This window comes from Phasianus colchicus, chromosome 1 (genome assembly GCF_987193195.1).
Source record: "Phasianus colchicus chromosome 1, bPhaCol1.hap1.1, whole genome shotgun sequence".
Classification (NCBI taxonomy): Eukaryota; Metazoa; Chordata; class Aves; order Galliformes; family Phasianidae; genus Phasianus; species Phasianus colchicus.
Window position 1 is genome coordinate 128,429,135 of NC_143436.1, and position 72,089 is coordinate 128,501,223.

A 72,089-nucleotide genomic window follows, 5' to 3' on the forward strand; every position below is an offset into this window, starting at 1 on the left:
AAAATCCTAAGAATACAGCAGCCAGTATTTGCAAATACTTGCCACTTAAAGATAGATGAGATACATTCCTTGGAAATTCATAAGGAAGAAAAAAATTAGATAAATGAACAATAACAGAATATAAAGCTCATAAATATACGATCCTTTTATTTTTGGAAAGATGTTAAATAGTTTGTTTCCAATCTCCATTTTTCAGCACAAAGTTCTAATTTTAGAAGAGCTGAAAAAAAAGAATTCATAGTATACACTGCGTCTTAACTTCCAGAACATGATTTTGTCACTTACTCTCTGTTTGTTTGGGAATTATAAATATTATGTTGGTTATGATGAATAACATTTATGACTACAGCTGAAATATTATATATATTTTGTTCCAGAAATTGTATTGTACTGTATTGTATTTGGTACAGAAGTAATATGAAACACAAATCCTGAAGAGCAGAAGGATGATTTTGAAATAAAATAATATTTTGATAACAGACTGAAAAAGAAATATGCTGTTGTTCTGTCCTTTTCAAAGGCAAGTCATTTAATCTCCTTAGTTGATGTTCACTTCAATTAGGTAATAGATTTATGCACTCCCCCAGAGAGCTTAAGGATGTTAGTGATGCACAGACTTGAGTGAATATACTCTATTAGTTCCTTATCTGAAAAAATCAGAATAATATCTTCTCTACCTGCAAGAAGTAGATATATTTTAATAATATTCTCGATTCTTTACAGACTGCAGATCTGGGGACTGTATTCATACAATTCACTGTGTGAGGTTTAGAGAAGGCCTGCTCCAAAACCATGTGAATAATTTCATACAACCGATCCATTAATTTCAATGCAAATTATAGCATGGTGTACCTCAACTAAAATTGTTTTATCTTGCGACTGAACATCCCTAGTGCATACAAGCACACTTCTCAGAGTATTTTTGATTACTGTGTTTTTCATGTGTGAAAAGAAAAGAAAACAAACAAACAAGCAAAAAAACCCAATAGTTCTCATACATACTTTTCAGGCTAAAGTGATACAATTCAATGAATTTCTCTGTTCACGCTGAAGCACTGCTTGAACTACTGTGACTCATGGAACTTTAAATATTCCTTGTCTTCTCTGAGAACAATTCAAGGCCATCAGATAATGTGGCAGCTATTCATTTTGCAACAAAGCACACGGCTCAGTAGCAGAGATGGAAGATTTAACAGAAGAATCACTCCTAACATTCTTTAGAAGTACTAGCAGCCCACTGCTGATATTTCCCTGAAATTAATGTGCTGTCTTTCTTTATTCATTATTCACTCCTTTCCTTTCAATTGAAATCAGATGGGGTGATGTGTGTGTGGGGGGGGGGGGAGGGGGGAATAATAAAAAGAAATGACAGTCTTCCTTTGGTAGTTCTTACTTCATCACTGACAGACTTTGACTCAAGTCTTTGTCTTGCAAAGTCTGATATTTTCCAGTTGATTTTTATTGTATCCCTTTTAAGAATCTTTTTTAATTCTAAACTTTCATGTAAAATTTCCTTTTGCAATGAATTCTAAAATTGTATATTTCACACAATAAACTTGTGTTTGTTTTGTATTTCCTTTCTTTTCCTTTTTCCTTTTTTTTTTTTTTTTTTTTTAATTTTAAATTTATATTTAGGAAGTTGTTCTTTTGATATTTCAAAGAATTTCCCCATCTGCACAGTCAAGAATCACTATATCCAGCATTTTTAATAATATTTCACTAAATGTATACAGTCATAACAAAGATTAGGTTAGGAGGGAGTTGCTGAAGTCATCTAGTCTAAAATTCTGCTCAAAGCAGATGATTTAAAAAAAATAAGATAAATTTCTCAATATTTTGTTTAACCACAGTTATAAAATCTCCTGAGAAAATTTCAGTGCCTCACTCCATGTGAATCTTGTTGCTGTGCTTAACTGCTTTTACCTTTTTAAAAAATTTAGTCCAGTCAGAATTTCCCTTTTTGCAATTTGTGTCAAGTGCCCTCTGCTCATTCTGCGAACAAACAGCCTGGATGTGTAGTTTCCTCAACAAAATACTAGGTTAAAGGAATCTACTGTTAGATTCCTCTTCTCTTCCCCACACTAAACAAGCACATTTTCCTCTGTGTTTGTCAGGTTTTTATTATCCTGAAGATAATCCAAGTAATTTACACAAATAATTTACATAAATAACATAACTGTAACTTTGACAGGAGTAATACAGAGACTTTGTATGAGCAGCCAGGGATGAGGTTAGAAAACTTATGCCCAGATAGAATTGAATCTGACCAAATATATCATGGGCAACACGAACAGTTTCTACCTCAGTGACAAAAGGAAAAGCTGTTGAAGTGGAGGCTAAATAAGCAGACAGTGAGGTTGACTGAGAACTAGTTGACAAGATGGATGCAGAAGGTAGTAGTCAGTAGTTAAAAGTGTAGTTGGAGGCCAGAAAGAAGCAGGATACACCAGTAGTCAATGTTGGATCTAGTCATGTTTAACATCTTTGTTACTGATCTCAGTGATAGAATAGAGTGTACCCTCAATAAATTTGTAGACCTAAAACTGGGGGGGAATGGCTGACTCAACAGAGATCATACTTTTATCTCTTTCAACTTAGAATAAGCACAATCAAATCAATTTTTTTTTTTCTTTTTTTCTAAATTAGCTTCCTCTTTCCAAACTAATGCTAGCTATGTATAATCCCTCCCCCCTAGTGAAAGTGCAGGCAAATATCACGGAATCATAAAATCATAGAGTCCTTAGAGTTGGAAGGGACCTTGATAAGGTCATTTGGTTCAACTCCCTTGACATGAACAGGGGCATCCACAGCTGGATCAGGTTGATATATGTTATGGTACATATACTGGCATACATATTATAGTGTATATATTTGGTACACTACATATATTTGCTACACCCCCAGTTCAGTCTTTCCTTGGATTTCAAAATGGATCAATTTATATTTCAGATATAGTTTCCTTGTTTTATCCAGCTTTTATCAAGAACAGGAAATTTTCCATCTGAATTCATGAAAAATGCTAAGAAACGAGTGTAGTTTTATCACTTTCTAATCCATTAATTCAATGAGTCAAGGGTCATCCACACCATGTGAAACCTTTTCAGACATCTTTATTGCTAAGCCATATTCTACTATAGTTTCCTTTGAAAGATAATATTAATAAAATAATACAAGACATTAAGATCATACATACATTAAAACCACAGACAATAGACTTCCTATGCTAAGGCTGCAAATGTCAGTGATACCTCTTAAGGAAAATAGATGTTAGAAACAGAAAAATCTGGAAATGTGCTACAGATTTGTGCTGTTTTTTATGTCAAGATGATGTTGACTTTCTAAAAGAAGGTATTTTAAACACTGTTGATTTTAAGTAAGCTTTTCACTTTCTTTTGAGCCTAATATGTGTTAAACTTTCACTATGGTGCTGCTTTCTGCAAACGGAATGTGGAAGGATAGAAGAGAACCCTTTTGAGACTCTCCTCTAATAAAACTAAACTCAAGATCTGTAAATTGTGTTTACAGTGTTTCTCTCAAACCTGTGTGTGCCACAGACCATGCACAGAAAGTCTCTGTGTGATACTGTTATTTTTCTTCCTGATTTTACATGGATACAACTGTAAAGTAGTGAAATAATAATGTAGGTAATTGATAGTTAATGATGTTGGATAAGTTCTCTGTCTATAGTACCAAAATAATCTCTTCTGTTACTGCATTATCAATCTCAATGAATGACAGGAGTAGATGTGTGATATACAATATGCAATATGAATAAATAAAAATATATGAGATTTAAAGTATAAAACATAATATAATATATATGTTATATGTTATATGTTATATAATGTACAGTGTGATATAAAATAATTTGTGATATATTACATGTACAATATATCATCTTTTATATAAAATAGATAATATATCTGTAATACATATATTGTATAGAATATGTAATGATCTACAGTTTGTAATGTGTAATATATGTGCTATATAATATAGAGTGTATAGTATGCAGTATAAGGTCATATAGTGAATAATACACAACATATATATGTTAAAATATTGCATATTGACTCATAAAGTTATTAAATATAATATTTTAAATAAATAAATATTATTTTCCAGCAGGTTCCATATTTTGTTATGTGCTTAGATTTCTTTTAATGAAGGAGAAAATATTGTCTTTAGCATTTCAAAGTACCACTCAGTCTTATTATCATTACTCAGCTAACTGTCCTGTACAGTCCACAATGAAACAGAAACACCTTTCCATTTTCCTTGACAAAAGTTTCCTTTCAAAAGTTTCTTTCCCATTTATTTATCTGTAGCAAGAAAGATATAACCTGTCCATAAAAAGCAAAGAAAAACTGATCACAGCACTTTGGACAACAACAGCAACAAGTAAATTAATTCAGAGAAAGCCTACAGAGCTCTTATTCACTCTGGACTCCACAAACACCTTCCTTCCACCTTCACAGTGTTAGCTAGCCAAGATAAAGACAATTGAGGTCAGAAGGAAATGTATCTTCCCCTTCCTCAAATGGTCCTCAGTAATGAAAACCTTAAGAACATCTGAAGTATGTTTCATATTTCTATGCACTCTGTGATGTATCTATTCATGTAAACAAAGACACAACTATACTTTTGTACAGTTTCATTTATTTTCACAGTTATAATTTCAAAAGTTTGAACTAGAATTAATATTTTAAAAACAGAGAACTCTTTTAATTATAATCAGTATAGTATGGTCCATATGAAGGTTAGTTATGGATGTAGAAAAGAAAGAAAAGCTAGAAATATAGTGATTAAAAAGTTCCTTTGTAGGCAGGTAATGAGTAATTGAGTGTAATAACGTGTTTTCACTTTGACCATTTAACTGCTTTATATCTTAAAGAATAGTTTTACATTTCTTAAAAACAAACAAACAAACAAACAGAAAACCCCACGAAAACCAGCTATACAAAATATTTTTTTACTTAGAAAAAATGAAGTTTAGTTGTCCTTAAAACCTTCATTCTTCTTTGCCTCAGTGATGCCTTCTGGAAATAGAAACTGCTAATTAATTATGCATTTAGTAAAAGACCTACTTCTTTTATCTACTTCTGAGCATGGCTGTTCTCAAATAAACTGTACTGCAGGAATCAAGATCTGAGTCTCCTTTCTCTTCTAACTTCTTCATATTGTTTGTTGCATTTTCAATGAACACAAAAGATGCAATGCAGTGGGAAAGTAATCCCCAATTCAACAGTGACAAAAGCATAAATTACTGCCTCAGTCAGAAACGGAAACAAAGACAAAATAAGACTTTGTGAGGGGAAATCCAAACACAGCAATAGCATTTATTATAATCTCTATCTAAATGCAGCAAGGAATCTTTTGGGAATTTTACATTACTTACCTTAGTAAAAACAATTCCCTTTGATACCAACCGCATTTTCTCATATATTTCCTGTGGTCTGAACCAATTATATTTATCTTGTGTGAACGTGATACTACTGACCTCATTTTACTCCCATTAAAAGTATAGAACACTCTGATATCTACCCTATCAATCTCCTTCCAACATAAGAGTACTGACAAACAGTAGACTCGTGTCATGGAATCACTGTAGTTCTTGAGTTACAGACACTGAAGAAATTACCTTCTAGATCTCTCCATATTTAAATAAATAAATAAATAAATAAAGTGAAATGAAATAAAAATTTTGATGCACAGTAATCTTTCCAGTTAATGCTCTTATTGAACATTAATACAAAAACAACATACGTTTCTATTTAAATGGTCCAGAAATAAGACTTAGATAATAATTCATTAAAAACTGTATAGTACTGTGCAAATACAGAAATAGCCAGGACCACAAAGAGTGAGGAGAGAGGAATATGAAGATTTGAAGCAGTATGGAGCAACATGTCAACTCATCAAACAGTAGCAATTTATATTACATTTTTTGTTGTTGTTTTCCCCAAGCCTCGAAACATTTAATTAACACCCCATGTAAATGACATTGTTTGAAGTCATAGCACCAATGAAATCAATGGTAAATGTTGTTAGTGACATTGCAGAGGCAGAGTTTCTCTACTGAGTCCTGCAGGAGTTGTTCTGAATTAAACTTTTCTTCATATTTCTATTACTATTGATTAAATTTCTTCATGAAGACTTGAAAGAATATCCTTTATCATTCACTAGACACGAAAGAAATCTAGGCAGACAGACCATAAGGATATCACAGAATCACAGAATCACAGAATCGTAGGGGTTGGAAGGGACCTCCAGAGATCATCGAGTCCAACCCCCCTGCCAAAGCAGGATCCCTACACCAGGTCGCACAGGTAGGCGTCCAGGCGGGTCTTGAATATCTCCAGTGAAGGAGACTCCACAACCTCCCTGGGCAGCCTGTTCCAGTGCTCCGTCACCCTCACCGTAAAGAAGTTCTTGCGCACATTGGTGCGGAACTTCCTATGCTCCAGCTTCTGGCCATTTCCCCTTGTCCTGTCTCCGCACACTGCTGAAAAGAGTCTGGCCTCGCCACTTTGCCCCCCACACCTTAGATATTTATAGACCTGGATCAGGTCCCCTCTCAGTCTTCTCTTCTCAAGGCTAAACAGACCCAGCTCACTTAGCCTTTCCTCATAGGGGAGATGCTCCAGGCCCTTCACCATCTTTGTGGCTCTCCGCTGGACTCTTTCCAAGAGATCCTTGTCTTTTTTGTACTGGGGAGCCCAGAACTGGACACAGTACTCCAGATGAGGCCTTACCAGGGCAGAGTAGAGGGGGAGGATAACCTCCCTCGACCTGCTGGCCACGCTCCTTTTAATGCACCCCAGAATGCCATTGGCCTTTTTGGCCACAAGGGCACACTGCTGGCTCATGGCCAACCTGTCGTCCACCAGGACACCCAGGTCCCTCTCCACAGAGCTCCTCTCCAGCAGGTCATCCCCCAACCTGTACCGGTGCATGGAATTATTCCTCCCTAGGTGCAAGACTCTACACTTGCTTTTGTTAAACTTCATCTGGTTCCTTACTGCCCAGCTCTCCAGCCTGTCCAGGTCTCGCTGAATGGCAGCACAGCCTTCGGGCGTGTCAGCCAATCCTCCCAACTTCGTATCATCAGCAAACTTGCTGAGGGTGGCCACTACCCCCTCATCAAGGTCATTGATGAAGATGTTGAACAGGACCGGTCCCAGCACCGACCCCTGGGGAACACCGCTGGTTACAGGTCTCCAACCAGACTCTGCACCGCCAATGACAACCCTCTGTGCTCTGCCAGTCAGCCAGTTCTCAACCCACCTCACTGTCCACTCATCTATCCCGCACTTCCTCAGCTTCGTTATAAGGATGTCGTGGGAGACAGTGTCAAATGCCTTGCTGAAATCAAGGTAGACTACATCCACTGCTCTCCCCCCATCCACCCAGCCAGTGACAACATCATAGAAAGCTACCAGGTTGGTCAAGCACGACCTCCCCCTGGTGAACCCGTGCTGACTATATGTGGAAGGTGACAGCATCTGTTTCATTAAAGCTGTCTGATCAAGGGCGTCTTCAGTGCAAATAATAGTATTGGGAGAAGGGATAAACAAGAGGATACAGAGATATGAATCTGACGTACATGGGACAGAAGAGCCATCCGAGGTGCTGAAGAAGGCAAAAATTCCCCTGTCCCTTCCTGATGGCCATTAGAAAACCTCAGGTATAGCTCTGGAGAGGTCCAGACTGGATGGACTTTGTAAATTATATGTGGGAAACAAGAGCATAGGGATTTCAAACGATTGAAGAGTGTCAGCAGAACCATGCAAAAAACAGGAGGACGTGATCAGATGATAGAGCTGGGAGAAGCAGTGGAGAAACAGGCAGATGCATTACAGTTCTTGGCTGCGTGCAGACACAGCCAGTCTACGTACTCATCTGATTCTGCCCTGAGCCTTGTCCTCACAGCCTGATCTCTCTCTTCATTACATCTTGTTGCATCTTTCCCTGCACCATCTCATTCTACCTACTGTGAGGCTGCTGTAGGGACAGAGTCATAGCTGCTGAGGGTCCTGACAGGGTTTGGGGCCAGAGGCTAGAGTCAGACAGGAGTAAGGAGCCCCAGGATGACAGTGGCAACAACTGGAGCTGGTGGGATCTCAGAGACATTCATTAGAAGTGGGTGGGAGTCACAGGCACAGCACTTTGGATAGGAGAAATGTGCATCCCCAAACCACCCATATGGTGAGAGTGAGGCTTTGCACTGAGAGCTGAAGTGGGACTGCATTCATAGTCCGTATGGCTGGCGCTTACTGCTGGGTGCAAGCATCTGGGTTTCTCCAAACCTAATAGCAGACAGAGGAACCAGGCAGACAGCAGGGCCATACAAGTATTTGGGGTGACCTATCAAAATGAGGTATTCCTTTAACATAGCTCATTGGTGTCCTTCTTTAGAAAGGAAGTGTATGACCATGTTTTTTATTTTCAGATTTTTTCCTACTTCAACTGCATTGTAATGAATGTTAGAACTCCGGAAAGAATTCACATGCAGCATGCCTTCATGTATCTTGAATAAATGTCCTCAGTTCAAAGCTGCTTTGAAAGACTGTTGAAAAATCACCATATTGTGTCTTTTCCAAAAAATGTAGGCAGACTTGAAATACATAGTAGAAAGGTGACTTACCTGAAAAATATGACCATAAACAAGTAGAGATTACACATGTAGACTGTGGTACAGGATGTGCCTGTTACTATTCCCTATAGATGATGCTTTAAAAAGCTAGCTATTCACTCACATGACCTTGCTGAGACTGAATAAGAGAAGGAAAAGAAAATCAGATACCTTACATTGAGTATGTCAATCAAGAAATATGACAGCTTTGACATTTAAAATGTGAGTGATGTGACAGTTACACAAGATACATCTTACATCTACGTCAGTGGATTTACACGTTTGCAAGAAGTATGAATTATGTCTTCATGAGCAGGTGGTGTTTTCAATGTGAAACTCTTCTAAAGCTATCATTCACAAGACAAAAAAGATATACTTTCATAGATGACAGATTTTATATCAAGTTCTGCTTCAAAACAGGTAAAGATCTGAAAAAACATGCAATAGGTCATATCTTGGTAAACATACATCAAGATGTTTACTATGCTAACCTATGAAGAATGTGCTTTATTAATAGGCAAAGTGAGGGGCTTTTTTTTTTTTTGGTTACTGTTATTTTTATGCCAGCAACAAACAGAAAGCAAGATATTACTGATGTTTAAGGAGGCGTTTTGTGGTGTTTTTTGTTTGTTTGTTTGTAAAAGATGTTCTTATAAAATGTAGCCAAATCAAAAGGGGAATTTTCCTAAGATCAAGGATTAAATATGTAAGGATTGAAAGCCAAAAGCAAAGATTTCGAATTCCTGTAATACACGTAAGAAACTGAAATAGACCTTGACATAATTTAAAAATTCAAATATCACATTTTCACTCAAACACATGCTCAGAGCTAACTACAGAAGTACCTAAATACTATATGCACAGTACCTATGAGTAGTGTACTTCCATAAGTTAAAGTAATTCTATCCTACAGACAGCTTGGTGTATAACTTCTTCAAAATAAACAGATGATATTATAATTGACTTCACAAGCACATGTTAACAGAAATGTCATATATTCCTGCTTCTCTTATGTATGCTCTCAGTGTGAAACTGAGTGAACTAAAGAATCTGAAGAGTGAAAGCAAAAGAGGCTTATAATTAATGTTAATTAAAATCTATTGAAGTCCATTCAGAATTACAGATAAGCGGAAGAAGGAACTGAAAAGAATCTTAAATTGGCTAAGATTAGATGGGCTTCTGAGAACTTACATGTCTTGAAAAAAAGGTGTGGGGAGAGAAGAGTGGGTGTATACAGAAAGGAGTCGCATAGGTGCATGTCTGTTAGTCCATATTGAAATACTGTGAAATACTTTGAAACTAATTTTGAAAGAAATACGTACAGAGATGGTGGGTAGGGGAAGGGAAAAAAACAAATTTTATGTGAGTTTCCTAAAGAAAGATCATGCTAGATTTGAGAAGTAAATTTATTTCCTAGATTATGATGAAGTAATATTTTCAAACGTTAAATATGGCTTTTCATAGGAAAAATTAAGTGAAGGTTGTGAATAGAAGGACTGGTTCAGGAATGTAAAATGCATAAAACTATCTAAAAAAAGAAATTGGAAATAACTGTGATTTGAGTTGAAGCAATATGACTTTAGAAGAAAATACCTACTGAAAGTTTCCAAGCATTTGGGGATGCAACTTGCTTAATATTTCATTGCACTGATTTAAGATTAACACTGAGGTGTTAATTTTCTTTGGGAAATATTTTCAAAATAGAGGTAGATTGAAACGTTATGCAGAAATACCACAATGATCTTAAAGACTGAAATTATACATTATTATTTATATACACTACTGCATTATGTGAAAAAAATCTGGTTTAGACTTATAAAAGAAGTATTTGGAGACAGTTACACTGTGTATTTTCACTGTCTCTTTTTCCTTTTTTAGTCAAAAATCTCTAAAGAGTACTCTCAAAAGTCTCATCTATCTGATGCATGTATACCTGCCAGCATCAAGTGCTCATGTTTACTTCATTTACATCTATGTATAAAACTTTTAATTACAGTCAGCTGAAGCTGGGATTTATGTCCCTGCTGTACTTTGCAACAAAATTCTAGAGAACGCAAAGTAGACAGAAAAATTGAGAGAGAGCAGATGTGTGTGTTTGCCTCTTCATGCATATTATGTTTGATGGACAGTGACTTATTCATCACATTTCTCTGACACTCAGCACTGAAGTGAATAATCTTTGCTCTTGTGTCAGATAAGAAGTCTCCTAAAATAACTATTTATTAAACAAACATATTTGTTTACTCAGCAGCTCTTTCTCCACCTATCAAACTTTATTCTGAATATAACTATAATGAGGGTAATTAAGAAAAGATAAATATCAATTTCATAGTAGACAAACATAACTTCTAGTGGCTTCCCTGGTACATTCTGTGCAGTAATATAGAATTTATGAAGTCTATCAAACATTTTTATTGATCATACCAGTCAATTGGAGGTTGCTTTGCACATTTATTGCACACCGGCAATATGTTCTGCAGTAAATCTGTGAAATTACCACTAGTTTAGGTATTATTCTATTATTTTTCTATTATAAATCCAGATTTCTTTGTGCAGATGTAGCTGAAGCTTATTTTTCATAAAGATAATATGATGTATATATTATCTAAGACACACAATGTCTATATTTTACATTTCTCTTTATTATAAAATCAAGTTTCTTGATTCTGTTAGATTGAAAAAATATTTTTTCATGCTTGACAAGATGCACCCTCTATCTGCATGTTTGCTAAAGAGTTAGGGTAGACATTCCTACTTTGTAAACTCATGAGGTCACATAACTTTAGAATAATGCCCCAGCTTAATTTTAGTTAAAAAAAAAATTATGCAAATTAAATCTATGATTCAATTACTTAATAATAATAGTGATAATAAAGTGTTGATCTAGAGCAATTTAATACAAGGACATTATTGCAGGAGACAGAATATAGAGCTAGATAGAGCAAGTTCTGACTCATTCTTATGATTTTATGTTCTTATTAATAATGTTTCCTACTTAATTTAAAAACATTGTATTACTTCCAAAACTTTCAACTGTCCAAGTACTGTATATCTTTGAAAACAATAACACTATTGAATACAGACTAGTACGTAGATGATACCAGTCAGCATTGTGTAACTAACGCTCTAATGATATAAACAGTGGCATCCAGTGTGCCCTCAGTAAGTTTGCAAAGTTGCAAAGTTGACAGCAAGATGAGTGGTGCAATTGATACAACAGAAGGTATGTCATTCAAGGGGAGATTGGCAGGCTTGAGAAGTGGACCTATGAGAATTTCTTGAAGTTCAACTAATGCAAGATCACTAATATCAGTACAGGCTATGTGATGAATGGATGAAAAGCAGCTCTACAGAAAAAGTCTTGGGGTTATTGATGGATAAAAAATTAGATATGAGCCAGTGATGTGCACTTGCAGTCCAAAAAGTTAATTGTACTTGAGTATCAAAAGAACCATGGACAGCAGTTCAACATAGGCAATTCTCCCCCTCTATACCATTTTCTTCTCGTGGAATATCCCCATCTAGTTCTGGAATCTCCAGTATGAAAAAGCTATGGATCTAGTAGAGCAGGTTGGGGTTATTTGTCCTGCAGAAGAGAATGCTCTGGGGAGACCATATTGTAATCTTTCAGTAGTTAAACAGGCTTACAAGAAGGATGGAGAAAGCTTTTTTACCAGGGCCTATAATAACAGGACAAGGGAGAACTGTTTTAAACAAAAAGTGTGTAAGTCTAGATTGTATAAATGGAAGAAAACTCTTACAATTACGATGGTAAAATACTGGCACACTAGATTGTTCAAAGAAGTTGTTGATATTCCATCACTAGAAGTGTTCAATTACTGGTTGGACAGAACTTCTGTAATTCCGCATGCTGCTAAAATCAACAGTTGGCCTAAAAAGGTGATGAAATCACAACTCATGTCAACAAATTTAAGACAAGTTAGAAGCAGAGATCTTTGTTTTGAGGTGAATTGCCTTAAATTTGTGGAGGTGTATGTTTATGTGTGAAATAAGAGGAAAGGCAATTTGTTATCTGAAAATATTTTATCAATTGGGGTCATTTTTATCAGAACCGAAGAAATAATATTATATATCTGATCGTATCTTTTCTCAATATCTAGGGCTTTTTAAAAATCCTTTAAAAAGCTTTCAGTAATAATTGTCTTTCCTTTCTACTTTTATTTACTAATGAGAATATCTATCATTGTCAACCATTCCTACTAGTGCATAAATTTTGTGAAAACTAGGATAACAATAAAACCATGATTACATAGCTAAATTACTTGTCTCTATACACCCCAAAGACGTACTTTCTAATGAGTGATACTTTACTGATTTCTATTTGAGGAATACAGATAGATTCAAAAGAAAATCTCTACCTATCTCTACCTATGAAAATATATAATCAGACACACCGAATAGATTCCTCTTCCTGAGGGCATTGAAACTACCCAAAAGAACAAATATATTTCTCCATGCATTTAGTAACAAAAATGGGAATGAGTGGATAGAGTGCACATAATTATCTAAAGTTACAATTTTTTTGTTGCAGTCATCCAAGTCATCTATATTCATCCTAGATGTTCACAGGTCTTTAAACTAGGTAAGAGGGGGAAGGGAGCAAAATCAGGGATGTCGAGCTTGAGCGGGTCATTCCAGGGCTCGTACCGAACCTGCTGGGTGACAACAGTCAAGTACGAAGGGATGGACTGGGGCAGGGGGGTGTCAGAGATGCTGCTGTTCTAGGGGAACCTAGACCATCTATAAAGGCGGTGCGACGGAAAGCTGAGCTGAAGTGCCTTTATACTAATGCACACAGCCTGGGAAACAAGCAGGATGAGTTGGAAACCGTGATGTGCTTAGAAAATTACGACCTTGTTGCTATCACGGAAACGTGGTGGGATGATTCCCATAACTGGAATACCACCATTGAGGGCTATCGGCTCTTTAGAAGAGATAGGCTAGGTAGGAAGGGTGGGGGAGTAGCCCTCTATGTCAAAGAGTGGATAGACTGTGAGGAGCTTCCTCTGAGAAACAGTCATGATCAGGTTGAGAGCCTGTGGGTTAGAATTAGGAATGGGTCTAACAAAGGCCAGCTGGTGATAGGAGTATACTATAGGCCACCTGATCAAGGGGAGACTGTTGACGAGGCTTTCTTGCTTCAGATGCGGGAGGCTTCGTGCTCACGGGCTCTTGTCCTGATGGGGGACTTCAACCATCCGGATATCTCCTGGATAGATCACATGGCGAGTTGCAAGAGGTCCAGGAGGCTCCTGGAATGTGTTGATGATAACTTTCTGGTCCAGGTGTTGGACAGACCGACCAGAGGTGAAGCGCTGCTGGACCTGCTGCTCACCAATGTGGAGGAAATAATTAATGGTGTTAAGGTTGGAGGCAGCCTGGGTTGCAGTGACCACGCTCTGGTTGAGTTTGTGATCTCGAGAACTGTGGGCCTGGTGAAGAGTGGCATCAGGACCCTGAACTTTGGGAGAGCAAACTTTAAGCTGTTCAATGGACTGTTGGCCGAGATCCCCTGGGATGCTCTCTTTAAAAACAAAAATGCTGAAGAGAGCTGGTTACTCTTCAAGGATGCCTTCCTAAGAGCGCAAGAACTCTCTGTCCCACTGAACAAGAAAGCAGGCAGAGGAGGGAGGATGCCGGCGTGGCTCAGTAAGGACCTGCTGAGGGAGCTGAGGGCGAAGAAAGGTGTGTACAAACTCTGGAAACAAGGGCGTGCCACCTGGGAAGAATACAGGGATGTTGTCCGGACTTGCAGATGTGGGATCAGGAAAGCCAAGGCGCAGGTGGAACTGAACTTGGCGAGGGACGTGAAAAACAACAGGAAGACTTTCTATAGGTACATTAGCCAGAAGAGACAGGCCAAAGCGAGTGTACCTCCTTTGGTAAATGTAAAAGGAGAACTGGTTTCAACGGACGGAGAGAAGGCCGAGGTACTGAATGAGTCCTTTGCCTCGGTCTTCACTGGCAGCCAGGACTCCAGTACTCCTTCCGTCCCTGAACCCTGCATCCCTACACCTCTGGGTGGGGACCAGGGTGGTAAATCCCCCCCTGCTGTGAGGACAGAGCAGGTCCAAGACCGCCTCATGAGACTGAATGTGTACAAGTCTATGGGGCCAGATGGCGTGCATCCCAGGGTTCTGAAGGAGCTGGCTGAGGTGGTTGCCGAGCCGCTTTTCATCATATTTGAGAAGTCATGGCTGTCTGGTGTGTTCCTGGATGACTGGAGGAAGGGTCACGTCACTCCCATTTACAAGAAAGGGAGCAAGGAGGACCCCGGGAACTACAGGCCGGTGAGTCTCACCTCTGTGCCTGGGAAGATCATGGAACAGATCATCCTGGATGACATGCTTGATCACATGAGGAAAGGGCGTGTGATCCGTGACAGCCAGCACGGCTTCACCAGAGGAAGGTCATGCTTGACCAATCTGGTGGCCTTTTATGATGGAGTGACGGCATCGGTGGACAAGGGAAAGGCGACCGATGTCATTTACCTGGACTTGAGCAAGGCCTTTGACATGGTCCCCCACCACATCCTTCTCTCCAAAATGGAGGGATGTGGATTTGATGGGTGGACCACTCGATGGATAAGAAACTGGTTGAAAGGCCGCAGACAGAGGGTGGTCATCAATGGCTCTATGTCCAGGTGGAGGCTGGTAACAAGCGGCATCCCCCAGGGATCTGTCTTGGGACCGGTGCTCTTTAACATCTTTATCAATGACATCGATGACGGAATTGAGTGCACCCTCAGCAAGTTTGCTGACGACACCAAGCTGAGTGGTGTGGTTGACACGGTTGAAGGACGGGATGCCATTCAGAGGGACCTCGAGAGGCTGGAAAGGTGGGCCCGGATGAACCTGATGAGGTTCAACACGGCAAAGTGCAGAGTTTTGCACTTGGGCCAGAGGAATCCCAAGCATCCCTACAGAGTGGAAGGAGAGGTCCTTGAGAGCAGCCCTGTGGAGAAGGACCTGGGGGTCTTGGTAGACGAAAAACTTAACATGAGCCAGCAGTGTGCCCTTGCGGCTCGGAAGGCAAATGGCATCCTGGGCTCCATCAGAAGAGGGGTGGCCAGCAGGGACAGGGGGGTGATTGTTCCCCTCTACTCTGCTCTTGTGAGGCCCCATCTGGAGTACTGCGTCCAGGTCTGGAGCCCCCAGTACAAGAAAGACAGGGAGCTGTTGGAGAGGGTCCAGAGGTGGGCCACGAAGATGATCAGGGGACTGGAGCACCTCCCCTATGAGGACAGGCTGAGGGAGCTGGGCTTGTTCAGCATGGAGAAAAGAAGGCTGTGGGGTGACCTCATTGCAGCCTTTCAGTACCTAAAGGGAGCCTACAAAGAGGAGGGGAATCAACTCTTTGAAAGGGTGAGTGACAGCAGGACAAGGGGAAATGGTTATAAGCTGAGGGAAGGGAGATTTAGGTTGGATGTCAGGGGGAAATTCTTTACAGAGAGAGTGGTGAGGTACTGGAACAGGCTGCCCAGGGAGGTTGTGGATGCCCCGTCCCTGGAGGTGTTCAAGGCCAGATTGGATGGGGCCCTGGACAGTCTGGTCTAGCATTAGGTGGAATGGTTGGTGGCCCTGCGTGTGGCAGGGGGGTTGGAGATTCATGATCCTTGAGGTCCCTTCCAACCCTGGCCATTCTGTGATTCTGTGATTCTGTGATTAATGTGTCAGCAGATCAGCTAACCTGTTATAGTTACTGTGAAAACTATACACTGTCCAGTATAATTAATTATCTCTCTCCTCTTTTCTTATATCCTCAAAGCAAAACAACTTAATGAAGTCTTTTTTCAAAAAGTTATAACCTACATTTTTGTCAGTGATAGATTTCATATAAATACTACTGTCAAATAACACAGGAATTAATAACAATTTAATTGCACATATATAACATCCAAAAGGTACATGTTAAAAAAAAAAAAAAAAAAAGTATGGTGAGATATGCCTTTTGAGATCTGGCTCCTTGATTAAAAGAAGGCCCTGATAAACAAATGGTCCAAGTTCACATTTATTTTTTTTCTGATAGGAAATGAAAGTTTGGGAACATAACAAGTGGAGACTCCTTCTCCACTAACTTCCTATATGTCAAGTAAAGATGCTAATGGTGCTAATGGGAGGATTGACATCTCACGTAATGGAAGTAATTTTGCTATGGAAGTCTGAGTGGGTGATTGTCTGTTTTCAATTAAAAAAAAAAAAAACCAAACACCTATTTAAGCTCTCTTATTTTAAATTAAAAATTGACTGTTTAAAAAATATCAAACTCAAGTATGTTATTAAATGTCTCTCCAGAATTTGATTAGTTATCTATTATCCAGTCAGTATTAAAATATATTTCACTTTTTAAAAATGTTTTGCTTTGCTTATATGAGCTTCCTAATCATAATTTCATACACAATCACCTTGAACGTACTCCTAAAAGTAAAAAGTTTTTGGTCCTTATCTAGTAAAGCAATTTCTTGGTATTATACAGGACGCCAGAACATGATTGCAAGATGATACATTTGCATTTAACTAGCTTATTAGTACAACAGTGGGTAGTGAACACATCTGCTGAATATATAGCCTGTTTTAGATTTTTTTTTTTCCTGGACTCTTAAATAACAATCATTATTAATTATAAATATTACCCACCATCTCTATGATATTGCAGAGGAGTACTGTGATGAACCTTGGATGCTAGTGTGAGAAATATCCTGGTGAATACTATTTTTTTTAATCAGAATACTCAGCTGTTCAAACATAGGGCCAAATATTACAGCATCATTGGTATTATTAGCATAATAAATAGTCAGTGTTATAGGATTTGAAATCCAAAATAGACTCAGTTTAATGTCATAATTCTTAATTTAAATAACATACAATATTTTCATTACATATCATTACCTATAAATAAGCCATTCTATTAAATTATTTTATGTTTTTAAAACAAACAAAAACAAAGAACAAAACTTATCCCCAAGACTTTTCTCGAAAATTGTTCTTCTGATCCTCAGTTTCCATGTTACTATGCAAGCTGCATTTTTTATATAGTTATACAGAATTAGAATTTGCTCACTAAACAAGCTTGCATTAGTAGTCTAGAGAAGTCTCCATTAAATACCATAACATAACCAGATAAATCTAGCTATTTTCACAATATCTTCATACAGTAATTGCACATTAACATAATTTTTACCTCAAGATTCCATCACTAGTTTCAGAGTACCCATTCAGAGAGACCCATATCACACTTTCTCATCCCCCACTCAATGCATACCGCAGGAGTTGTTAATTTTTACATACAGACAGTTTTTTTTTCTTAGTGTTCCAGTGGTAAAATCTTACTACTTGTCTGTCTTTCTCACTTATATGCCAGAGCTTCTACAGAAAGATATTGAAAATGAGAACAAAAACATCCCACATTTCAATTCTGTTGACCATTCGGGTGATATTTTTGTTGCCAGATAAGCCTATTTCATACAGATTTCCATTCACCTTCTTCAGTACGGAAATAGAACTGGTAGAGTTTCTGTATGGAGAATTAATCTTCCTAAATTTAAGAATAATTCTCTTGAGCATTAGGAAACTGAGATTTTATTTCGAGTTTTGTATCTTGGTTAGGTGAGGGCAGACTTCCTAGATAATAGTAAAAAACACATGATGCCTTAGCACCATGATGACCATCTGTCGTTAAATCATACATTTTACTATTATTTAACTTTGCAATAAAAAACTTCATAGATTTTTTTGAATGTGCACACTAATTATTTTTCACAATGTCAGGCTGAATTATTCCAATAAAAACTTAAAAGATAAGGTACACACTGTACGACTGTTTATTGGCATTAAAACAATCACATTTTTAAAAATCATCTAAAGTAAATGGAAAGGAAATTTGGTATTTTAATAGGAAGTGTTGGTAATCAATACCAGATAGTATTGCTATCTAAAATGTACACTCCTCTAGTTAAGTCACAAAAAAAATACTGTTATGGGATTTGGTGTCTTGGGTTAATTTCAATCTTTTCTGATGAAAAGGAAGACAAGAAGGGACTGAGAATGAAAATGTGTGAAATGCAATGGTAAGAATAGGTACTCTAAGTATTAAAAAAGAAAATAAATGAGGTTATAAAGAAATATAATGATGCTTAAATAACAATACAGAACAAAATGAGGACAGAAGGGGGCAAAGTTTCCAGAAATAAGGGTACATAGGGCAAGATTTTATTAGGTAGCTTTTTTTTTTTTTTTTTTAACTGATGTGAAATCTCTCAGATTGGAAGAGCTATTGCTAAAATAAATTTGAACCTAAGGTTATGATATAAAATCAAGCCAAGATGAACAACAGATGACATACTCTTAGGACTGATGGTGTTTAAAATCTGGATCAATTACATCAACAATAGGATCAAGGGTACACTCAGCAAGTTTGCAGATGACACCAAGCTGGGTGATGTAGTTGACCTGCCTGTGGAAAGTGATGCCTTTCAGACAGACCTAGACAGACAGGGAAGTGGGCCCTGGTGAACTTCATGAGATTCAACAAAGCGAAGTGCAAATGCCAATTATGAATACAAGCTGGAGGATGGAAAGATTGAGCACAACCCTGCCCAAGAGGACTCAAAGGTACTGCTGGGTCACAATCTGGACATGAGACACCAATGTTCCCTCACAGCCTAGAAAGCCAACCACATCCCAGGCTACATCAAAATAAATGTTTTTATTAAATTTATTTAGTAAATAAATGCCAGCAGGTCAATGGAAGTGATTATGTGCCTCTACTCTGCTCTGATGAGACATCATCTAGAGTACTGTGTCCAGATGTAGAGTCCTCAGTACAGGACCTGTTAAAAACATGTCCATGTGGCCCATGGGTGGGCCACAAAAATTATCCAAGGGGTGGAACACTTCCCCTTTGGGCACAGACTGAGAGAGCTGGAGCTCTTCAGCTTGGAGAAGAGTCTGGTGAGATTTGATTGCAGCATTTCAATACCCAAGGAGAGGTTAAAAGAAGGAAGGAGACAGACCCTTTATCAGTCTGTTGTGGTAGGACAAAAGGAAATGGTTTCAAACTAAAAGAGTGTAGATTTAGACAAGATATAAATAAAAAAAATTAAGGGTGATGTAGCACTGGAACCTGTTGCCAATAGATGTAGTAGATGCCCTGTCCCTGGAGACATTCACGGTCAGCTTGGAGTAGTTTCTGAGCAACCTGATCTAGCTGTAGATGTCACCATTCATTGCAGAAGGGTTGAACTAGATGACCTTTGAAGGTCCCTTCCAACTCAAACAGTTCTATTATTCTACTCAATGTGTTTATCAATATTTATCCTGTGGTAATCATCTGCTTTGACCTCCAGTTTAGTCTCTCATGATATTTCTCAGCCTAGCTTATGGTTCCAGCATGACACTCCTATTTACATAGATTTATTTGGCAAATTTGTAGTTCTTTGATATGAATGGTGCTTTCTGATTTTCTGAAGCCAACTTTCAATTTCACTAATAGCTTGAATGTAATGCACTGACAAAATACTACAGTACACATTGTTATCAGTAGAACTGAGAACACTACTGCCCCCAGAGCTCTGTAAATTCTTTTGAAGTTGCTTAGGATTCCTATACATGTGATAATAGCAAGTAGTAGTAGTCAGAGGATCAGATTAGTTTTGGCAGTCCCTGAAAAGCATCCCTGATCCAGGCCCCTAGCAGGCAGCGAGCTTCCCTAGTTCTCGTTGATAGGGTTAGGGTGCCCCCGTCCTCTGAACCAAGAAGTCACTCACTATGGTGACTCATTTTTACTTCCTGGTTGTCCTGCATGGTTTATAGTTGGACGAAATGTTTTGCTTGTAAGCAAATTTGTCTCCTCTTCAACTTCAATGGCAGCAAGTCAATTTTACATACATAAGCTGTATGGTAGGACAGGAGCCTTCCTCTTGGTGGCAGAAGTCACTAGCTACAATCCTTCCCTTTATAAAGAAATTTCATTTACCTTAATAGCCATGGTAGACACTGGCTACATTTCCACTGCAATTGAGCCCTGAGGCTTTTCAGGCTGCTGTGACTCAGAAAAGATCCTGCCTATCTCCCTTTCGTGTTGTCTGATGCTGCGCAGCCTGCTTGCTTCCTGTTTTAAGTCATTCTCTTGATTGTATAACTTGCCCAGAACAGCACACCCTCTCCAGACCTCAAAGAGAGACTCCAGGCAGCATATGCAGTGTGGGACTTAGGGAAATGCACTTGCCATCTAAGGTCCAACTACATGGAAGTGTCCAGCCTAATATGGATAGCTGCTCCAACACCTGTTGTGCAAAACAACTCTACCAAACTTATAGGAAATGAATTTCTGATGGGTACTGAAATAAAAAAGAAACAATCACGTTTCTGTCATGCTTTAAACCTCTAAAATTTACATATAAAAGGAATTAAATTTCTATTTCCTGATTTTATGATTGAAGTAAAATCTTTTTTAATAAGGAACGGAATACAAAACAGTAATAAAAATGAATACCCTAAAATAAAGCATACTTGAACTTTTTACGCATTAAAATAGAAACAAATTCTGATTTAAATCTTAACCACAGTTACTTCCCAAACATGAATGTCATTGCCACCAAAAAGCAAAATATAAAACTCTCATATTCTCAAAATATAAAACTTAAACACTCAAAAGACAATAGCCATTTTTCTAGATTACCAATTTATTAGATTTTCCCAGCCCTCATAATAGCCATGGTAAATGATACATTTACACAAATACTTAAATAGTTAATACTTCACAAATACTTCTTTACTTCTTAAAGTAGCCTAGAAAAAAAGTTGAAATTATTGCCCCTATTTACTAAATAAATAAATTTTGCTCATTTATTCACTTATTAAATTTCTGAATTTCAAATCCTACTTGAAGCAGGTTTTTCTCATTGTTGCAAGAACTTAATGTCAAAGCCCATTGAAAATAGGAAGAAACTGGGACCATATGAGCTTGATGCTTCATTCTGATGCCCTAAATGACATTGTTATAAAGTGAAATATTTTATCTTCTCTAAGTTCAAAAACTTAGATCTGCTGTGATGAAAGAGAATATACTGACAGAGTCTTCCTTATACCCTAGTGTTTTATTTTATGTTATATTTTGAAATGTTTACATTTTATGTAAGCTAGAAGTATCTAAACAGCACTCTAAGGTCCGAGTCTGTCCAAGTCTCAAAAATAAAAGTAATTCTGTTACATTTGATAAAATATTCCATCATTAGTATAACTATCACCGAAAAGATTTTAATCTCCACATTTGTAACAACTAAATAATAATGTTTTTTTAAATAAAACAAATTTTATTTGTTTTATTTAAATTAAATTAATGTTCCTGAGAATAATGACAAACTTGATCATTGAGTCTACGTGCAACTGGACAATATATCACATAAGAAAAAATTTTAAAATCCATATTTTCTTGAATTAATTCGGGAATATAAAAATACTATATTCAGATTGAGTAATATTTAAAGAATAAAATTCATTTTCAGATTTTCATTTCTTATTGTAAATTATAAGAACAATCTGATGTGAAACTGTCATTATCATAGTTTCAAGGTGGTCTCTGTATTATAGATATCTGTGAAAGGCATGAAATGCATCAGGATTGATATCTTCAGATGTTCATGCCACAGTTATCTAGATTGCATTGGCAGGGAAGTTGCCAATGCCCCTGGATTTACACAGTTGGGCTTGTGACACGATGCTGTCGTGGCAGTGCTTTCAGGTGGCTGTGCCAAGATGTTGTCCTGTAGAACTTCATAAAGGTTTTAAATAAGAAAAGCTAGGTTTTATTGGAATAAGAATTAGATTAAAAACCTCACGGTATGCCTGAGCTACCTGACTCCTTTAAAGAGCAGAGACATATTGAGAACAAAGAAGCAGATAACAAAGTATAGTACGTTACTAGATCTCTTACAACTACCATGTGAATGTTATTAATGTGACAAAAAAAAAGAGAAAATGACTAGATACAGCTTTAATATAAATCATGAATATTAAGAAATTCAACATAATATATCAGTTATTTTTAAAAAAGACACGGTGCCTATTTAACGTTTATAGCATTTGTTACCAGTATTCAGTACTGAACTAGTTAATTTAACTGCACATTGGTGAGATTACATAATTTTTATAATATTTTATAACATATTTTACTAGCGTGTATGTGTGTTTAAAATCCATAATAGGAAAAGAAATTTCATGGTTCACATAAACAAGTTCTGCTCTTTCTTTTTTTCTGGAAAAAGTCTTACTGGCCCTGTGTTGATATTGATTTGAGCTTGCTACTTGAATAATACATTAAATGTAAGCAAAGGAAGTGAATTATTTACCACAAATAACTTGTCAAATCCTGTCCTATAAAGCATTACCAAGCAGTCTTGATACAAATTGATGAATCAACAAAAATGTTTCAAAGAAAGCCTTGACTTCATTTATATTAAAGAAATTACTGAATAAAACAGAGAATAAAAGATCTACTTCCAACTGAGTATCTCTCCTTTCACTGGACAGAAATTTAAATAGATTTATGTTTTTCTTTTTGTTTGTTCTCAATAAATACAGAGTGAATTTTAAATATTGAATCACATACACTAAAAAAGTAGGAAGCTTCGAAAACCAAAAATATTCTAGTATTTATTTTTTTTTCCTACCAGAAAGAAATAAAACATGCAATTTTATGTTATACGTAAACTTACAAATATGCTTTATACATTGATTTAAAAAAAAAAAAAAAATGAAGAACATGATTAAACTCTTGGTTGCATTAAACTGTCACCTGTAATCTAGTAACATGCTAAACTCTCTAGGTCTTACCCATCATAATTTTGATCTACAGTAAGACTAATTCAGTCAAAGCTAGGGAAACTGTGGAATGTTAGGATACTTCCATGTTTATCCAACCTTCATATTATTAGGCATCCCAAGGAATATTTCAAAAGAAATAAGAAGAAACTTCCCCATTACATTTTATTTTCCATCATGATAACAATAGGAACTGAAAACTTAAAGCAAGCCAAGGCGAAGAAATAAGATTAAGTGATAAACTCAAATGATGCCTATATTTCTACAGATTTTGATGAAAGTTTTGAGCAAGTTATGTTAATATAAAACTCTCTAGATAACAAGATTGTAGTTTGGCTTTTTACTTTGAAACCTTTGTAAAGCCTTCCTTAAGGGCTTAAGGATTTACCACGCATTTTGGCTTCATCCATTTGTTTGTTAGTTACATAAAACCACACACACTTAATTCATACTCATTCTGTCCATCACTGTTTTTCTATTATTTAGATGTGTGTTGCATATACTCACTGGAATATTCTATGACAGTACAGGTGCTGAGCTCAGAAGCAAAATTTTTTCCTTCTTTTCTTTCTTTCTTCATTCCTTCATTGCATTCTTCTTTCCTTTCTTTTTTTCTTTCTGTCTCCCTTTCCTCCTTCCTGTTGAAAGAACAGAAGGTCCCTTCAGGTGGCAAGAAATAAAACATTTTTATGTATGTATGTTTTGATTTTGTTGTTGGTTTGTTTGCTATTTCAGTAATATTAGAGCGTGGCCAATCAATAGATCTTTACAATGAAAAGAAGCTCAGAGGAGATGAGTGCAAGCTAAGCACTAGTGAAGATCAGGAAAGAATATGGAAAGTATGGAGAATACACAGCTGTTGTAAAGGAACTTGAACTTAAAGGGTTCTAGAAGGTGGAGTTGTGTCAGGTGAGCAGATCAGCTGGCTGTGTCAATGGCCTTCTCTGAGTTAATCTAAAAGGTATGAGTGTCTTCCTGCGGCAATCAGACCAACATGGGGGATTCTATCTGTGATCACACCATCACAGAACAGAAAAACTGAGCAGCCAACAAAATGTTTTTTTGAAAAGAGTAACCGTCTTGATCTGTCTTCAACCTATATATTCCCCCTTGGCGACTGAGAACAACTAGCATCGTGACATTAAGCATGGAGAGACTCATAACAAACATCAGATTTGTATTGCGATCCAACTGCACATTCAAACATATCAATCACATTTGTACTAATACTGCACTGCATTTCAAAACACTGTATAATATCCAGTGTATTCAAACAAGTATAATTGATATAAAAATATTAAACATTCCTCATGTGGAATGTAAATAAACTTTGTCAGAAAATATTGGAGACATAGCGGTGAAACAATTGATAAATTCATTAGCTGCAGTGCAGGAGGTCTAATTAAAGGACTGATTTTCTCCCAAGGTTGCTGAGAATTAATTTGTTTTAAAAAATAATAGGATATGTTTGGTTTGAAGTAAGAAGTATGCTGTTTTCAGTGATGCCCTTGAAATACTCCATCTGTGGATCTTGTTTTTAAACTTCTGAATTCTACTACATCCCATCAGAACGCAATAAGCTGTATGTTTAATATTTTTATTTCTCAGTTTCACAGTTTCTTAACAAATAATGACCCAATCATACTCATTTTTAATTACTAGCATTTCCATGTACGTATCCGTATTTATTACTGATGTTTACAAGAATACATATTTTTTTCTTTTGCTAAAAAGGCTTTTTTTCTTTTTTTAATTAAAATGTTTGTATATACAATTTGTAGTGAATTCTCAGAAAAGTGGTTCTTCTGGCTAAGATTCACTTCTTGAGAGGGCAAAAGTAGTAATAATTTCATTAACTTTGATGTTGAAGAATCTGGCTCACTTTCCTATTCACAAGGAGTATTAATGTCTTAGCACCAATGATGAAGCCAGCTCTGCAACTCAGAGCTAATGCATTAATGCTCAGAGAAATAACACTGAGCCAGAATCTCTGCTGTGCCAATTAGAAAATGCAGTACAGGATCTAAGCCCAGGTGGACAGTGTCCAATAATGCCACCTGTTGGCTTCACTAATTTTTGGCTGTTCTGCAAGATCCTCACACACTGGAACACACTAGCTGATCCCTCCATTGCCACTGTTCTACCCTGACATATTTCCACTAAAGGGATAAGGACAGAAATCTAGGTGTATCTATGTCAGCTTTGTACTGCCTCTCAGTGAGCTAAGTTCTGTGGAAATCTGCTCTTTAGAAAAAGGTAAAAAGCAGATTATTGCATTATAGAGTTATATGGCACCAGGTTTTTCAAGATGTCGGGGGCTTATTACCAACCTACTTTCCCTAGTTCCAAAATTCTAGAAACTTGTTATTTATAGAAAAAAATACCATTTATATTATTACATTATGATTAGTTAATTTAATTCAAATATTTGATTTTATTCCTGAGAAAAGAATTTATAACCCATCTTGTTGATTATCCTATGCATTATGCAGGCTTGTTACTAATACTATCTGTTTTCAACTTGACAAAATTAAAAATAAAAATTGAAAAAACAAGCATACAAGCAATGACATCAACACAGTTAAAATAAGTGAACAGCTAAGCTACCTGGGACTAGAACCCACTGTAGTTATCTATCTGATCAGAGCAATTCAATCCAGTCTAGACATTTTTATAAACACGCAGCCTATTCTGAAGTACATATGAAGCACAATAATCAGCCATTTCACAATAATGGTTAGTTATTCTTCCAAAATGAAAACAACAATAAATAGTAACAGTAAGGCTTCGTAAGATTCAGTTTGCTTGGAGATACTGCTATAACATAAATTTAATACAGCAAGTAGCCCATATTCATTAGCTTCCCATGAAAATACAGATCTAGAGGTGTCAACATGTGCAAACAGCTAAATGATAGATGCACAGTCTTGCTGGGTACATTTACATAAAAAGATAATTTAAATGTCCAGAGACAACTAAAAACATGGTTTGCAAAGTAGGATCAAGGAAATGTAAATTGAGTTGTAATCTAGGAAGTGTAGCTATCTGTTAAACTAAATAAAATTAAATAAAATAAATATTTGGGAACTTCTATTTCTACAATTTGTGAACAAATTGAGTTTTGGCAGGACTGGACAAAGATGATACACAGAAATGAACAATTCTGAAGTCTTTTTTTTTTCCCTAAATAATATTGTACTGTATACTTTCAAGATACATGCCTTTCAGTTTTGCCAGTTTGAGTCACATTTCTTATTAGTGGGAGATGATTAGTTTACTCCAGGTCTAGAATTGTTGATAATAATTAGTATTTTCTGCATGTATTCTCTGTTTTGTCTGTGGAGTATGTATGAGATACAAACTCTGCAAGCCCAGTTCTATTTTTCAGAGTTCTGTAGTTGGTTACCTGTGAAGGAGGAATGTATTCTCATCGCATTCCTTTTAATTGGAAGATTTTTGGAGTAAGAAGCTTCTAAAACAGTTGTGTAATAAACATTAAAAAAAAAAAATCTAGTAAATTTTGTTTATATGCATAATCAAATAAAAAATAAATGACATTGTTCTACAGCATTTTTATAAAACAGAGTTCTTCTTCTCTGTACTTAACAGAAAAACTGCAAATTGAATCACAAAATCCTAGAATCATTGAAGGGAAATACGTTACTTTCACATAAAATACTTCACTTCGGGAAATTATATATACCCTCAATGTTTCTCTCTATACTAGTATTAAAACTAAGCCCTATGAATAAATGCCTTTGAAGTCAATGTCACATGGCATTTGAAGGTAACAAGTAAAACCAGCTGACTGAGGGGGTAGAAGGAACAAATTCCTTATTCTAAAGTGGTACAAAGATGACTGGTAAAATTCCTCCTTTTGAACTAAAAGAGATCAGAATCAGAATGAGGAAGGAGGAATCAATATAAAATGAGAGCAGGGGAATATAGACTGTTCAGTAGTTTGCAGACTACAGGAAACAAATACATCCAATAAATAAAAAGTAAACGATTAAAACTGCAGCAAGCTTCTTTCTAGCAACAAGTTAAATCTGACATCAATCATTTGTTCATACACAAGAGGACATCGAATAAATTTCATTTTGGTCAGTCCTTCTGAAACAAGAAACAAAGAATCTTAGGGCTACATCCACAGAACATCTGAAATCTGGAGACACTAAACCGATGCAAAAGAATGTGCTAGCTACGCATTGGTCATTGAGGGAATCTGGTCAATGAATGAAACTACAGAAATGCTATAGAGGAATCTCTGCTTCCTTTAGTGGAAATAAGCTTTAACATATGTTTTCCCTCTAGGGAAAATGCTTGGCTTAATAAGGCACCTGGTAGCAATTTCTTCATTAGAAATAGATGTGTTTGGGTTGTATTTTGATATAACAACTGTGATTATCTTGTTTAAATGAAAGCCCACATTCAGGAAATTTAATGGGAACAGCAATTTTTTTTTGTTTTTAGATACAGTTAATACAGGTAAATCTGATTTATTTTATTTTATTTTTTTAATTCAGGATGAAGATTTCTGTTTTATAGATATAGAATTTCAGTTTCAAGGCCATAATTCCACATTCAGAAGAAATCAGAACAATAACAGGTAGCTTTGGTAATAGTGTTAGTTCTTTGTAAGCAAGCTTTGGTCAATGAAGTTACAGAAACAATTGTATTGATCTAAGTCTATACAATTGCATAAATCATGCTCAATATTAGGGATAATCATTGTGACCTATGTGTTTCATCTCAATTAACGATTTCTATGTCCTTTCTCATTCAATTTTTGCCACATCCTAACTTTCACAATAGTCTGGAGACTCAGATTTTATAATTTTATATTCAAAATATTGTCATGGGCAAAAAGAAAACATATCTTATGAACAGCCAAATATTTTTTGTCAATGATAGTAACACCTAAAATCACATACATATTTTTTTGTCTACCCTTTTTCTGATGTTATTCCCACCCTTCCCCAGTTTCTCTGTTTCCTGAAGTGTATACCTTCAGTTAGTGAATGAGTACTCGGTATCCTGATCATGATTTCTTCTTCTTCACGTGATTCTCATGGAGTTATCTCTACATCTTTGCCAACATGCTCTACATTTTCCATAGTGGCCTCCACTATGCTGTTTCCACGTACATCAGAAACTTAAAAAAACAAAAACAAAAAACAAAAAACAAACCCTAAATGCATTTTTCTTCCCAGGTCCCACACCCGCATTTCTTTAACTGACCACTGGTGAGTAAGATCCCAAAGTCTTCAGTGCCAGCCTGCACTTCCTTTTAGTTCTAATCACTTCATGCTTATAGCTCTGTTGAATAGGCAAAGAATCATATCTGACTGGATAAGTAATGAAGGCTAAGGTACTTTCTCTACAGCCAAGTCACTTGAAATAACAACTAGTGAATGAAAAGATGACAATTTATTTTACAGTCTCTCAGGACATGATGGAAGTTTCACTGCAGCTTAAATACTGTCACAGTATTGGAATAGCCTTTAAAGTGACCTTTCTCTGTTGTTCAATAAAGGCAACTATCACAAACAACATTAGCATGCGCATAATAATAAGCAATATAATGACTCTTTAGATACACAAACTATATTAATATTTTCAAGAAGATACAATTTATATTCAAATTTTACAACTATTCCAAAAACAATGTTATTACCATTGCACAAAACCACACACAAGGAAACAGAAGTATACTGAGTTTTACCATTGTAATATCACATAAAAGGAGGGCTTTTTAAAGAATGTGTTGGAGAGTGATGAAAAATATAGATGCAAATCTTGCTAATTTTCACTTGAATTCCAGATATTTGTTTTTATACACAATATATTTTGCATATTGATTTATAACATTATCTTCAAGGAATAAAAAATGAGTGAGATGAGTACTAATGTAAAAACTAAAACAATTCTGAATAATGCTTCAGAGTGACAAAAGTGTCTTTTTTTACTGGTACATGACACCAGGTTTCAAAGCTAATTAAGGCTGACAGTTGAGCAACATTCCATCTTCAAGTACAAAATTACAACAGACTCACAGCTGCTCTGATGTTCATTTGTTAATGTTGTGGACAAAAAAGAATCTGTTGAGTCTAGCATGTGTTATAATAAGCTATGGTAATACTTATTTTAATTGTATTAATAAACAGAGTTACTGCTTGTCCTCAATTTCTTAACCTAAGTTACTTTGACAAAAGAGAAATAACCTGAAAATATGGTAAGCCAATTGCCTTTAACACTTCTAACAGTTACTGATCACCTTATTGGATTTTCTATCTAAATAAAGTTGCGCAGTCAGTAGCAAGATAGAAACTAAACATTTTAAAATTCTGTTAGAGATAACCAGAACTCCTTAGTTTTAGCTCTTCCTATCTGTTGTAGATAGAAATTCAGTCCTTGTGATAGGGAGGCTCTTGATTTTATTTTTCAAGATAATATGCTTCTAAGATCTGTCTTAAATGAACAAGAAGGCATAAAAAAAAAATTAAAAAGAGATATTACACTTGATTCTATGCTGCTGTAGACCAGCCATAATTTTTGGATCAAAAATGGCAATCAGTAAAAGAAAAGGACAAAAGGGGAAGCAAGAGTTTAGAAGGCATATGCAATCCTATGTATATACATGTGGTAAATTTTCATAGACACAATGGGATCAATTGTTTTGAGACTACAAATTGAGATATCTTTCAACAGAAACAAAAGATATATAACAATAATAATAATTGTAATTTATTCTGTTCCCACAAGTGGCCTCAATTCATTCTATATTCATAGCTCATTTGTTACTTGGACAAAATCTATGCATGTCAACCACAACCTGCGAAAAAGTAGCAAAGAATCATAGACTCATAGAATCACTCAGGTTGGAAAAGACCTTAAAGATCATCAAGTCCAACACAACCTAACCATACTACCCTAACTAACAACCCTCCACTAAATCCTGAGCATTATATCCAAATGGATTTTAAACACATCCAGGGATGGTGACTCAACCACCTCTCTGGGGAGCCTATTTACCAGCGCAGGGGGGCAGTGTTCCCAGGGGGTAACAAGTCTTACTATTAAAGACTGAGGCAAAGAAGGCATTAAGTACCTCAGCCTTATCCTGATCCTTGGTCACCAAGTTGCCCTTGGCATCAACAAGGGATGGAGATTCTCCCTAGCCTTCCTCTTGCTGTTGATGTATTTATAAAAATATTTATTGTTTTCCTTTACCTTAGTGGCCAAGTTTAGTTCTAGGTGGGCTTTGGCTTTTCTAATTTTCTCCCTGCACAGCTTCACTATATACTTGTAATCATCATAAGTAGCTCGCCCACTCTTCCAGAAACCATAAACTTTCCTTTTGTTCTTGAGATCCAGCCAAAGGTCTCTGTTCAGCCAGTCTGGCCTCCTTGCCCATCAGCTCATCTTCCATGACTTGGGGATGGTCAGCTCCTGTACTTCTAAAATAACTTCCTTAAAGTATTCCCAAGCCTTCCTGGGTTCCCACACTTTCCAAAACTACCTCCCAAGGGACCGTCTCAACCATGGTCCTAAAGAGGTTAAAGTCTGCCCTCCGGAAGTCCAAGGTGTCCTCCTGACTCCCCTCCATGGTTCAACAAAGATCGAGAAATCTAGCATCTCATGATCACTATGCCCCAGATGGCCTCCAACATTTATATCCCCCACAAGACCTTCACTGTTAACAAACAGCAGGTCCAGGATTTTGCTTCCCCTTGTTGGCTCCCTCACCAGCTGTGTCAGGAAGTTACCTCCCACATACTGTAGAAACCTCTGGGACTGTTCCCTATCTGCTGTATTGTAAATCCAGCAGATGTCTGGGAAGTTGAAGTCCCCCATAAGAACAAGGGGGAGTGACCTTGAGACTTCACCCAACTGTTTATAAAGTGTCTTGACCACCTCTTCATCCTGGTTGGGTGGCCTGTAGCAGACTCCCACAGTAATATCAGTCTTATTAGCCTTCACTTTTATTCTGACCCATAAGCTCTCAACCCTATCATCACCATCATTAATTTCCACATATTAGCATTCTTTCTTAACATAGAGGGATACATCACCGCCTTTCCTGCCTATCCTGTCTCTTTTGAAAAGTCGGTAGCCACCCATCATAGCACTCCAGCTGTGTGAGTCATTCCACCATATTTCTGTGATGGCGACTGTATCATAGCTTTCCAATCCTACAATGGCCTCCAGCTCATCCTGTTTATTACCCATGCTGTATGCATTAGTGTAATGGCACCTGCGCTGGGCCTCCTTTTGAGTGGCAGTAGCCCTAATACCTTCATGACTGTTCTCAGGTGTTTCCACAGCCACCAACCTCACACCAACCCTCGTGTTCTTCCTACAAAAGGGTGAGTCATCCTCCTCCTTCACCAAGACACAAGACTGTGAAATCTTACTAGCATATCCCTCTCCTACAAGTACTGTGACATTACATAGTGGCTCCGTTCTAGTGACCTCAGTTACACCCCAGTAGTGAGGGGTCCAAAACTGAACACAGTATTCAAGGGGCGGCCTCACCATTGCTGAGTACAGGAGGATGATCACCTCCCTGCTCCTGCAGGCCACACTATTTCTAATACAGGCCAGAGTGCCATTGGCCCTCTTGGCCTCCTGTCCACACTGTCAGCTCATGTTCAGCCAAGCATCAACCAATACCTTCAGGTCCCTCTTCACAGTCATAAGTCTGAAGTCCCTTTTCAGAGCCTTAATGTGGAAATTCTTCCTATGTCATTGCTGCCAACCTGAAACAACAACAGGGGATAGTAATCTGAGGGCTGAACTAGGGAAGGAAGTTTCTTCCTCACGTCTTTAACCTGGTCTCCCGGGAGGCAACAGACCTCCCTGTGTAGAGGGTCTCGTCTACATATTGGCCCTTCTCCTTCCTTCAATAGAGAGTCACCAATGACAGTGACCTGTTGTTTTTAATTTGTTGATGAGGTTTTAATGCTAAATGAGGACTGGTTAGACTTTGGTTTACACCACCAACTGGGGAGAACCATAGTCACCACCACTGTCCAGTTGTCCCTGCAGGGGACAGTACCTGTTCCGCAGCTGGGGGGCAGGGCAATCTCTGAGGCACACCTGCATTGCCGAGCAGGGGCCTTTTGCCACTGCCCCACACCCCCCAATTCTTCACTGTTGTTCCTAGTGGGAGGAGAGGACAGGGGGTTCACTGCAGCAGGAACACTGTATGCCTGCTGGTTCCCCTCTGTCACCTGTTTGCAAGGTGGCAGGGGGTGACATATTCCGTGTAGAGTCTCAGCTGGCAATATAGTTATAAATTATAGTTATAAAAGCATAGTTATACTTTAATGCATCTTTTCTGGACTAAGCATATCTTACTTTATGTGCTTATTCATCACTGCTTATCTCATAAAAAATCTTAGATACAATTTACCATTAAAGACCTCCCTTCCAGTTAGATCTATACTTTATTTTATTTATTCATATTTATTGGATGCCTCGTCCCTGGCGGTGTTTAGGGCCAGGTTGGTTGTGGCCCTAGGCAGCCTGACTCAGTATTAGATATGGAGGTTAATGACCCTGACTGCGGTAGAGGGGTTGGAGCTTGATGATCCTTGAGGTCCCTTCCAACCCAAGCCATTCTGAGACTCTGTGATTTTATCATGTATAGAATTAATTTGTTTATATCAAATTGATCTGACTTATAAAACACAATTTAAAAAAATATACAGAAAAAGACTGAGAATACAAATTAGCTTCTTTCCTCCCTGTCCACAGGTCTGGATAACTGAAAAAATGAATACAGAATATTTATATCAAACTTGGCTGTGGATGCCAAACAACCATGAAAATTTTCACTTTAAATTTGGATATGGCATTCAATATTCTATTGAACATAGTCCTTTTCAGTCACAAGTATTATGGGTTATATACCAAAGAATAATGAATATGCAATATTTTGTTTTGTTTTAAATCTGCTTTGTCTTAATTGACCAGAGTCACAGGCAATCAAAATAGTGTAACGAAGAAAACAAATAAAGGTGAAAAAAATACTTGTAGATGAAGACATAAAAGAGAACCCATCTTAATCTCTTCACAGACAGTTATGAATAATATGAATCTTCCCTGTCCCTTTTATTGGCTGAATGGTAAGAGATGTTTTTTCTGACACAACTTATTGTCACAACTATTCTCTTGTATTTTGTAGTCTCATGGTGTATTTCAACATAATTATTTCTTATTGGAAATACTGTTTTATGAACTTCACTTCTACCTCTAGTTTATTTACAACTTTAAACTGTCCACACTGTTGCCTTGATTTGATCATTTCTAGGGTGCATTAACATATATATTCAGCTGAAAAAAATCATTATTTATAATTTATAATTATATTATTATTTTGTTTTATTTAAATTATTTTAGTAACTTTCAATCACTAGAAATTCATTCAGTTCACTATATCAGTTACCTGTATGTACAAGCAACAGTTTTTTCAACTGGACTTCAAAAATGCAAAAGCGTGAGAAGGAGTGGAAGACTACTTGTGCCAAAAAATAATGAGAGCAACTCAAAAAATCAACACTACTGCAAAGCAAAGGCACACTGGAAGACTCTGAGAATACTTTTCTGACACAGTATGAATCATCCTAGGTGGTGGATCTAAGCCCAGTCTATCTCCTCCAAAACTGATTATTCTTGAAATTATTCACTTGCTTAACTTGCAGATGCAAATACTGTTCAACACACCACCTATAATTTCTGTATGCTACTGCCTTATGAACTCCTCTTGGTTTTGGAGATCCTTACTTATTTCTAGATGATTCTACAAATTCATTTTCTGCTGAAGTGGCTCAAAAACTGGAAACTTGCATTTTATGTCAAAATGCACAGTGACAAGTGTTTCTGTATCAATCTGTGACTGATACGCACAATTGTTTTCAGGGGTTGCAGTAGCAATCACTACTTTGAGTTATAATGGGTTCAGAGATTGAGAGAAGATGGTTTTCCACGGCACCGTCACACTGTTATTTTTGGAATCTAAATATGATTTTATCATACAGTAGCTAACAAAAGATTGCTGTAGAGAATTATTACAGATTACAGATGTGGCAGAACAGCATGACATGTCAGCCTGATACCAGTTTATGCAGTTTATCCAAAAAAGTGGCCTTGTTTCCTGCCACAGCTTGCATGAGTTTTCACAAATAAATAGTTATGTAACTTCAAGCAGAAAATAAATTTCCCCCATACATAACTTCAGAAGAAATTCAGGAGTTCTAACCTTGTTCGAAATCTCAATGAATATCTGGCTTTATACTGGTAATAGGTGGCCTAGAAACAAGTCCTTTCCATGAGAGCTTTTAGCCATATTTATCATTAACCTTCTTATCTTCTGCCTCCTTGAAAAAAAATTGTCTATATTGTTGCTGAGGAGATTATACACTTCACTCATAAGAGAGAAGCAACACTATATTTTATTTTTATAAAGTAGTGATTTAAGAAAGCTTATGCAACTTATGATTTGTGATGGTAGAGTCACTTGATTATAAGCACAATACAGGGTCAGACAAAACAGTTAAGGGACTGAGAAGCAAAAGGGTTGATGTTCCAAACACTCAATAGAAAACTAAAAAAGTGGTCATGCTATAGCAGATAGGGAGTGGTTGGAGGAGGGTGATTGTGAATGCAAGACAGCATTTTTTTTTTTTTTCAGACAGATTTCCTTATCTGTGGGACTGTTCAGACCTATTGAGCAACAACAATCAAACCTAGTGGTGACTGCATGCCAAAGAGGGTCAACTAGTGGTGGTTTTTGCATGGGGAGAGCAAGACTCCCTGAAGCCTCTCTGAATCAGTGACCCATTTCTAGTGTATCCTAAACCTCGAACTGCACTTGTGCAGGGGTAGAGCCGCATCTCGATCACACTGGAGGGGGCCTGATGACTTTGAGACTTCAGATTCATTTCTGAGACATTCTGAAAAAGGATATCACATGCTGAACTAGAGACTGAGCTCCCCTTGGGGAGGGATGAGTGGAGGGAGGGGTGCAGGGGCAAAAGTAAATTAAAGGTAAAGGACCGCCTGTTCAGGGCTACCTCTGGAGGAACAACCCTGACATCATGGGATCCAAGGGTGGTGATTCTTTATTTCTATACCTTTGTCCCTTTATATCACTATCTCTTTCTCTCTCTCTTTCTCTTTTCAAGTTATATTAGAAAGTAATGCAAGACATATCATTATAGTGTATCACCAATAAGATATAGATATAGAAATCTAAGTATCATGGTGGGATAGAAATAAACATTTAAGTGTTCATTTATCATCTGGTGTTGTGTCACCTTAATTTACCTAAGTGACCTTCATATATTACGCAGAGAAGCCTAGAGTCAAGTTGTAACAGACCCTTCTATTGAGTCACAAGGTTTAGAATGGACCACCTGGCCAATGGCTAAAATGGTTGACTATTATTCATATTAGCATACCAACCATATTAGGTTTTCTTGACTGCAACACAGTGTAATACTATTCCAGATAATTCATCAGTACCAACTGTGGGAATCAAATATTGTTTCTGCACAAGAATTGGATAATATTTTTTTTTATTTCATGGTCTCCACTGTCATAGTTCTTTTTGGGAGTCTTTCTACTTTACTTGTGGGGGATCTCTGATAGTTTACATCATTTATCCTCTAGACAAACCTTCCCCAGGAATGCACGCTCTGTATATAGGTGTATATGTGTATATTTTATCATACACATTGCAAGAACATCCTGCACGAGATCAAACCAGAGAACAAGTCATGGCATGCCCGAAGAAGCGCCTGAAGAGACATTGGAAGGCCTGGCATCATCCCACCGTCTTCCCCCCCCCAATCCCCCTTCAGCCTCCCTCCCCCCGTTGCTCTTTGTTTCTTTGTTTAACAAAGACTTTGAAGAAAATCACTGAGCACTCGGACATCTTAGAAACAACAGGATGGTTACTGACTGACACCAAATAACACACCATTTAACAAATGTAAGCTTTGATAAGACTGTGAACCTGGATTACCCAACCAATGTGGAAGCAGGGCAGGGGGATGGGCAAAGGGGGAAACAAGGTAAAAAAAGCTGTCATTGTGTCCTTAGGGGTGCTCCTGCTTGCGGAATGCCGGCCATTGCAATCGCGAATAAAACCAGCTTTTATCAGAGATACAGAATCACAGAATCACAGAATTGCCAGGGTTGGAAGGGACCTCAAGGATCATGAATCTCCAACCCCCTGCCACATGCAGGACCACCAACCTCCCCATTTAATGCTAGACCAGGCTGCCCAGGGCCCCATCCAGTCTGGCCTTGAACACCTCCAGGGATGGGGCATCCACAACCTCTCTGAGCAGCCTGTTCCAGTACCTCACCACTCTCTCTGTAAAGAACTTCTCCCTGACATCCAACCTAAATCTTCCCTCCCTCAACTTCAAACCATTTCCCCTCATCCTGCAGTTATCTACCCTTTCAAAGAATTGATTCCCCTCCTGTTTGTAGGCTCCCTTTAGGTACTGAAAGGCTGCAATGAGGTCACCCCGCAACCTTATTTACTCCAGGCTGAACAAGCCCAGCTCCGTCAGCCTGTCTTCATAGGGAAGGTGCTCCAGTCCCCTGATCATCTTCGTGGCCCTCCTCTGGACCCTCTCCAACAGCTTTCCGTCTTTTTTGTACTGGGGGCTCCACATTTGTATGCAGTATTCCAGATGGGATCTCACGAGAGAAGAGTAGAGGGGAACAATCACCTCCCTGTCCCTGCTGGCCACCCCTCTTCTGCTGGAGCCCAGGATGCCATTTGCCTTCCGAGCCGCAAGGGCACACTGCTGGCTCATATTAAGTTTTTCATCTATCAAGACCCCCAGGTCCTTCTCCACAGATACCATCCTGACAAAAATTATTTCGATATTTCCAACACAACCCTCTACACATATACACATCCCCAGACACTCTCAAGAGATATTAGGCACTTTAATGGGGCCTGAAGAAATGTAAAGTTACATTCAGGGTAGTGCAAAAATGATCAGTCCTTGATAGCTTGTTCTACTGATGAACTGTCCAAATTATTTCTTTTACTGTCTCAGTGCCAACTAGCATTCTGTTTCTCTTTCATTTTGGAGCATCAGTGTTTTTTGAGAGTTTATGTCACCAAGTCCATTTTGCAAATACAGGCATCTTCTCTTTAACTCTGAGACTTCTGCATGATACTATAACTGTATTCTCTTCAATATTTTTTTTTTTTTTGCTCACCGCTTGTAGCCCAGACAAGCTGTTCTCTTGATTTTAAGCAGACTGCTTTTTATCTTGGTGTTTCTTCTCTGCCCTTTTGTCTTTTCTTGCTTAGCTGTTATGTTACCTGTGTAGAGCGCCTAATCCATTTAATAGACCTTGAAACAATCAGTAATAATACCACCCCCATTTACAATGCAAGTAAAAATAGACTATAATTTTCTTAGAAGTTCAATTTATGTGTTTTGTTGCTTATCTTTTTACATTGTATTTGGTGTATTTAAGGGGATTTTGCATTAAGAAAAACAGTCCAGACTAATATTAGGCTAAAGTTTGTCAATTTAAAGTTCTGTTTGTAAGCAAATAATACCTTTGCCACCCCATTCTTTTTTTTTCTTTTCTTTTTTTTTTTTTTAAGACACAAACTATAAAAACAAGAATTCAAGCAAGAGCTATTATTTCATTTATTTGTTTGTTTGTTTGTTTGTTTGTTTATTTTTGTTGCCTTACGACACAACTTACCTTATGAACAGGATAAAGCAACTCTTCTGAGCTAACTAGCCAGAACTATTCTATTTGTAGCCAATATCCAGCATTATCTATTTGCTGCTTCAGCAGTTCTTTCCACTATTGGACTCCTGATACTACAAAATCTTAAAAAAAATAATTCAGTCCAACCATAAACCCATGCCTGTGACCACTCTAGACCATATCACTTAGTGCCACATCTACCCTTTTCTTGAATACCTCTAGGGACTTCACCACCTTCCTGGGCAGCCCATTCCAATGCTTTGCCACTCTTTCTGATAAGAAATTTTTCCTAATGACTAACCTAAATTGAGCTGCATCCTATCCTGGCAGAGTACAAGGAAATTACAGAATATGCAAAATTCCTGTAAAAACACTACTAGGAGGCAGCACACAGTAGTCCTTAAATATCAGAAAATTCTGCCATAGTATGGTCATAGAACGTGTAATTACTATACTGGTAAAATATTCAAGGAAAATAAGCTTGCAACTGTATGTATGCAGTGAGAAAGCTGATGAACTTGTTTTTTGTTACTGTACTGTTGAAATCTCCAGTTTGTTTTGGCAGTGAGAACAGGAGATCAACCATCACACGAGAGTGGAATTTGAGAAGACATTTGTAACAGTCTTTAGAAGTTCTGATGCAGACATGAACAATAATTTGATTCCTAAAATAAAACATGCACTTGCTGGAACTGTGGTGTGTTACATGTGATGTCGGGGTGAAAAGAGTGGCTGGAGTTACTACAGAAATTCAATAAGTGAATAAAGTATGTATGAATATATGTTTAAAGAATTGATTTTTTTAAAGCTTTGGGGCATTTTAAACTCAAAAACAATGACTAAGTGAAAAGCGTTGTTATGACCTTGTGTAGATTTCAGAAATCGTTCTGGGAAATGCTTTACATAAGTACATAATTAACTTAATGAATCAAATTTACTATGCCTTCTCAGATGGAAGCCAAAAATTCACCTCTGGGTAAGTGAAGTGTTTTAAATGATGCTCTGTTTACAGTTTCTTTTTGGATTAAAGGCCAGTGAATGAGGCTCTGAGGACACTGCATATAAAGATAATCTACACTGCAGTCCTAAATGTATGTTGGTGAGTTGTAGTGGTTTCACTCTGATGGGCAGCTAAACTCCAGCACACTCTTTTACTCCCACTCCACAAAGGCAGAAGGAGAGAAAATGCAACAAAAATAGAGCTCAGGGGATGAGGTAAAGAAAGGGAGATCAATCAGTAGCTAACACCATGGGTAAAGCAGACTAATTGCCTTAAGTTGCACCAGGGGTGGTTCAGGCTGGATATTAGGAAAAAAAATTCTTCTCATAAAGCGGCAATATTTTGGAACAGGCTTCCCAGGGAGGTGGTGGAGTCACTGTCCCTGAAGGTTTTCAAGGAATGTGTAGATGTGGCACTGACTCAGAACAGAAGAAAATTCTCCCCAAAAAAGAAAGAAGTTGTGTTAGTTACATATAGTCAGAGTTAATAATAATAATTTGATCCAAACCTCTCTGTGCTTAAAGGTTGATTTGAGTGAATTTAGTATTATAAAAAGATAAAGGTTCTAGAATTGCTAGATTTTTTTAAAAAAATTTAAACAACTCTTTAAGAGTAAATAGTTTAATAATTATGCAACAAATTCTGCTTTAATTTTATCAAAACATTTTTTCTTGACATTGAAAATTAACGTCAAAAGTTAACAAGCAACAAGCTAAATAAGACAAGCAATCTAATGGTGACACTGATTTCACCATCTTATTCTTTCAATGAAACGCAGCAGATTTTGTTTTTCTTGAGTTCTAGGCTTGTTTTACTGTATTTCATATATATTTTTTCCCAGATTTACTCTTTATTATAATTCCTGGGTTCCTACCAGATGCCTGGCACATCTACTTAGCTGCAAAATTACTGCTAGAAAATGCTTTTAAATACTTTTTTAAAATATTTTTTTAATGTCAGACTATGCATTCACTGAAATGTACTGACTATATATCTATGGGTGGTGTGTGTACAGGACCGTGATTCAGCAACCCTACGGTCCCTGTAGAGTCAATCAGCTCAGATCTCTAGCAAATTAACAAAGATGTATGAAGCTAGGATTAATGCAAGTACAGTCAGGTTTTCTCTGATTTCATGGACTAAGCCATGTTTTTCCAGGGCTATTAGGTATTACTTTTAAAAGAGGCTCATATGCAAAAATATGTAAGTAATTTATAGCCAAATATCCTTCTCAAAAGCCACTCAAACACTTGATTTCTCACTTTCTCTAATTCAACATCAGCGGTGGATGGAAGCTGTACCTATCCAAAATCAGAAAAATGGTGTAATATGGATTAAATTTTTTAACTGTACTAATTACTTGAAATATATGTATATATTTCTCATCAATAGATCTAAAAATTATTTTCAGAACTACTAACTTAAAATTTCCATTCACATCAGTATAATTGTTACTGTTTTATGCAGTGTCAAAAAGTAAGAATAATATTTTTCACTGTGCACTTTCAAAAATCCTACTCAACTTTTATTTATTTACTTATTTACTTTTAATCTGTATGACAATAACATTTAACTGCAATTAATCTTACATGAATCTCAAAATTCCTGGACTTAAATTGAGTCACTAGAATACAAAAGATTAACTCTTAAAATTTAATTTAAGTGAAAAGGTCAGTTGTTTTGTTCTCATTTCCGTAACACAGTTGGCTAACTTCACAGTTGCAAGAGCAGTGTGATGTGACATTACAAAGTGCCCTGTTGCAGACCTTTTATTTCAACAAGAGCCAGCTATTTGATTATTCATGAGCCTCCAATTCAGAAGCCAGGAGGCATTAAATTCTCAGGATTTAGAAGCATCAGGAGAGTACTTAGTGAGAACTGGATATTTTCTGAGAATAATACTACAGTAAGTAATGTCCTGCTTTAATTAAGCATAAGCAGAAGGGTTTAGTAAAAAACTTTAAAGCCTGATATGTGAAGCAGAAAATAGAATTTGGAGACAGAATGAAAATACCAATGTACTTAAAACTGGGGTCATCTAAGGAAGTCAATACTGACAACAGATGTGAATTCATGAGTACTACATTGAACAATAAAAGACCTATCTTAATCACATATTATATTTACACATATTTACATTTATATAGATAAACTATATGCACAGTATTCCAGAACATATATATTTATGGACAAAACAGGGCATTTACTGAAGATAAAACAGTCTTAAAAATGGGAAATGAAATAGAAAAAGAAAGGAACATCACTTATCACAAACTGAAAAGAAGTAACCATGCTTGGCAAGGGAAATAGATATCTATGTGGATAAAACAGATTTACATTTGTACATTTTGTACATACAGCAGTAACATAACTTTTCAAATTTCTTGCCTGTGTGTTTTACTGATATATTGTGCATCTATGTTTGTAGAATATGCATTGAAAATTTGTAAATGACTAACATATACCCTAAGAATCAGAGCTAGAAATGAAACTGGATGTTCAAAGGCTCTAGAAACAGAACTTAATGCCTAAATTTGAAGATTCATGTCACAGTGAAAAAGAAGAAATTCCAAAAATTAGTTGTCTATTTACCTTGTTTAATAGGAGTCTTGGTATGTCTTTCCCGTTAATTGCATATGTATATTTAAGGGTAGAGATGAAAATCTGAAGTGACAATCTGAAATACAAAGCAGTTGGTAATAATATGTAGAAGGAAGAAAGACTTACTGAGTTTTTCAAGCCACGGGCATACGTGAAAATACATGTCCCTGAAATTAGGATTTTATAAAAAGGAAAAATTATGGTTGGCCCAAATCACATTCACTCTGCTTAAAGATTATTGATACATAGTAGCGACAACAGAAGAATGAAATTTATACACTGCAAAACAGCCTCTACTAACCTACACATCATACAATGTTCCATTGTCTAGGGGGCAGTGTCCCTAGATTAATGTGAACTTCATTCTTAAACTGGTCTGGGTCAACTGCACATATTTGCATAAAAAAAGCATGTTTTTTATTAATCACAAAATTACAGTGTCAGAGGAATTGTAAGGAATATCTGGAGATCATCAACTCTGGCCTTTCTGCTAAAGCAGGTTCCCTGGAGTAAGGTTCACATGAAAGCACCCAGGCAAGTTTCAAATATCTCCAGATAAAGAGTCTTCACAGCCTCTCTGGGCAGCCTGTTCCAATGCTCTACGACCTTTACAGCAAAGAATTTTAAACTTCCTGTATTCCAGTTTGTGCCCACGGCCCCTTGTTCTGTCGCTTGGCACCACCAAAAAGAGCCTGGCCTCATCCTCATGGCTCCTACCCTTTAAATATTTATAATCATCAATAAGGTCCCCTGTCAGCCTTCTCCAGTCTAAAAGCCCCAGGTCTTATAAGCCTTTCTTCACATAGGAGATGCTCCAGGCCCTCAGTCATCTTTGTGGTCCTCTACTGGACTCTCTCTAGAAGTTCCCTGTCTTTTTTTTGAACTGAATACTTCAGAACTGGACACAGTATTCTAACTGTGGCCTTAGCATGGCAGAGTACAGGGGGAGAATCATTTCCATAGACCTATAGGCCACTTTCTTTTCAATACACTCCAGGATACCATTGGCCACCTTGACCACAAGGGCACACTGCTGGCTTATGCCCAACTTGTTGTTCATCAGAGTACTCAGGTCCTTTCTGCAGAGCTCCTTTCCTACAGGTCAGCCCCTAATCTGTACTGATGCATGCAGTTATTCCTCCCCTCAGATGTTGGACTCTGCACTTGCCCTTGTTGAACCTTATAAGGTTCCTCTCTGCTGAACTCTCCAGTCTGTCCAGGTCTCTCTCAATTGCAGCACAGTCTTCTGGCGTATCAGCCACTCTTCCTACCTTTATATCCTTAACAAACTTCCTGAGAGTGCACTCTATTTCTTCATCCAGGTCATTGATAAATATGTTAAACAAGACCAGATACTGAAAGCTGCTAAAAGATTATATGAAAACCATAAAAGTATAAAGACATATTACATATAATGTATTTGAAATCACTGCAGCATTTGAAAAATTAATCCATACCAGAGAACATATCGCTTGTTTATTCAGGATTACACCTACATTTTCTTTTGAAAGAAAATAACCTTTTTTCATGTAATTTTCAGTCCAGGGCTGCACCAGAATTTGGTGGTGTGTTACCTGTAATCTTATGGAAATCACTGTTGATTAAAACTGTAAGGATAAGGATACTAATTAGTTCCAAAGCTCAAGCTGAAAATATTTAATCCACAAATTACTTCTTATTTATGTACATCAACTGTAAAAACAAACAAACAAACAAACAAACAAAAAAAAACACCAGAAATAAGATTTGGATTTTTCTTTCTTTTGTGTTTCATTTATGTTCCACTTTTGTATGAACACGCATTTGGGATGTATGTGTGTCTCATTTGCAGGACTGGATGAGTCTGATAGAATGAATGGACTGCACAGGAAAGATAGTCCTTTGTTCTTCATCTTGATTGCTAATGATTTGTTAAAATTATTCTGCATCATTGAGATTGCATCAGAAAGGGAGAAAGACATAGCATATTTCTTTCTGTATATATTATCATTTGCAGTGATAATTTTGAATCTATCTCAGTCAGAACATTCTCTTCTGGCACTAGTTAGGAAAGAAAAAAACACCAACAGGCTTTGTGTATACACTTCAGGAATAAAAGCTTTTTGTATGACTTAGTTCTATGTAGAAATAAAAGACAAAGGAAATATGCACTTAGAATTAAAAATGAATGAATTCTCAACTGAGTGTTAGGTATTAGTTATCAAACTTCATGTCAGAGCACTATGTGTTTTAAGACCTTTCTTTCCATTTTGAACCCTATTTAGAGCCCAAGATCTAAGACAGAGAAAAATTCCAGAGCTTTTCAAAGAAATGGAGTTTCATTTTTACTTCAAGAGACAGCAGCTCTTTATTCATCTTTCTTTTAGAACATAGTCAAATCTTGAGACTCTATTCTGCATTTAGTGGCATCCTTTTTTTAAAGATTCACTAATCTCACTGGAAATATCCACAAAATATGGTAGTTATAAAATGATGCCTCCTGTATAGGAACAAGAAGCATTTCCCAGGTCCCATATTTGCCACATCCTTATATTACTCCAGAGAAAGGTTTGAATGCACACTAGCCTTGCCTATCCCCTTGTTTCTGTGATCAGAGAAGCCACTTGGCATAAGCAAAAGTTCTCTCTCTGATACACTCCAGTATGGTTTTTGTCCTATATTACTGGGGCACTAAATGCTTAGGGTTCACTGTGAGTAACTGTATTTTAATTTAGTGTAGACAAAGGCTGAAAGGTGAGAAGGGCCCCACAAGTGAAAGTAAAAAGTCAAGAAGGCTTCACAGTGACTGAGAATAAGGGGGTGAAGGGGAATAGTTAGAGACAGTTTATAGAAGCAGGAATGTAGAGCTTGTTCGAAAATAAGAGATGGCAGACAGTGGGTCTGGGATAGTGAGGGGGATGAAGGCCATAAAGGTAAGGGTTTGAGAACAGCCCGAGGACATTTGGCAGGGAGGTGATTAGACGTCCACAGGGCAAGAAGAAACCAGTCTGGGGGGACGCCCCCTGAAAAGTCAGAAGTTTACAGCGAGAAAGGTCAGAAGCCTTTGTGAGGAAAACAACAAATCTTCATCCCACGACCCACAATGCACATGCAAGAGGGGAGGGTCTGCATGCTAATGAACTCTCGGGGTGTAATGAATACGTATCCGAATTCTAGGAAAACAATTGATTATGTATTAGTTTCGCCTATATCTGTAGCACGATTTTTCCAGACAGTGTGCAAGTTAGGCAGATCTATCCCCCTTGCACCCAGTGTCTGCGCAGCACTGAGTAAACCGTACCTGCTTTGTAATCTTACTTGGGTTAGTTTGATTCCACACATCAAGGCAGTTTAACTAGATGTATCAGACTGTCTCGAAATAAATCAATATTGTTTAAAAATGTCCCTATGTTTTATAAACATAAATGTTCACGTTTCTGTCTGGTGTATGGTATTTGTTAGAACTTTTGAAAAAGAGATGTAATACTCCCCTTCTAAAGGTAGTTCCCATGATAAGAAAACAAGAAATTTACAGTTCTTGTAAATAGAAGGGGAAAAAACAAACAAACAAACAAACAAACAAACAAAAACAGACAACTCTATTAATTTTCCTCCAATTTTAGACCCTGCATACAACAAACAAACAAACAAACAAACAAACAAACAACAACAAAAAAAACCTACAAGCCATGGTCATTGGGTCAATTCTCATTTTCTCTTGTGTGGGGCACAGTCATAATCATGACGCATGAGGACCATTAGTAAATTTTCATCATTAAAATCTCAGCTTTCTTTCCATACTAGTCTCCTGCTAACAGTTTATTTGTTAATATAGGATACTGGTTATGCCACCACAGTCACACAACATTGAAATGTTAACTATCCCTATTATTTCGTTGAGTGCTAGTATTCAAAGAATGATAGTGTTTCCCTACTTATGAAAGCAGTAAGTAAAGAAGACAATTTGCTGGCATCTCTAAGTTTTCCCTTAAAAGAAGTATCAGTACACCAGATAGCAGCTTGGAAAGGGAGATTAAGGAATAGTAACAGAATGGAATAGAAAAATCCATTGTACATTGGAATACTTCTAGATAGCGGTGCATGGTCATCTTTACTAGAAAAGAGTGAGAATATTTCCTGCTACCAATTTTTTTCTGCACTTGTTAGCATTATTCTAAACAGTGCTCAAGAATGGTTTGAGAGTTGCAGGAATAAGAATAACTGTTTAATATCCAACACGCTGGCAGCTATGGTGTTCCTGGGGCTAAGAGAGCTATGTCAACAGGATATAGTGCTCAGAAATGTTCCCAAAAATTTAATTTCTGATTGTAGACGTAACCAAATTCTGTATCAGGTAACCCAAATAGTGGCTTTTGGATTTTGATATTTATACACAGGCATATGCAGAGAAAAAAAATTCACTTTGATGGGATGAGACCTTTTACATATAACGAGAGAATACTTCATTATATGATATTGTTGTTGTTTTTCATATTATAGAGTTTGTTCAGACAGTGTATCTATAATGTTAAATTCATCTCTTCCCTACTCATACTCTGTCTACATTACCCTTTCATTTTACACATTTGTTAATTGATAATTTGTTTGTTATCTGGTGTCAGTCCTGTGATCTCCAAGATGTCTCAACAGTCTTCTTGTTTATATTGATATGGGGATTTTCTTCAGAGTCTTTGTTAAACAAAGAGTACGAAGGGGAGGTGCCCGACCTTCCTTAGTACCTTCTTTAGGCACTCCCTGAGGCATGTAACGCATTGTCCTTTTAATTTGCGCAGGATACTCTTGCAATGTGTGTGACATATATTTTCAATGCTGGCTATGCGTAAGTTGTTACTAGCTTATATATATATGTTTTTAATTATTTAACTTCTTCTCCCTTAATTCTCTATTACTCAGGTCCTGTCTATCCATCACCAAAAGCTAGTAGTTTTCAAACATCAAGGGGTTTCTGATTTGTAAAGATATTTATTACATCTAGCTTGCCTTTAACTAAAGGCCCAGAAGTTTTTCAGATGGCTGGAAAGACAGGAGCTTCAGTCTTTGTGCTTATAATTCACTCCATCTACCTAATCTCTATGTGTATATATATACATATTACTTTACTTATATACTGAGTATGTGTTGTTGGGGAAGATTTATCTAGGGGATTATCAATGAAAACTTATCAGAGAACCCGAATAAAGTAGAAGGGCCTCTGAAAAGAACTACTAGTTCTAATAAAGTACCCAAATGGTAGCAGAGGCCATGAAATTAACAAAATTCTTATTTTGTTCTGATGCAGAAACAACATTCGATTCCCACATTCCTCAGAAGAACACTAAACATACTGTATACATATATACATACTGTATAAATTCCATGAAAACATTCAAAGAACGGAGGTCCATAATCACAGAAATTGACCACTTCTCTGAGGAGCCTGTTTCAGTGCTGAACCACCCTCACTGATACAGCTCCATTCTATCACTGTTGACACTGGCTGACTAATAGTTTAATGTTTTTCTTATACTGTGCACTGAAAACTGTACACAGTGCTCAAGTTGAGGCTGCACCAGTGCAGAGCAGAGCAAGACAATCCCTTTCTTCATCTAACATGTAGTGCTAGCACACAGTAGACACTTTCAGCTGGCAGAGAAGGTTGTTGACTTAACTTCAACTTGCTGCTAAACAGAAGCCTCATATCCTTTTCTAACAGGCTGCTCTCCAATCTCTCATTCCCCAGTCTGTGCATGTATCCAGATTTGCCCCATCCTAGGGGCAGAATCCAGCACTTATTCTTGTTAAACTTTATGCAATTGGTGATTGTCCTGCTGTCTACCTTTTCATGATCTCTTTGCTTGTTTTTACTCTTGAAGGAGTTGACAGCTCCTCTAAGTTTATTGTTACCTGTAAAGTTATTTAGTGCTTATACAATATCCAATTCAGATTTTAAAACTGCTGCAGGAATTAAGGCATATTCAAAATTATTATTGCTCATAGCAAAAATTAACATAGAATCATTAGAATATTCATATGTTTTTGGCAATATTTTTCAGAAGATTCTTCATTTCTATGGGAAGGTATGATTGTCTCCATTTCTATTGTGTGTAATGTTTTATTTACTGACATTTTTGTTAATAGGTCAGAAGTGTTTATCAGGTGCAGCGTAAGTAAATGGTCTTAGTAGACACCCAACAATATTACACATCATAATTTTAATGTCAGAAAGAAAATCTGGAAGAATTTAAACTTTCATTAGAATTTACAGTGGTTAAGAATACATGTAAGCAGTCAGATTTTGACAACTGCAGCAATATTGTTATTTCCTTCCAAAGTAACATATCTTACTTTTTATGTCCTTGCCTATTTCTTACAGTGAAGTTTCTGTCTATACTTTGCCCTTGTAATGGAGGTGGTTTCTACCAATTTCTTTTTCCCTTTTGATTTCCATACTGTTTTTCTAATTGAATAGAACTGTTTTTCAAAAGGATCTCTGTTGTAGAAAATCAGCTTCAAATATTAAAATCCTTTGTATGCCCACATATATAAAGAGGCAAGTATAGGACATGAGGAAATAGCCTCAGGTTGCACTATGGGAAGTTTAATTGGATGTTAGTTGACCAAGTACTGGAATAGACTGCCCAGGGAAGCAGTAAGAGTCCTCATCTCTTGTGGTATTCAAGGAGTGGATGTGGCACTAATGGACATAGTTTAGAATCGCACTCAGTTGATGGTTGATCTTAAAACCTAGATGTTTCTCTGATTCTCTGATTCAGTGAAATGTGGTTTCTATATATAGCATCTGAAAAAAAAAAAAAAAAAGACAAAAAACAACATACTAAAACCATTTTATTAACTTTTTTCCTCAAGACTGTCATTTATTTCAAAGAAAAGGATGTGATAAATATCACATTATTATCTCACACTGCTAACCAATAACCATAGTTATAAAATCATAATTCTAAAATTGCACAACAGAGTTTATCTTCTTTTATATTCCTCATTCTGAACATTTTTTTTTTTTTTTAACTTTGGAAACAGTTTTTGTCATGTCCACAGTTGGAATTTAAGAATAACTATCTTAAAAATTTCCCACAATACACACAACTGTAATACAGTCCTTTTCACAATTTGTTTAACTAGTAAAATCAATCCATAAATCATGTTATGTGCCTAAACATATCTTCAAGCTTTTGAAATCTCATCACCATTACCATAATACATAGCTGTTTCATGAGAAAGCTTAGAAAACAAAACAAAACAAAAAATCTAAATAATTCTGGATAAAAAACCTGGAGAAGTAATATTTGTTTTCAATATTTCATTCATGTTTAATATCTGTGTATAATTTTCTTTTGCTTGTAGAAGAGCTGCAATAAATTTGACAGAAGAAAATCCCTTGAAATGTTAGGTATTCTTGTCATGATTATATGAGAATTGTAAAGTGCAGTAATCTACACATTAAATTGTGGAATGTAGTTTTCAGAAAAAAATCTGATATATTATATAGATACCAAAAGTAGGGAAAAAAATGAGTTCATTGGAAAATAATATGAACTAAAGTAGTAATTAAAAATAGATAAGGTAAGGAAAAAGTTATGCAGAGTTAATTAATTAATTTATTATATATATATATATATATAACGAGAGATGGAAAAGGTGAAAAAGGAAATATATATAAAAAACATGAACTGAAATGGAGAGTAACATACCAGATGGAAATGAAACAGAAGATGGGGAGAATGTTAGAAAATGGAAAACCTTATGTCTTCAAAGGGCTCTTATAGAAAATCAATAGGAAAAATTATCATAATTATTCCAGGAATAATTGTATGTGGCTAATGAAGAAACTGAAGAAAAAAAGAAAGCAAAGATGAAGTGTAGGAAGAGTTGGCTGTATTCCATGGTGGAATGAGCTTATCCTTCAATTCACATGAGGATCTATGCACTGACAGGTGGTATTCACCATATTCTGATAAGAAAATAAATAAGTAATCTGTCAAATTTTACACATTACAAACATTTTTTCCAAGAAAGTAAAAAAGAAAAGAGATTGAAAAATATTACAGAAGCTTGTTGTATTCAGCAATAATAAATGACAGAAGCTCATAAATTCTATGTGAAGCACAGATGAAATTATTACCATAACTATAGAGACAGAATGATAGCTTTTGAACTAGTCATTACCATTCTCAAAAATAATCTTGGAGTAATTTTAAATGGGCAAATACCATGTCAGAAATTACCAACAGAGAGAATAAAACAAAACAAAATACTGTTGTCATTATATAAATGCATTATATACTTCATGCTGAACAACAACATGTCAAAAAGATCTAGCTGAGTTAGGTACTGAGGAGGATGTAAATGATGATTAGAAGTATATAATTACTTCTATATGACATGACACTGACTAATGTATTTTTCAACTCAGAAAGCAAAAACTACTGAAAGATAAGATGAAGGATTATAAAGTTGTGAATGGTTTGAAGAAAATAAATAAAAAGTGTTTATATTTTTATCATAATAGGAAAAATACAGAAATTGATTGCATAAAAGTCTAAACCAAATTGAAGATAGCACTGAGCACTAATCTATAATTATTTCATTGTCACAAGACATTAAAGAGGAAAAAAGAGGATTCAAAAAGAGGTTGGACGAATTAATATTTTTTTCCTCTGGGCATCTAGTGCAAAATTTGACATACCTTTGGCCTGAGTAGAAAAAACATTTTTAACTCCTAAGAAACCAGAAAATGTGATGCATGAGAAGAAATAAAAGAAGACAGAGAAAGATAATAATAATTAAAAAAAAAAAGATAAAAAAAAAAAAGATAATCACAGGCTTATTAAACACATATATCACTTGTTTTCAGCTTTTATGATTAATAGATAAGTTAGATTTTATGATTCTCTCTCCCATCACACTGGGAAGTGGGGACTGAGTGAATGATTGTATGCCACTTAAGCTTCCAATAAAACAAAGCAAAAGAATATCCCAACTATTATATACATTTCCTTTTATCACAACTGATATTTTAATTTTATAGGTATTACTGTGGAAGCAATACTCAGGGAACCTCCTTCATTTACATATCTTGACTGTATATGTGGGAAACTAGAGTCTGATTCATCTAAGAAGTCCCAGGTGTTTCACCTTGTCTCCTTTTTACCCTATGTCACATTTTCCAGATGCCTTTAAATTATCGTACATGGGGAGCTAAGAAAAAGCCCCTTGTGAGGGTACACTGTATTCCCAGTAGATATTTTTTTTTCTCCTGTATAGATCTCTAGAGTCCATTGTATATACCAGATAGTTCCCCTCTGTGTAATGTCATTTCAGTTATGTGTTACATGCACAATCATATACAGATATACAAATCTTAAATGAGGTGCTTCAATTGATCTCATCCCTATAATTAGTAGTGATTAATAAAATCCCAGAGTATGATTTGTATAAAGCAAAAGTACATGGTGCGTTCTTCTCGGACTCCTTCCTCCAAAACATGCTGCTGCTTTGTTTGAACAACTGCTACTTTATTTAGCTTAGACTAGCACAAAAATTGGAACACCAACGTTTCTTTGCCCACATCATGGAGCATTCAAGATAACTACAACAGAGGACTATTTAAAGCTGTAGGACAGTGGACTAATGATTCAAAATGTCTATAACACTACTCAGTACTAAGAAAGTCTCATGAGAAAGTATAATTAAGTCATTTTTATACTTCATTTGACACACTGAAGATATGGATGGATAGTATATCTGTATTAAATTTTGAAAATAATTTTTATTATTTTTATGTACATAGCTCCTTAGCTTCTGTGTTTCTCTGTGTTTGCTATTATGTTATCTTCCTCCAGGTCATAATTTTTTTAAGATCCCAACTAATTTCTTTGAGATTTGATCTATTAATGGATATGAATTGTAAAGTGAAGTTTATGTCAGGTATAAGTCAGAACCTTCTCAGCTAATTTTCTTTTCCTATGTATTGGCCTGAATCCTCTCATCTTTCCACTGATATTAATGGCTATTAGTTAGAGACAATGGAAACTGGATTTCTTTTTACATTAAAAACTGTACTTCTCTATTATTGTTTAAAGGAAAAATATAATTATTATTTTTTTTAATATATCCAGTAAAACAAATAGAACATTTGTAATATTTTGGCAAACCTGTGACCTTCAATTCAATTGCAAAATGTATAAAAATAGTCACAGTAGTAGTGAAAATGATTTACCAGCTAACCAGCTACTGATGAAAAGCTTTCAGTTCTTCTTAAAAACATCAAAACTTCAAAAATAGAAAAAAAAAAAAAAAAAACAACAACAAAGAAATAAATAAAAATGTTAAATATATAAGTCCTTGTGGTTTTGATTTTCATTTAAAAAGCACCATTCTATTTAAAAATAGAGAAGTCTTCTGAGAAATTTTGAACAAAATAAAAATATTTTTACAAATCTCATTCCGGTTAAAATTCCAAATTTTCATTTTTTTGTCATAGCTAATCTGCTAAATAAATGTATTAGTTTTATGAATTTCAATATTTCTTAACAGTTTTGCAATGAAGGGTATATCTCAGTGAGCAGGAACCTGATCAGAATCAAGGAAACTGATTGATTGACAAGAATAGAAAATAAACTTTTTTAAAAAATAAAGTAGGCAAGAATTATTGTTACAAAGCAACTGGCACTGAATGATAGGATGTCTATGCAGCATTATAAGAAACATGCTTTAAGATAACTCAATTTCAATAGGATTTATATTATATATAGTATAAAGATATATATTACAGAGGTTATTTTAATAGCAATATGCTTCACACTTTTAGTTACACAGAGAAAGAAATCAAAGCAGTTTGTGTAAACAATATGGATAAACTAAGAGGATGAGACTCTTGATTGTGTGAATGGCTTGTTTTTGTTTGTGTTATAATCTGAATTGTCTGTGACTGTGGTAGATTGTTTTCAGCTGATTCCTTGCAGCTGTTACTAAATTACAGGCTCTGCTTTCCAAGGCCACTTAGGGAAAGGAAAACTAGAGCTATTTAACCACTAATCTGACTATATAATGATCTGAATGAAAAGAGGAATAATGTTTGGATTTTCTATTTATCCAACAAAGAACACGTACCAACAACCAATCATGTAATGGCTACAGTTCATTTACTGACAAAAGTAAAAGTTAACATATACATTTGAAAAATGTAGTATGACAAAAAAGCTAAATGTTTTTTTCCTTGTTGTTTTGTTCTGTCTTCGTTTTCATTAACTTGAGTGTGATTAGCGAAACCACATTTAATTGTAGTAAGTAGTAGGTGAGGCACAGTAACTTCAGTAGTAGCAGCAGATATGAAGGTTAGATTGTAATAGAATTTTAGTTACTGGATTCAGTGTAGGTGCTAACATAATCAGTATGTAGAATTCAACTCAGTATCTTCAGATTATTTCAACCTCATTAGTATGTCCTTTTATATATTTAAATGTAAGCAGTAGTAGAGATTTTTAGAAGAGTTTACAGAATAATGAAGGCTATGAAACAAATTACATGAAGAATAGTATCTTTAATTTTATGACCTGATAATCTAGTCTAAAGAAATATGGCTGCTTTCTTATTCTACCCAGATCAACTGATTTCACATTCACAAATCATCCTGTATTACATATTCCAAAGATACTGATAAAGATCATGTGTACTGGTTTGATAATATTATGTCTGCTAAAAGGAAGAGATGTTATAAATAACCTTATTTGTTATTTTCAAAAATGTCTGATAGGCCTTGGTTCTTATGAAACTTACAGTCAATAATGTTATCTTATTTTCTTCTTACCCACCAATGTTGCTATATTTACAACTGCAACAGCACTGTTACTTTTTTGAGCAAAAGAGGGACTTGGGGCCAGCAAAACAAAGGATTTAAATAGGAGTTAAGTATTTAATTCCATCTGATTTTGATCCCAAAGACATGTAAGTATATCCTTTTTAACAAGCCCTTATTTTTTAAATACATTTGGACTTCTAAAGAAAAGTACTTACCCAATACTTAGCTGTTTAAGGACTTTCCTCATCTTCCTTCTTTTTAATTTGTAAATCTCAAATTACTTATTTTTGCAAACATAGAAGTGAGGAAAAAGTAAGAAGAAAAGAAAGTATGTGGCAAATGTTTGTCCTACATCTCTTTTTATCCAGCAAAAATGACAAAATAAATCATTCTTTCTCACTTCATTACAGTGCTCAGTGATTGAAGAGTTCTGGTACAATTGAAATTCCTAACTGTAAGTTTGAATCTTGTGTTACACAGTATTTGAGGCCCGGCTTATTGGTAGTTTTAAGGATTAAAAAATATTTGTTGCTTTATAATATTGTTTAAAAAACATTTATGTCTTAAATTCTTCATAGCATTATGTAGGCTAAAAATAAGCTAAGGTTTAAAAACTGGAGGAAATAAAGCTGTAGCTTGCAACTAGAACTTGATTAGAGTCAAGGCATCACAGGTAATAGTACTCAGAAGGCCCATAATATGGTGGTCATCCATGAACACTAATTTTTTAATATGAGTCTTGTGTAAGTTTCTTACAAATGGCGCTTTGAAGACTTCATTCAAATATTTATGTTAATTACCACTTAAAATTAATAAAGCTACATTCTGTGAGTTTACAGACCATTGCTTCCTCTTGTTTCAACTTATTTTCAAATTATATGTGTCATAATAATTAGAAGGCAAAAATGTTAAAGGAAAAACACAGAAAATGCATTGCAATGAAAATTATAATGCATCCGTAGGCAAGATTACTGTTACTTTACCAAGAAAATTGAATATCAAGGCATTATAAAATACACATATATTTCTTTTCTACACATATATTTTTCAACTCTGCTAGAAAATTTGCCTTTCCCCCAGTACTCAAATATAATAGAAATCTTGATTTCTCTTTTCTTTCAGAACCTAATTTGTACAACTTGCTCTTAAAGAAAGCTTTTTCCAAAGGCACTTTAACAATAAAATCTTTGTTGAAGACTCAGACCTCTGTCTATTTCAAATGGAAGCAATCATCACTTTATCAGATAATTTCAGAAAATCATGTCAATATTTTATGTTGAATCCACTTCTATACTGGGATTCTTTCATTATCTAAAGCTATTACATAACATAATATGTGCAAAGATTAAAGCCAATGTAGTTGTTTGAAAGATTTTTCCAAAAAGAAACATAAAAGTTTTGCCTGTGTACCATCTGTTCAATTCAGAGGAATGTGTTCTTCTTATTTTATAGAGTATGTACTGTCAGTTCAACTGTCCTTAGCTAAATTTTACCAAAATATCACTGTAGTTTTTCTGCATCTTGGGAGCTAGCGTATGCTCCTAGCTAGGAGAGTGTATGTTTCAAATATGCCTTGAATAGAATATATTGAACTTTCTACAGGGGCTGCTGTGAAATTAATGCCTCCTATTTTATTGTGTTGGTGATATGGCAGCAGAGGTTTCCTGCTGCTATTCTGCTACGTGGCACTGCTGTGCAAGAGATGACAGCAGAGGGGCAGTCTAACAAAATGGTGTCTGACATGGAAGTATGCATGAAGCAAAGGTGGGTCATTGAATTCCTCCATGCAAAAAACAAACAAAAAAACCAAACCAAAACAAAACGGCACCCACTGACTTACATTCATTGACACTTGCTGAATAATGTTTATATACACCAAAGAGTGGATGTGAGCACAGTAAGGTGGTGGCTGGTGTGTTTCAGCAGAGGCAACAGTGGCAGTGAGTCATCTCTGCTGGTGTGGATTTTTATGGCATGCTGCTGTTGAAAATACATACTTAATTGTGGTGACTGCTGAAAAATAGTGATTTTGAACTGAGAACTTATTCTATCAAATAGTGTTATTGTTCTTGTTATATCTGTTGTGTTTTCCAAGAGACAATAATTTTGGAGAAGCCTATGTCATTAATAAGTGCAAATAATCTTTTCAGCTATTTTAAATTCATACTCCAGCATCACTTCTTTCTGAAATTTAACAAAATCCTTATAAAGAAAGACACGTTTGTACACTTGCAGTAACATGAGTGAATATGAGAAAATCCATATAGCACAATCATAGTTTCTATTTGTGCTTCATCAGAACCATTCACATTTGCACTGTGGGAAAGTATTTTTTTTTTTCATCTATTTCTTCCCTTATTTATTCATTATGAAATTTCAGTTTTTTTCCCTCAAATTATTTTAAAGCAGATTCTGCTGACAATTAGAACACTCATACATTTCTCTTGGACCATTTAACTGATAAGCTGTTAGTAGATGTGATGATATCAGTCAACACTAACAAAATCTGATGGTGTTCTTAAGATTTGACATAATTTTTATTTATAAACAGAAGGAAATATAAGAAGTACAAGTTTATAAAAAACAATTTATATTGAGGACATAATAATTCTCTATGAAAAATTATATTTTCTCCTTTGTTGAGAAAAGTGATGTAAGGGCAATGAAGCTACAATAAAAATGCTCTAGAAAGCTGGAATTCCAAATAAATATGTATGGAAATGTTTTTGTCCACTAATGTATTACAGGACGGTTGGCAGTCTCACCTTTTTTTCTGTTGGTCACAGTGGGAAAAATTCACACCATTTCACATGATTCAGCTTTTCAGAAAAGATTAAAGTGGCATAAAGGAATAAATATCTGCTTCAGATCTTGCTGCTTCCCTTATAACTGTATGTCTCTGCAGATTTGTTCTAAAATTAAACATGAATTTTTAGACTCTTTGTAAAGGATGCTAGATTCTTATTTATTTAGTTTATTCAAATCCCATGTTAGATGCTTAGTTTATAAAATTACTTTTGCTCTAGATATTATGCCTCCAGCATAATTTTTTATCTGCAAAACACTGAATAATAATTAGACTATATGTTCTATGCCATTTTTCATGCTAATTTCCTGTGAATCCTCCCCTTGGTCTTGTATTAATTTTTGTACAAGTACTGACCTACTTTATTGGCCACATAGAACTTTTGAAGGATCCTTTTTCTTTTTTCTTTTCTTTTTTTTTTTTCCCAGAGTAAAAAAAAAAATACATATTTTGTTTTCTTCTGAAAGACATTATTTTGATTCTGGATACTGTATTGTGTAAAAAAATGTATTATATTTATTTGCTTTGATACATTATGATTTTAAAGACCCCAGTTGTCACAGAATCATAGAACGGAGTTGGAGGTGACCGTAAAGATCATTTAGTTTCAGCCCCCCAGTGGGTGGATTGCCACCCACTTGATTAAGCTGATGGGGATCCCTTCCAACCTGGTCTTGAACACCTCCAGGGATGGAGGATATCCTACTAATGCAATCATATTTATTTAAGAAACTTTCTGGTATAGCATCTTGATTTTGTTGATGTTTATACAGAGAGGAGGAGATGTGCAAGCTCTAACACTTCATTCGCTGTTTCTTTTAGATATTCTGGATTGTAGCTTCTCAATATTCATGTATGACCTTTCTGCAAAGCTGCTGTTTTAACCAGAGTTGATTTAATTGCAGAGATGAACTTCAACTTCTGAAGAGTAATAATCCACTAATTTGATGCATTTGCAGTTATCTTTCTTATACTCTTCAACAAAGTATCCTGTTAAAGTTTAAAACTGGCTCATCAGGTTTCTGATCCAAAAGAATGTAAAATGTTGTTTATTACAATGCTATCCTATTTTTTATTTGTAAGAAGGCGTTTATTGACATTATTATAAATTTTATTCAGCTCTCTCCTATACATGTGCACATATAAAAGATAATTTTAAAATTGAACATAGTTTTAAATACATTTCAGTTTAGTAAGTAAATACAAAACCCCTAAAATCTAAGAAATATGATGTTCATCACCAGAATGAGAGGACAGTGAAGTAGTGCAGAGTTTTTTTCTGGGTATCAACAAGAAAATACTGGCATAACAAAGTAAAGTCATTAGAAAAAGAGAATAAAAAGACTATAGACAGGAAGGAAATCTTACATTTCTTCAGATACTAGGAATTCCACTTCCAAGAAGAGCTGTATAGACCCCCAGCTAGTTTTTCTCACAGCACTCTCATCAGATTCTGTCCATGAAGTTTCCCCAGTTTCCCCCAGTACGGAACACAACACTGCCTCTTTTAAGTGATTATATATTTTAAAATACTTATTAGTCTTTATACATGACGCATCAATAAATGGAAAAAGAAAACAAAAAGAGTTCACCTAGGACATCTGTGCATCTAAAGTCAACTCCAGCCAGAATGCATAAGTCTGAGGACATTTCTTCATATGTAATGAGAGTGTTCAATCCCGTACTCTGTTTCAGCACTGAGGTAGACCAACAAAAAATATTTAACTATTTTATTATGGAGTACCACTTAAAATGTGATTCTTTTTGTGACTCACAGCCTACCATCATTAGTTTAAACTCAAATGTTGCTACAAAATTTAATGTAAAATAAAACAACGAAAAGGAAACATTGCCTTGTCTTTATGGCACCATGAAGGTCAGACTATTGGGAGTGATTAAACTAGCTAAGCAATGGTACCATATGCTATTCAAGGCATCAGCATGGGCTGAAATCTCCAGATGTATGGGTGTGATCTGCCATTCTAAAGGAGCAGTTGCTGGACTGCTAAGGTAATCTACTAAATCAAAAGTGGCAATACATGTTTACGATTAGAATGAATGTTCCCTTTACAATCCAATTTACACCTATTTAAGTTAAAGGGAATCTTTCTGTCAGCCTTCATAAAGTTTTGATGAATGTTCAGTGACTGAAGCAATTATTAAAACGAACCTTTCCCTATCACAAATAATCTCCCAGATTCTGTCTGATGTACAATCAATCTTTAAAAGTATTTTGAGAACATACTGTCATACTGTGAAGATTAATTATGTATTTCAATTATCAGATGTTATTTATTCTTGCTCACAAATATAAAAAGCTGACACAATAAAGTTTGAATGTTAGTTTCCAAGAATTTCAGACAGGCATACCAAAAATATAGTTGTTTTTGCTTCCAGAAAAATGTATGATTAATATAATAGATGAAAAGCATTGTCTATTGCTTATTCATTTGCAAAGAGGACATTACCATCAATCCCATCTGGACATTCCTGGCTACCTGTTGACTTTGTGCACTAAGAAATCTCACAGCAAGGTAAATACAAATTATCAGTATTCAATTTTGGAATTCCATTTTCATCGTGCATAAAGTATTGGGCATAAAGTGGGCAAAAAGAAAATATGATGTGTATATAAAGCCAAATATCTGACTTTTAGTGTCATATAAACCTTAAAAGTCTAATCAAAGATATATCTATATTTCTGTATGAGACGAAAACAATGTTTACATTCAAATTGTTTTTATTCAGCTCTAAGTCTGCATTTCTTTAATCAAACAGCTCCAGTGTCACGTTATGTCCCCACTTTCTGCAGATCATGCTGTACTTCTTTGTGCTGCATCCTGCATCCCCACTTCCTAAGGTCTCTGCTAAGAAGCTACGACTGCTTTTCTAAACACTGTATCATTATAGTGGGGTCATAAATATCTCATTTACACAGAACAACTCCTTGCTACTACTGTCTGTATTAAAAAAGAAAATAAATAAATCATTACTTCATATAAGAAAAAAAAAAAAAACAACGAACAAAAGCCATAACCACATGGTCATTTTAAATTTTATATTGCAGCTAAATGAGAACAAAACTCAAGAAGTATCAGGAAAATTTCAGAGAAAGAAATCCTGGTATTATTTACTCCTAAGGTCGTGCAGCTTTTTTCACTGTCCAGTTACTGTATTACAGCGACAGTAAAATATTACTTGGTTACAATGCCACAGATGGTCTCCTTCACAGGTAGCTTTGCTAATCTTTCAGATATGCTCCACATGAGAATATTTTGGCATTTTATATGAGTGAACTGAGAACTCTTCTAGACTTGATGCTTTATGATCTTGCTGAATACTTTAATCTCTGGACTGTTAATGACTTTAATGTCTATAATACATTTCCCTTTTCCTTTCATTTCTGTTTAGAATGTGCTATTAGTTTATTGGGCTACATATGTGCAAATATCTATGTTTGTTCATACATGTATATAGAATTAGTCTTGTAGGAAAAAAAAATCCTTGATTTTTTTTTCACCTTGGAACATAATATGCTCTGTAATGACAGTCATTTCACAAAAGCTATGACTGTATTTTCAGCCACAGACAAATGTGAATATGTAAAATAACTAGTAGAAACACAACATGACCTTTTACTTCCTCAGATTAGGCCTGAAATACTTCTAGCATTCCCTCTAAACATACTCTTTTCAAAATCACAGCACATTTTGTTTTGTGATACCACATGGGCAGTTGGCATTTTACATCATTTTACATCACTACACTTTCTTTGTGAACAATGTGTCAAATTAATACATGTGAAATGTAGCTGAAGCTGGTGGATCTGAATAACTATTTCACACAAAGATTAAGCAGATTTATTTACTTATTTGTCACTTAACTGAAGTCAAATTTTGGCAAAGGAGTTAGAATGACTGGGCTTTAAAGAAAATTGGGAAATAATTTTTGTTGTCTACCCACTTCTTTAATACATTAAAACAAATAATTACATACACATGAAAACTGAGAATGAGGTTGACTTAAAATGACATTTTATGTATATTCAATGTTAACGAAATCTTAACTTTTAAACAGATGATTCATTTTACAATGAACAGATTCTTATTTTTGATTAAATACAATTTTATTGATGTTAATTCTGAGGAACCAAAATGAAAAAATAAAAAGGATGGAATGGGTCAGAGTGTGAGAAAGGAGATGCTTAAAATGGGTCTCACAATAAATAGAAACAGTGAGCTGAAACCATTATTGTCGCTAATGAAACTACCTTTTTTTTTTTTTTTTTTTTTTAATAAAAATAATAATAAAAAAATCTTAAAACAATATTCCAGGACTGAGATGGCTTGCATAGAGTACTGCCCCTCTATATCACACTTGTGTTGGAAAAAGCCCACTGGAATAAAGCCAGGGAATGACCTAACAACTAAGTGAATGGAGTTGGCCATCAGTTATTACTTTTTTTCTTCTTGGTCCTCTGCTTTTTAGCAGTACATTCATTCAGTTATCTCTGGTCCTGAAGTAACTCAATCCAAATTCCACTGTTGATCAAATCAAAGATGAGAGCAGATAATTGCTTTCTATGCACTACAAAGTTTTCTAACTCTAAGCATATTCTTTTATGTAACAGTGTCCTGTTACCTGTTTTTAAGATGTGAAATATGTATCCTTAACTTTCCTAATTTGGCAAAGTGCAGAAAGAGTTCCTTCAATTGTTTCAGAAACATCAAAATGAAAGAAAAAATCACAAAACTTGATTATATATTGTGGAGTCACAGGAACGTCCCATGAGATACATAGGTAACCTAGACCCACTGTTATATATCTTGCACATGCTGATCTACTTTTGAGGAGTACAGCTCTAAACCAGACCTAAATGAGGATGTGGGACATCATTTCAAGTGATGCCTGAGGGTGGTACTAGTTAAAGGCAGACAACATTAACTGACAATGGAAAATACAAAGAAAAGTATGATTCTTGTCTCTTCAAGATTATACTAGAACCAAAGAAGAAGAAAAAAGAAGAGAAAGAAGTAATACTAGAATAGATGCTAGGAAATAGATTCCTTCAGAGAATACTAAATTCTGTAAATTTAACAGCAGAAGATTAATAAGGTGAAATATTAAATAATACATCTACTTAGTAAAAGTAGGAAAATTAAAAAATTGATGATAGCAAATACAAATATCTAATTCTATAGCACTAGGGATGTATATAACATATATATAATATCATAGCAAGTATATCTACCATTCTGCTGAGATAGGGCTTAGAAAACCTGGTTTATCAGTAGCAAAATCTTTCAGAGCGTTTCTTTATGTGAAGAAGAGCACTCAGACAGATAACTTTGAAATAAAACTTGATTAGCAATGTCAGGTTTTGTGTTTTAGTCTGAAAATATTTTTAATCAGTTGAAGCTATACTGTCTAAGCCAGTGGTTTTCTGAATAAAACCAGACATTTTTGTTTAGAAGATGCATTTTGCCCTAACCTTTAGAAAATTATGTTAGTCCTACATTAACTGAATTGAGATCCTGAGGATAACATTAACCTTTTACTTTCTATTATAGAACAGCTTCTACCCTGACCTACAGATTATTAGACACGTGGGAAATGATTATAAAGGACAGTGACCTGAAACTACTGATATCTTTTCAGTTAAAAACATTCTGAAAAAAAAAAAAAAGAAAAAGAAAAAAAGAGGCGTGATATAAATTAATGCATGGTATAAGTTGATCTCTTAGATATAAAAAAAGAAAAAAATGGCATTTGTAGAGAATTATGTGACTTCCCAGAAAAATGTACTGTAAAAATATATTTTATGCACCGCTTTCTAGATGCTTTAATAGTGGCAATGAAAATTGTATAAATTGGAAATTGATATGCAGGAAAGAAGTTGCAAAAGATAAATGCATCACTGAAACTTCTAGTGACTTTCAGCTGAATATTCCCTCTCTTAATTTCAGTTCTCCAGATATCTAACAATTACAGAAAATTGTACCTTATTCTTAAAATCATTTTGTAAATAGAGGGTGACTTTAAACTTTAAGCATTCTCATCATTTAAGCACTGGCTTTGAGTATACTCAGAATATTTGTTTAAGATTTATCATAATTCATAGATTTGTAAATCCTCAAATCAATTTTTATTTTAACCCTATTAATCTTTTTAAATCATACCGTATCCAATATATGTAGAGATCATTGAATGCAAAAAGAAAAATCAGCTTCATTTCAGTTAGAATTGGATGAAAAAATACAACACTTATTGAAATTAAATACAGTAAAAATGAGAATACATTTTCTTGTAATTAAAGTTTGGGGTTTTTAAGGGAGTTGTTATTTATTATTATTATTTTATTTTATTATTTGTATCTCATTGAAATCTAGTCTTGTTTTATTATCACATTATACGGTCTAACAAGAAACCATGAATATGCAGTGAAGTGTAAATTCATGAAGATTAATGAAAACATACACAATATTGTGCATTAAATATAGACTACTGTGAATGAGAAAAGACAGATGATCTCAGGTACCACTAAGTTAAATATCCCAGCAATACTAGGAGTAAGAGTTGAAAACACACAGAATTCTCTTATTATAAAATTGAACCATGATATAGCAAATACTAAAGGAAATCATAGGATCACAGAATGACTTACATTGGAGGGGAGTGTAAAGATATAGTTTCCCTTCCATGGGCAGTGTTTTCAGCCACTCATGGGCTAGTTCTGTTCCCTCCCAGTTCCTTGAGCCCTTTGCTGAGAATAGCCTTGACTCTGTAAAACAGTTCTTATTAATGACTATAAATATTGGTGTGTTATCGACATTATTTTTCTCCTAGAATCAAAAACGCAGCATCATATCAGACACTCTGAAGAAAACAATTCAATTTCAGCTGAAACTAAGGCAACATCGCATATTATTGAAGAACAAATAAATCATTAAATGTTTACTGTGGCATGTAATAAAGGCATTAATAGGTCAATAGGGTCAATCAAGAATAATTTTATTATTAATGAGATTAGCAGTGTTGGAGTTAGTCCAGAGAAATGATTTGGGGATTATTAGAGGGTTAGAGCACCTGCCATCTGAAGACAGGCTGAGAGAGGTTGCTATAAGAAAGTGGGACTCTTTACCAAGTAATGATAAGAGAACTGGTAATGGCTTTGTCTAAAACAAGTTTAGATAATATATTAGGAAGAAGTTCTTTTCTATGATTCATAGAATCACAGAATCATTAAGGTTGGAAAAGACCTCTAAGATCATCTAGTAGTTCAACCACCAACATGTCACACCATGCCAACTAAATCATGTCACTCAGTGCCACATTTGTGATTTTACTGAACACTTCCAGGGACAGTGTCTCTACCGCTTTCCTGAACAGCCTGTTCCACTACATCACTGTTCATTCTGAGGAGAAATTTTTCCTAATATCCAGCCTGAACTTCCACTGGTGCTACTTAAAATCATTACCTCTCATCCTTACACTAGCACCCTGGGAGAAAAGGCCTACCCCCACCTCGCTAGAACCTTCTTTCAGGTACTTGTAGGTCATGACAAGATATCCCCTGAGCCTCCTCTTTTCCAAATTAATAATCCCAATTCCCTCAACTAGCTTCACTGTTCTTCTTTGGGCATGCAATGATGTGAGGTCCTGGGCAAGATAAGAGAGCCCCAGGATGGGCAGGGATAGTCTGGGCTGGTGGTCATGACAGTCTTCCAGCACTTGTAAGTCACTACGTGTCTTTAATGATAGATGAAAGAGAACATTTTATGTGTGGATTCTCAATGGCCTTAAGGTAGGAAACAGACACTGAACTTTTCAAAATGTTTGCTACTTGTCATGGTTTTATGTTTTTTGGTTTTCAGTATTCCACATCAAAACATCATGTACTGGAATTAAAGTGTTAATGCTCCAATTCCAGGTACCTATCTCTATACATTACATGTATATATAAATATATGGGATCTGACCCTTCCAGGTGGGGCGGTCTCTTACTGCCTGGCAGTAGGTGCTGGAGAGTGCTTTCCTAGCCGTTCCAAGCTTTTCAGGTTTGACTTGGTTTCAGGAATTCTCTCTCTCCTATCTTATTTGATTTATTAGTCTCAATTTCAATTAGATTGAATTATATTGTGTTACCTTGCATTCTGATATCATAGTTAGTAAAATAAGTTTTCCTCCATAGATTGTTACCGCTGTTCCTTCCTTCCCTTTTTGTGGAGCAGGGGGGTGGGGAGGCAGGGGCCTACTGCCCCCTGTAACAGGCATAGATCCCTGTCACGGGCATAGATTGATCTAGTTAACTCTGTGACAATACTACAGCAAGATCTAGCCTTTACAAGAAGCAAAGGTAGGCTCCAATACTACACCTAAACTTAGTTGTCTGCAAGTTAACTTGACATCTAGACTACAGTAATAGTCTCTAATCAACTGAGTCTCTGGGATCAGAGGGCAAGTCAGCTTATTTCAAAGCAGACATCTGCACTTTTGAATATTTGCAATAGTTTACAATATTAAAAAAAAAAAAAAAAAAAAAACAAACAAGCTACATTGCTTGTATTTGCATCACATCACATAAAAGATGGTTGTTCTTCTAATATATAAAACATTCCTAGTACTCATCTGAAAAAAAAAAAAAAAAAAAAGGAGCATTAACAAGAGTGAAATCTTGTTCATTAATTATCATAGTATTTATATGCACAGACTTCTTCTGACAAATTATGTTGCTATACTGTGTTGCCTTTACTATGTTATTATTGTTACTTGGTTATATTATTTCTTGCTTAATAAGTTAGGATTTAAAAATTCTTATGTTTTTATCAAATTTTGTCTATCAGTATCCTTTCCTAAAAGTTACTACAGTCTGATTACAAAAAATACATAGAAAGTCCACTCTACAATTCTTTTGCTAATTTTTATTTTCCTCAAAAATTCCCCAGATAAAGATAGCTCTACACTAAACACATCAGTGAAGATCAGATAAATCAGATCCATTGTTGCTGTTAAAATCAGAGGCTCAATTTTTATTTCCAAAGAAAGGAAGAAGCTTATTTAATATGGCATGATACAAGTCAAATTTCCAGTTTTCAAATTTTGTAGTTATTTTCTTTACTTTCCTTAAGAATAAAATATTGAGATCAGTTGATTTCTTATGTCTCTGTAGCAGACTCAGGAATTCTATAAGATGTCTTTGGTCAAAGTGAATTCTCCATTTGTAGTCACTTTCAGACAGAGATGAAAATTAATGTCTTTTTTTGTTTGTTTGTTTGTTTTAAATATATTGTCCAGGCCATATCCAGATTTTTACATCAAACAAAATTTACATATAGACTGAATAGTCAGGAGGGAGTGGTTGAAAACCTTGAAACCAGCAAGTCTGCATGAAACGTTTCTTCCCTTTCACTTATTAACACAAGACTGACTTTGTTTCTCTAGTCACACCTTATTCCTTATGACAAGACAGTGACTTCAAATATATATTCCCATTTTGAATTCTGGATATTTTCTATTGGATTTGAATACCTTTTTTATACTTGAATCTTCTGTTGTGCCTCAGAGACAATTTTCTCTTTCATAATGATCTATTGAACAGTATTTCTGCTCAGGAATGCTATAATTGATTTTCAGCATTTAGAAAGTTTGAAAATTAAGCCTCTAAGGTAGATATTTGCTTTTATATTTTGGTGTCCATTTTTTATTAATGAATTTTTTAATGTTCTTTATTGAATCAAAGATTCCTCAAAACTAAAGGCAAAAGTCAGAGTAATCACAGAACAAAAAAGTTTGCTGTCTAGACTAAAAGTACATACATACATAAAAGACATTGTACATGGCTGTAATACATATACACAGAGAGCTATAAGTTCTTAATTATTTTTATTTATCTATAGAAAGAAATGTTATGACCACTTAGTTGGGAAAGCAGTTAAGCATATCTCATATAGTACATAACTAAAGACAGAATAATACATTGGCACATATATTTGCCCTCATTGGAAATTATCAGTGAAAATTGGTGCAAATTGCTGCTTTTTTTTTCCACAGACAAGGCTTGAATGGTATCAAAAGCAGCTATTCCTACAAGATAAAACAGTAATTTGTTTCCAGTTCATCTGGTCATCTGGTACTTTAAATAAACAAGCTCTTGCTAATCAGCACTGAGCTTGATAACAATTACTTAACCATCCTGTTCAGTGTTGCAATTTCTCCTTCAGATTAAAGAAGCACAAGGAAAAAAAAAAAAAAAAAAGGAAAAAGAAGTGTCATGCATGTCACTAATATCTTCAGAATGCACTTGATGCTTTATTGAGTCATTACTCCAGATCCATAATGAAAATTGACTGCGCATGTAATAGGGGTTACTATATCTATGCTATTATACTGTATGTACAATCTCTTACCATATGTGGATGTTGAATTCACGCAATATTATTACTGTTTTATTTCAATGTCAGTATCTGCTGTGAAAGTGTAGTAAGGATTCACAGCTTCAAAGACTTGATGATGTCCAACTTAAAATTTCAGGAATATTGGTACTACTCATATATTCTGTCCATATTTTTGAAGGAAAGGCATCTCCACAGTTAGGTTCAGAAAAGCAGATGGAAACTTTGAATGTTAAAAATTAGTTTTTTTAATTAGTTTGAATAGTTTGAATTAGTCATTAACTAATTCATTTACTCCAGATATGACTATATTCAATGTGCTGAAAAGGCAGAGGAAATAAAGAACTTAGTAGTGAGACTTTGTAGTGAGTAGAGATGATAACGGGAATATCCTACTGTAAAATGACTATTTATTATGATTGTGTATTTTTCCCAATTAAATATATTTAGCTGAGCCATGAACCAGACATTGTTTTTGTGTCTACATTATGGCTGATGTTAAAGAAAGGGGAAAATTGAAGAATGAACTGAGACTCATTATATCTGCATCTTCTCTAGTAAGAAGCTCAGAATGATATTCTGTGAATGAAGTGTGAGATATACAAAGTAAATATTAATCTTTGATCAAAAGAACAGTTCCTGTGTCTTTGTTTAAATGCTACAAAGTAAGCTTCATTGCCTGCTTTGATGAAGTGTTTATACAGCACAAACATTTCATAATGTACTGAGCTACCATAAATCAATTTGAAATTAGTTTACTGTCAAGTTGATAAATCTCATTTTAGCATTATATTTTGAAGATGATTTAAGAGGTATTTCACAGTGTATAATTTATACACTATCAGAAATAGATAAGAAAACAAATGTTCCAAACCAATAATTATTGTCACATTCATTTATAAATTCTGTTAAGGCTTAGAATACAGTTGAATACAGTTTTGAAAAAGCTTTTAGATACAATTTGTGCATAATCTTAATTCTACACTCTGAAATTGGTACACTCTGAAATCACTTGAGTTAGATATAATTCTATTCTTTTGCAGCTGTTATGAGCCTTTAGGTATACAGCTTTCCCAAGACTGTGAATGGGCTACTTGTTAACAGTCACAAAGCAGTATTTTCTCTGTTTATTTTTCTGCCCACTTGACTGTCAGTGATAATCTAAAGCAATGGAAATACATGTGCAGGAGGACATTCTGTTGTTTTCCAGCACCACCATATTTGAAAGCATAGATGGCAATTTGCTCAAACTATTCAATTTCGGGTCTCTGTTAAATACTGAATACTGTATTTTAGAATAACATATACACATGAATATAACTGGGTTCCCAAAATCTAGGAAGGGTAATGCATACAAAAACTTGTAAAAATATAGTTTATCTACAGTGGATGTATGTATAACCAGAAGCATGATATTATGTGCAATTATGGCTTTTCAGGCTTTCAGAAATGATCTCAATCACAGCATAGAGTGGTGTAATCATGTTCCAAATCTACCTGCAGAAACAGTATTTTTCTTGTCTCTGAAGGAAAATGATATCTTTTTCAGACATGTGGAAGTTATTACAATTTGTTTCCATGCAAACAGTTATTCCAACATCTGTAAGTAGATGTGGGATACTCTTCAATAATGTAGATATTATCTTTCCCACACAGTGAAATGTAGCACAGGGATTTCTGAGCTTAGCTGTTTCAGATACCTACCAAACCATCAGTGCTGTACTAATGCAGTAGTAATTCTTGCTTGTAACTAATTAGAATTTCTATATTTCTATTCAGTGCAAAGACGATCTTCTAATGCAAACAATGCTGCTACATGATGACCCAGTAAATCCAGTATTGCTTTTGTTAGTAGCAGGCCACAGGCTGAAATTTTGAAAACTTTCTCTTTCGCCAAATGTATGTTCATTTATGTTCTGATTGTGCAAACCAGCATTTTATATGTCTTGTTATGATAGTTGGTGTAAGGGTGAGATAATAATAAACATCTTGAAAATATGGACCAAGAAAAAAAATCCTCACTAGTTGCCAGTTACTGATCATTCAAGAAGTGCTCAGCTTAAAAGCTGAAAAAAAAAGCTTTCAAGACTTACAAAGACTTACAAAGAAAAGAAGTTATAAACAATTAGGAATCCATAATCTGATAAAATTTAATTTTAAGAAAAAAAAAATTATGCTAGAAAGTAAGGTCATTTCTGACAATGATGAGTTTCTCTGAAACAACTAAACTGCACATTTCTTATAACCACAAGTAAGAGATTCAAGAATTGCTCAGTACTTTTCTCCTGTCTTAAAAATAGAGATGTGTTCTGTGCTGAATTTTAATAAAGTTGTACATAATGAAAAAGTAGTTGCTCTTCTCTTTTTAATATGTATTACAGACAACACAGATAAAAACAAGGGGACTGATCTTCTGAATGACTTTAATGTATACTAAGTTTGACTGTTGAAACAATGTAAAACTTAATAAATTGATATTGTCTCAGGATCTTGAGGCTATTTTCTTCTCCTATTATTGCCCAAGCATTTACAATAATATGAAGTCAGTTTTTCACTATAAAAGGTCATAAATGAAATGGAATGTGGCAATTTTGAGAACAAACACTTTGTAGATCTATCTAAGGCTATTTAAAGGCTGTTTGTTTTTGGATGAACATCTATAAAGGTTTGCAAGCTGAATAAACACCATCTAGTAAGGTCGCTCTGCCTTATGAGCATGCAATGGAAGGAACGGAATTGTTCTAGGTAGATTGGCAAGGCATCAGACAGAAAGTTTTAGGAGGCACTGAAATGACTCTAGCAGAAATGGCAATTGTCGTTTGCTTTTTATTATTTTGTTCAGTTTTCCAGCGCGGCTATAATTAAGAGGTAAAAAGGATAATTCTTTACTTGTATTTAAAAATGAAAACCTACACTCTTATTAGGGTCAAAAGGTTATGTGATAAATAGAATCAAGGCAAGTAACTTGGATCATCTTTAAGCATGTGACTGTACAAGAACTTGTTTGTTTGGTCCTCCTGAGTCATTTCAGTGGTATAAGATTAAAAGAGAGTTCAAAGGATTTGAGCTCATCAAAAATTTTTAATCCATGTCCATGTGCTATGTAAATGAGAGAAAAATAGAGGGAAGGAGAGATGAATAAATGATTTTAAATATGAATATTAAATAAATATATTTGTACAATCCTGACCAGGAAGGATTGTTTGAAAGGATTTGTTTGATTGAAGGATTGTTTCTAACTAGTCTGAACAAGAAACGGGAGGTGTAACCTACAGAATGTTTGCTGTGTGCTATTCGATTTTATTTACAAATAAAGTGAAGGTTCTTGGGTATGTTTTAAATGAAACAATTTAAATCCAATAAGTTATGAAAAAGATACATCATAGAGGTGCAGCACTATAAATAAACTTGTACTACCAAAATATATTTAACTCTTCATCAAAACTTATGGAAGGAAACAATACACACGTCATCCTGATTTATTTAACAAATGTTTTTAGAGAGAACAAATTAAAATGCATACTTACAAAAAGCTTTAGTCAATACATCATAAGGTTTCATTCTGTTTATTATTTTTATATTTTAAGAATAAAATTTGGCATGTCATTAAGTATATAAATTTTTCATTCTCATTTCACCTATTTATTGCCACTGAAAATGAGAGCCCATCTGCTTCTATATCAGACTTCTGACTCTCTCCTTGCACACTTTATTGTGGAAGAAATTTATGCATGTACCAACCTACTACTGCTATTCTGGTCAGTGCTATAAATAATACTGGATATGCAAATATTTGAACTAAACTATAGCAATTTTGCATACTCTTATATTTTAAGAAGAATTTGAAAGTTAAATCTTTGCTTTGATTGTAGGTTCTCAGGATGCTATATACCTATATACTTGACTAATATAGTGAGAAAGAAATAAGATTTTTTGCAAGGTAACTCTTTCTTGAAGGCAAGTGTATGATTAATTTACCTTTAGAAATAGATCAGTGATGCCAGGTTATTATCCATTTACACTGTTTCTTATTTACTTTATCAACAGGCTTTGCTCAGTGGGAAAATTAACTGTAAATAGAAAATTTATTTTCCTTCTCTTTGTGCCAAGAGGGTTTAAAATTAGATAATTGTGATAAATTAGACAGCTGGCATCAAACCTGACCTCTTTCACTCTTCTATTTGAGTGTATTATAATGTATAACATCAGTGCCCCCTACTAGGACAGGTTTAGAGTGCAAGCCAGTATGAACATAATGTTCATACATTATGATACAAATTCTTAAACATAATCTATGAACTTCTACTAGTTTACACTTTAAATAGCATCATGGAAAATATTTCATGCTTTTCACTGGATTTGTGTCCCTTTGATTTTACTAGATTAAAACAGGAGATTATAGCTCATGAAGGATTTTCTCTTGAATTCTGTTCCTAAATATTCTAATCTTTTCATCACTGCCAGATTGCAGAATCACAGAAAACAGAATGCTTTGGTTATGAGCTATTTTCTCCCTTTCTATGCCTGACGTATTTCATTTAAAAAAATCCTTTTGTTTTCTATTTCTTTTTAGATCTGTAGATTCATATGTAAAAATGTCAAAATTGGGATCCTGTTCTGATTATATATGAATATATTTTTAAATTGGAATAGTGGGATGATTATTTATTTCTTTTGTTGATGTCAGAGCTACTAATCTTTCCTTCAGCTCTGTCATTGTTAATGCTTTAGGGCTACAGTGCTCTGTGCTGAATATATTAATATGCATGTTGCTGTTTGTCACCTCATTTATTTCAGTGTTTTGAAGATAACTTGCTCTTCCTAGAAAAATGGAAAGTATTTTTCTTTTTTTTTTCAATAACAGATTCTGTTTTGATAATAAGAAATTCATTTTTTTTAGGATCTTTAATGAATTTTCTGCATGTTTTCTTGACTACAGTTTTTCTCAAATCTTGAGTAATGGTCTTTTTAGCTGAATTTTAATAAGCCTATTTTAATATCTTCTTACACATTTATAAATTAATGTTTAGTGATATCTTTTATCTGCCAAGAGATTTTGCTGTTTCTTTTGTATAAAAACAAAAGCATTAAATTATGCAGCACATAATACATGATATGCATAAGCAACAATAGTTTTTGTTCTGCTGCTGCTAGTTTATGTTACTGTCTGCTACTTTGAGTAAAAATAACCTCAGGCACCAGTATATGCTGGAATGTAGAGGTAGACATTCTGGAAAGAGCTTCATGGAGAAGGAC

At 35.3% G+C, this 72,089-nt stretch overlaps 1 long non-coding RNA gene across 2 annotated transcripts; it reads right to left on the reverse strand.

Annotated features, from left to right (window-relative positions):
- Positions 1 to 22,151: 22,151 nt before the first annotated feature.
- On the reverse strand, positions 22,152 to 35,841 carry LOC149920026 (uncharacterized). 2 transcript variants are annotated; one of them, XR_016463830.1, is made up of 4 exons: positions 35,809 to 35,841; positions 28,484 to 28,630; positions 23,983 to 24,113; positions 22,152 to 22,426 (listed from the first exon to the last, which is right to left on the reverse strand). It is a non-coding gene; the product is annotated as an uncharacterized LOC149920026 (long non-coding RNA). The 2 variants fall into 2 exon arrangements; XR_016463827.1 differs by lacking the exon at positions 35,809 to 35,841 and adding an exon at positions 32,152 to 32,237.
- Between the last annotated feature and the right edge of the window lie 36,248 nt (positions 35,842 to 72,089).